The following is a 72,089-nucleotide window of genomic DNA, read 5'->3' as shown; positions in this document are numbered from 1 at the left end:
TAATCGGAGCACAAGTCTATCTTAGAAAATAACTAAGCACCCTGCAGCTAGTCAAACAAATCATCTATCTTGGGAAGCGGGTATCTGTTCTTGATAATGACCCTGTTGAACTCGCGGTAATCCACACAGAGCCTCAATGAGCCATCATTCTTCTTCACGAACAACACCGAGGCTCCCCACGGTGAACTGCTGGGATGAATAAAACTCAACTCCCGGAGCTTATCTAACTGCTCTTGCAGTTCTCTCAACTCCATCGGTGTCATCCAGTAGAGGGCCTTCGAAATAGGTGCAGTACCGTGCACGAAATCAATCTAAAACTCAACCTACCGACGCGGCGAGAAACCCGGGATCTCCTGAAACACATCTGGGTACTCGCAAACTACTAGCAGTTGCTCAATACACCCTGCCACAGACTCCTCAACAATACAAGACAATAAGCTGGACAACAGCTCTCCTCGGGGCTTAGCAACAAACTGGAACACTGGCAAGCCGGGAATATGAAACTTGACTGTCCTCATGGCACAGTCCAAGATGGCATGATACTTAGTAAGTCAGTCCATACCCAGGAGAACATCGAACTCCGCCATTGGCAACACAAACAGATCGGCGGGCAAGAACATATCGCCAACCAAAACCGGGCAAGAAGGGCAATGACGACACAAAACGACGGACTTCCCCAAGGGAGTCGAAATGACCAAAGCCTCAAACGTGAACTTCGATGGAATACCGGTCGATCAGCAAAACTCCTCGGCCACGAAAGAATGGGAAGCGCCAGAATCAAATAGAATATGAGCAACACAAGCAGAAATAAGGAGAATACCCTTGACGATTCCACCGAAAGAAGACTATGGGTCCTGGCCCTGCGCCTGCTACGCGGAATAGAATCTGCCCTAAGCTGGCAAAGAAAGCAAGCCTGAAGTCTGGGGATCTTAACTCTGCACCTGTTGTGCGGCAATGTATACTCAACCCAGGGACTGTGGGGAAGGTACATGTCCCCTCTGTTGCTGTTGTCTCTGCTACTGCTATGGCCGCTATGGAGGCCTGCCTGGCTGCCTCTGCTGCTGAGGAGGAGGCCTATGAGCGAGAGCCTGAAGTTGTGCTCGCTGATGCTGCTGCTGTTGAGGAGGATGGGGAGGAGGCAACTGCTATGGCCTTTGCTGCTACAAGGGAAGAGGGCACTTACACCTCCGATGCCCTGTCTGCCCACATCCATAGCAAACACCGGAAAGTGGCCCAGAGGAAGGAACAACTGGCTGCGCTGATGATGATGCTACTGACGACGCTGCGGATTACCTAGACTCAGATCGGCCTCTCCGCCTCTGCTAACGGTGCTATCGGGAGCTGCCGGAAGGTGCCCTCCTCTTTCGGTCTCCACCGAAACTCTGATCTCAGGTCCTCTGGGTCATGGCCCAGTCCTCCTCATATAGGAATTCTATGTGGACGACCTGTCAAACGTCGTCAAGCAATGCCTCAACACGCGACTGCGGAGAGCGGGACGCAGACCGTTGTGGAAACGGTGAGCCCTCCTCTTCTCGTTGTCGGCGAGATAAGGAGCGAATCTGAAAAGAGCTACAAAACGAGCCTCATACTTAGACACCATCATATCTCCATGGACTAGAGTCTCGAACTCCATAGCCCGTTGATGACGAACATGCTCGGGAAAGAACTTCTGGTTAAAGCGGACCACGAATTCCTCCCAAGTCCATACAAACTCAGGCCCGACCATCCTAGAAACTGATGACCACCAATGACGAGCCTCGCCCTTCAGAAGGAAGGTGGCTAACGAGACTCTCTGCTCGCTCAGACACTGCATGGTGTCGAATATCCTCTCCACCTTGGTGTGCCACAACTCAACGGCAGAAGGGTCGGGCTCACCTCTGAATCATGGGGGATCATTCTGCCGGAACTCGTGGAATATCACGCTCACTCGCAGCTGGTCAGACTGCACAGGGGCCTAAGGGACCAGCTGATAGGACTGAAGGGCAGCAGTGATGACCTGCATCATTTACTGAAAATGCTCAATCCCTACAGGAACCGTCAGGAAAACAGGGACGGTACTAGCTCAGGCGGAGGCACAGGAGCGGCAGGAGCCTCAGAAACTGGAATAACATGCTCAGGTGGGGGAACAGGTACCACTAGGGGTGGAATCACAACCTCAGGTATAGGATGTGCTCGGGTCGATTGGGTCACTGGAGCAGAATGAGAACCACAGCCACGGGCACCTCGCTTAGGCAGCATCGCCTACAAGTACTGCCTCCTCATATCTTTATACATTTTCATGGAGCCCGGGTGGATGGTAAGTCTCGATTGGTGTGCCTCGGTCATCAGATCACGATACAACTCTGGCACGTCTGGAACATACAATCGGCCTCTAAAGCGTAATCCACCGTTGGAACCAATCTATCAGTCTGACTGCTCCATGAATGCTGTCTCTGCTGGGTACTCCTGAAGTGAATCATCCGTCTGCTAAGCCTCGATCACCCTAGCAACCAAAGAGGGTTGAATCGACGAGCTCGAAAGCTGAACCATGGAAGAATGCAAACCGAACTCAAAGTCGAACTCCGAGACATCCTCGGGCATCTGTCACTCTCGAACCATCATCTGTGCCACCAGGTCTCGTCGCTGATGGCTGAGCACGTCCGCCACCACGTTCACCTTACTCGTGTAGTACTGAAGGTCGAAGTCATGGTCCTTCAACAATTCCATCCATCGCCTCTGTCGCATGTTCAACTCGAACTGCGAAAATAAATACTTCAAGCTCTTATGGTCCGAAAAGAGCTCGAACCTAACCCCATAAAGATAATGCCTCCACACCTTCAGTGCAAAGACAACTGCTGCTAACTCCAGATCATGGATGGGGTAGTTCAGCTCGTGGACCTTGAGTTGGCACGAGGCATACGCCACAGACTTTCCATGCTGCATTAGAACAGGAACCAAGCCAACTCTAGAGGCATCGGTAAATACAACAAAACTATCGCTCCTATTAGGAAGAGTGAGGACAGGAGCAGACGTGATGTGGTCATTCAACTTCATAAATGCCTCCTCGCAGGCGTCATTTCAGACAAACTCGGCGCCCTTTCACGTCAACCAGGTCAGCGGTGCTGCAATACGGGAGAAACCCTTGATAAATCGCTGATAGTATCCCGCCATACTAAGGAAGCTACGGATCTCAGACGCATTCGTGGGCTGGCCCCACTGATGCACTGTATCAACCTTTGAGGGGTCCACAACGATACCTTCCCTCGTCACCACGTGACCAAGGAATTTCACCTCCTGTTGCCAGAACTCGCACTTCTCCAGCTTCGCATACAACTGGTGGGCACGGAGGGTCTCAAGCCTAATCTGCAAGTGCTCCTCATGGTCCTCCTGGGTCCTCGAATACACCAGAATATCATCAATAAACACAACCACGAACTGATCGAGGAAGGGTGGGAAGACCTTGTTCATCAGCCGCATAAACACGGCGGGCGCATTGATCAGTTCGAACAATATGACCAGAAACTCAAAGTGACCATAGCGCGTCGGGAATGTTGTCTTTGAAATGTCCTCCTCTCAGACTCGAATCTGATGGTAATCGGAGCACAAGTCTATCTTGAAAAATAACTAAGCACTCTGATGTTGGTCGAACAAATCATCTATCCTGGGAAGTGGGTATCTGTTCTTGATAATGACCCTGTTGAGCTCGCAGTAATCCACACAGCCTCAATGAGCCATCCTTCTTCTTCACGAACAACACCGGGGCTCCCCACGGTGAACTGCTGGGACAAATAAAACTCAACTCCCGGAGCTCATCTAACTGCTCTTGCAGTTCCCTCAACTCCATTGGTGTCATCCAGTAGGGGGCCTTCGAAATAGGTGCAGTACCATGCACGAAATCAATCTGAAACTCAACCTGTCGACGGGGCGACAAACTCGGGATCTCCTGAAACACATCTGGGTACTCGCAAACTATTAGCAGCTGCTCAATACACCCTGCCACAGACTCCTCGACAATACAAGACAATAAGTTGGACAACGACTCTCCTCGGGGCTCGGCAACGAACTGGAACACTGGCAAGCGGAGAATATGAAACGTGACTGTCCTCGTGGCACAGTCCAAGATGGCATGATACTTAGCAAGTCAGTCCATACCCAGGATAACATCGAACTCCGCCATTGGCAACATAAACAGATTGGCGGGCAAGAACATATCACCAACCAAAACCGGGCAAGAAGGGCAACGACGACACAAAACGACGGACTTCCCCAAGGGAGTTGAAACGACCAAAGCCTCAAACGTGGACTTCGATGGAATACCGGTCGATCAACAAAACTCCTCGGCCACGAAAGAATGGAAAGCGCCAGAATCAAATAGAACTGAGCAACACAAGCAGAAATAAAGAGAATACCCTCAACGACTCCACCGGAAGAAGATTGCGGGTCCTGGCCCTGCGCCTGCTATGCGGCATAGAATCTGCCCTGAGCTGGCAAAGAAAGTAAGCCTGAAGTCTGGGGATCTTAACTCTGCACCTGTTGTGCGGCAATGTATACTCAACCCAGGGACTGTGGGGAAGGTACATGTCTCCTCTGCTGCTGCTGTCTCTGCTACTATTGTGGCCGCTGTGGAGGCCTGCCTGGCTGCCTCTGCTACTAAGGAGGAGGCCTAGGAGCAGGAGCCTGATGTTGTACTCGCTGATACTGCTGTTGTTGAGGAGGATGGGGAGGAGGCAACTGTTATGGCCTTTGCTACTGCAAGGGAAGAGGGCACTTACACCTCCAATGCCCTGTCTGCCCACATCCATAGCAAACATCAGAAAGCGGCCCGGAGGAAGGATGTCACGCCCCAAACTCGGAAACCGGGCTCACAAAATTTTCGATCGCCGAATCATGCGCCGACAGCCTCCGTAGAACCCCATTCTCGGCACCTAGCGCCCATTCGCCAGGTTCCGATCCTGGGATGCTACAAGGAGGATTTTCAACATCAGTTTGATTCGTAACAAGCATAACCAAAGGCATAACCCACAAACAACAACCAAAGACTCCATCACATTTTCACTATAATAAAAAACTTTACAAGTACAATGAGCATAAGGGAAATACAATGATGATAGACCAAAAGCTCCAAAAAGATCAGCTACGCGCCCAAGCCTCAGCGCTGCTGCGATCCAACGTCACCTGCACACAACGGTCGTGCATAAGCTTATAGAAAGCTTAGAGGGTGGTGAAAGTGTATGCTCAAGGTGGTAATGTAGTTATGCAGTATCAGAGTAATGCGGAACATGCTGATGAATGCCAAGAATCCCATTAGCCGTACCAAGGCCATGCGGTGCAAAGAATGATGTCGGCCATACCAAGGCCATGCAATGCGAAATGCAACTCAAGCATGCAAATCCTCATCTAAGTCCACATGTCAATACGGCTCAAATCTGGAATATCACCGGGGTCTAGTACACTCCAAGCCAGATTGTCGCCCCATCGCGCGCAATAAGGTGAGTGGAAAAGACCTCACTATCCGCCTGCCAATATCGGGCTCGGCTCGTCAATAGCGGACCCATTCCTCGAGCTGGTCAGACTCAGCCTAGCATTGCCCCCTACTCTCGGGCGGGTAAGGCCGCACCCCCTTCCAACCGACCACGACACAGTGGAAAGCGCAACCGTCTGGTAATCGGCACTCAGCGCTCATGCATCCACTCGGTCTAGACGTTGGAGCAACCTCCTGGTACCATAAGAGTTTAGGGACTTTCACTCAAGGATATCTATCGCACCCCATGTAGAACAGTATTTTCGGTATCCAATCCTGCCAACCACGATGCGTCTGTGGAGGCTACGGCCCTGATGTCGCTAGGGCGTACAGTAACCATATCACACAATGCAAATGCATGAATCACACTATCTAGTCATACAACAATCCTGCGCGTATCGTGCGCTCATGTAGGGCAACACCCCCTGTACGGGAGCCCCTAAACAATCTGCCCAAAGGCATATGCTATGATCAGTCATTTCTCATATCAAGCATACGTATGATGCATATGATCATGAATCATGGAACTAAACATGTTATATGGGATAGATGATGTTCATAACGAAGATGGGCCTAGACGGCCTACACATCACACGCATGGGCCCAACAATGGGCCCTAGGGAAAGGCATAATGCGGACATTTAACCAACATTATACTTACAATGTGGACGTCAAACCAACATTGCTCCCAAGGCACGACTGTCATAAATCATGTTGGGATTGCACATTGCAATGGACCTTTAGTATATCCCATTCGGCCTTCAATACATCAAATGGGCCGTATCATATGGGCCTATATTCATTAAGTGGGCCACATCAATGGGCCGTACCAATGGGCCTTATGTACATTGCAATGGGCTATAACCCGTAGGCCTTAGAATGCATCAAATGGGCCTAATCTTATGGGCCGTATGCGTATCAAATGGGCCTCGCCAATTGGGCCCCATATGTACATCAAATGGGCCTAAGCCCATAGGCCCCAAAACATTTTTTTTAATGGGCCATAACCCATGGGCCCCTAATACCTCAAATGGGCCTCGACCCATGGGCCTTACGTATCAAAGTGGGCCTCATTCATGGGCCAAAATAATTGAGATGGGCCTCCCATCATCATTATATTAAATATGATATAATATAATATATATATATAATACATATAATATTATATATAATATATTATTATATATATATATAACTATACACACGCACACACCACACACGCACGCACACACATCACAGTGGGCTCCACACAATCACAGTGGGCTCCACCGTCCAGGCGGACGGTGGACATGAAACGCATACATCTGTGTGGGCTCCATGTGGGGCCCACCGTAATGTTTCTATGCCATCCAACCCGTTGATAAGGCCAAGCGGGCTAGATGAAGGATGAAAACAAATTTCACCCTGATCCACATCTTCGTGGGCCCAAAAAGGTTTTGGTAGAGGCTCAATCCCACTGTTTCTACGGTGTGGACCACCCGAGTCTTGGATCAAGCGATTTTTGGGGTGGGCCCACTTCAGGTAGTGGCCCACTATGAACGGCTCAGATGGTAGGTAAACATCAAGGTGGGGCCACGGCCACGTAGTGGGTGGCTGCATGAACGCCGTCTGCCGGCGCCGCCGTGCGCTTAGCCTTTGCGTCGACAGCAGCTGCTGTGTTATCCTTTATATATATTTTTTTTATTTTTAGAAAAACCCATGGATTTTACAGGTGGGGTCCGTATTTTGACAATCAACACCGTCCAATGGCATCCCATGGCTCAGCACGAGCAAAATAAGTCCAATATCGGACATATTTTGGCATATAGAAAATCATGGGAGGTTTCAATGGTGAAAACCGCCATTTGGTATGGTATGGCCCGCCCGAAGGTCTGATTGATCCCATCTTTCAGGTCAACGCCTAAAAAGGGCTTGAGACAGGAATGGATGGTGTGGATTTAATACATTCATCAAGGTGGGGCCTACACAAGTGGACCACCCCAAAGCCTTGGAAAAAAAAGCTGATATTGGTGTCTTTCCAGCAACGTCCACCGTCCCTGGACGTTGGACTTTGTATATTGGTTGGAGGTGGGCCCTGCTTAGGTGGGCCACCAAGTGATGGATGGCATGGTACTACATATATAAGGTGGGTCCCCACTTATAAATAATTTGGGTAAAATACTTACTTCATGGTGGGGTCCATTCAAGTGGGCCACACAACTTCATTATCATCACCACAAAAAAAATAAAAATAAAATAAAAAGGGAGAGAGATAGAGAGTGAGACCCGCGTGATGGAGGGACCCCGGCACTATGGGCCCTCCCTTGCACTAAATCATACATCAAGTGGGTCCCATTACATGTGGGTCCATGGAATTGAAATCCTACGGTGGAGATCCCTTCTCCACTAAAATAGACGGTCTAGATGACCCTAAGCATGCAAGAAAATAAACATCATGATGGGGTCCATGGAGAATGGCCCCATCATGGAATGATCATGATAATCCAAGTGGGCCATCGGCCACATCTTAAGGTCCAAAGTGAGATCCAACCATTGATCGGTTGGTCTCACTTGGCCCATCTTAAAAATATGAAAATCTATCCTATCAAGGCACCCACCACTTGATCTTCTTGCTCCCTTGGCTTCCTTAGCTCCTTGTGCTCCTCTTTGATGGAGGAAGATGAAAAATGGATGGTTGAGATGAGAGATAAAGGGGTAGGAAATGGGCCACACTTGAAACTTGGGAGAAATGGGAGAGGGGCTCATACGTATGGACTTGCTTAAGGGAGAGTTGAAATGAGAAAGAGACTTGTAAGGGAGAGAGAGAGAATGATGGGTGATGGAGTGATGGATGGGAGAGAGGGATGGGAGTGTAAGAACTTTTTTGACTTTTTTGGCTAAATGTGTAAGAAAAGCATGGGTTGTGTAAGAGCTTTTTGACTTTGGGGGTTGCTTAGAAAAGGGTGAAAGTTGATGTGTACTTGACATGATGGGATTGATGGGATTGATTGATTGATGTGACACCTTGTAGAGATTCCCTCGGAATTCGCACGTGCAGCGTTTCCTCGCACCGAACGCTGGCCCACAACTCTTGACCAGAGTATCGCATCAGCGCGCGAATCGCGGCATCTGAACCGCGGCGACGACGCGGTGCTAAGGTACGAGTCCTGGGTTAAGTCGACTCGGGTTGACGGCACGAGAATCCAGGTCGCGCGCAAATACCGATTAGGGGTCGAAGGTTGCCGGAATTCGATTGGAAAGACCGCGGAAGCCTATGGAACGGTACGATCTAGGATACGGGGCTTACAAAGGAACAACTGGCTGCGCTGATGATGATGCTTTTGACGACGCTGCGGACTGCCTAGACTCAGATCGACTTCTCCGCCTCTGCTAACGGTGCTATTGAGAGCTGCCGGAATGTGCCCTCCTCTTTCGGTCTCTGCCGAAACTCTAATCTCAGGTCCTCTGGGTCATGGCCCAGTCCTCCTCATATACGAACGCTCTGTGGACGACCTGATCAAACGTCATCAAGCAATGCCCCAACACGCGACTGCGGAGAGCGGGACGTAGACCGTTGTGGAAACGGCGAGCCCTTCTCTTCTCGTTGTCGGCGAGATATGGAGAGAATCTGAAAAGTGCTACAAAACGGGCCTCATACTGAGACACCGTTATATCTCCATGGACTAGAGTCTCGAACTCCATAGCCCGCTAATGACGAACATGCTCGGGAAAGAACTTCGGGTCAAAGCGGACCACGAATCCCTCCCAAGTCCATACAAACTCAAGCCCGACCATCCTAGAAAACTGATGACCACCAATGACGAGCCTCGCCCTTCAGAAGGAAGGTGGCTAACGAGACTCTCTGCTCACTCGGACACTGCATGGTGTCGAATATCCTCTCCACCTCAGTGCGCCACAACTCGACGGCAGAAGGGTCGGGCTCACCTCTGAATCTCGGGGGATCATGCTGCCAGAACTCGTGGAATATCACGCTCACTCACAGCTGGTCAGACTGTACAGGGGCCTCAGGAACCAGCTGATAGGACTGAAGGGCAGCAGTGATGACCTGTATCATCTGCTAAAAATGCTCAATCCCTACAGGAACCGTCGGGAAAACAGGGACGGTACTAGCTCAAGCAGAGGCATAGGAGCGACAGGAGCCTCAGAAACTAGAATAGCATACTCAGGTGGGGGAACAGGTACCACTGGGGGTGGAATCACAACCTCAGGTATAGGATGTGCTCAAGTCGATCCGGTCACTGGAGCAGAATGAGAACCACAGCCACGGACACCTCACTTAGGTAGCATCGCCTACAAAACATCAAGGATGATGAGTGCAAAGGGATCAGAATCTTGCAGGCTCAACGGAACGAAGGGAACGCTCTTGGAACACGACTTGTCCTAAGCTCGCAGTAGATATGCAATGTTATCCCAAGTCATTCCGAGAATACTTATTATGCTCTGATACCAACTCCTGTCATGCCCCAGACTTAGTGACCAGACTCACAAGGAACCCGATAGCCGGTTTCGGCCGCAACAGCCTCCGTAGTACCTCATTCTCGGTTCCTGATTCAGGTTCTGATCTTGGGATCCCACAAGGCGGATTTTCATAGTATAAATTTAATTCGATAGAGCATACCCAAGATCATAACACAGTAATATCATAAAGTAACCATAGGAACGCATTACAAAATTCTCTAAGAATTTAAACTTTACAGGTACATAAGGCTCAAAAGGAAATACATAAGGTAAGAAAGGAAGAGAAAAGTCTACAATGGGTCCTCGGCACGCTCCAATCCAATGCTTCACCATTGTTACGCTAACCTAGGATCTCCTGTACGCATTAATCGTACATAAGCTTATAGAAAGCCTAAAGGACGGTGAAGGTGTGTGACAATGGTGCTCAAAAGAAGGTAGGGGAGAATGCAGAAGGAAACATGAATGATACCAATGCCACTAGCCGTACCAAGGCTATGCAATGCAATACATGAATACTGGACGCCATACCAAAGCGATGCAATATAAGGCTTATACAGCCGATGTCAATGCAATGCAAAGTAATGTCAGTCCTCCTATCCAATCCACACATCAAGTACAGTTTCATCATAAGGAATCCACCGAGTTCAATGTAACACCCCGTACTTTTTAGTACTTGGGTGTTGCCAGGAAGACCAAATAATTCATGACATGATTGTGTGTGTGTGTGTATATATATATATTAATACAAAATAATTTCATAATTATTTGTAATAATACATATATTTACTTAAATTATTCAAATTATGTATATTAATTATTTTTATTATTTAAACTGTATATAAATAAATTGCATACTAACACATTACAATATAATTGATGCATATTAATTAACTCTTGCATTTTATATTTTAACTATATATTGACGTATTATACTACACATATAAAATATGTATCACTTAATATTAATCTTACTATACTATATATGCATGAATAATCATAAAAATACATTATAAATATTAATAAATACTTATCCATAACTATAATTTATTATACTAAGCAAATAGGTACATATATTTTTATTATATAATCTAAAATAGATAGTGGCCCTGATGGGCTCGCCAGTTAGATGAATGACCCTGATTGTGAGTGTAGATCTCGGATCTCCATCAAATCGATGACAATGGACACTAAATGACCATATTTCAGTTGATACGGCCCACCTAAGACATGGATCTACCCCATTCTTTGGGCCAACCCCTAGTTTCACCCGATGAAACAGATGAACGGAGTGGATTACATCACGGACATCACTGTGGACCCCACCTTTGATGCGTGTGTAAGTGGAGTGCGTGCACTCACTATGCACCGGACCCAAGAGACCCGGTCAGACTGCATCTGATCATGGAAAAACTGAAAGAGGGAGGATTTCCCTCTTTCCTTTTTTGAATTTCCTTCCGTCGGAATTGACGGTCGAACAGGGTCCCTCCTCGGCGATCTGTGGCTCATCATCATGGCCCCAATGAACAATCCAAACCGTCCATCTTGTAGAAGGCCCCAAGACACTCCGGACCATGGTCAATCCACCTACTGGAGTGCATATACACGCACTCGAGGACCGACGCAAGCAGGGCCTGAAAACACATTGTTTTTCAAAAATGGAAAACGTCTTGCTGGCTGCCAACGTGGCAATCCGTGTACGCCCTCAGCCTCGAATCTCAGCCATTGGATCAAGCCTATCTCAACCATCCATTGCTAATTTGCATGGATTGGAAACCAATGCAAGAAAACCACTAGTTGGCCCATGGTTTTGAGAAAATCGAACAGTGGGATTCAATCCGGGCCGTGCACTCTCCATCCGACGGCCTCAGACGGCTTAGGGCTTCAAGAAAAGGGAGAATAAAGCGTCTACTCCTGACAGCCACACCTTCAAACTCAGCCATTTCTTCCCAAGCGCGAACCCACCATTAAAACCGGCACGCTGCCACACCAGCAGGGCTCGGACCGAGTTCTGTCTGGGTTCATTTGCACGACTCGTCTGGTTATAAGAGGAAGAACAAGAAGAAATCAGGGAGGAAGGGGGAAGGAAAGAAAGTAGGAAGAAAGAGAGACGAGAGAGAGAAAGAGAAAGGGAGACAGAGGACGAGTCCTCTGTTATCTCCTCGTTACCCGTTGCTGCAGGTGCATCGAGCTGGGCCGACCCAGTTACTGATTTTGAGTAGAGTTGGGTCCAGATGCTGCTGAAAGCAACAGAGGGAGATGAGAGAAGAAGGAAGGAGGAGGAAGGTGAAGGGACATTAATCCCTTCCTTGAGTTGCTGTCGGGTGTGAGGACTCGATTCGTCAAGTTGTGAAACCGAGTTGAGTCGGGTATGATCTTTCCAGGTCCACTATTGGGTGTGGTTGTTGATTTCTAGAGCTACAGCAAGAAAGGAAGAAGAAAGAAAAACAGAAAGAAAAAGAAGGAAGAAACAAGGAGAAAGAGAATGGGAGAGAGAGAGAGAGCGGGTGGTGCGGCTGTGCTACCGCACCCGTCTGAGTCGGGTCAAGTCGCGAGTCGAGTCGGGGATCCTTCCCTGAAAGGAAGAAGAAGAAAGTGGAGAGAAGGAGAGCAGGAGAAGAAGGCAAAGAAAGGAAGAAGAAGAAAGGAAGAAAAGAGAGAGAGAAGTCGTTACCCGGTCAGAACCGAGTCGACTTGACTGGAACCAAGCTTGACTAGGCCAAGACGGGTCTGGACCTGTTCCGGGTTAGATCTTGCCAGAGTCCCAGCTAGGAGTGAAAGAAGGAAGAAAAGAAAGAAAAAGAAAAGAAGAGGAAAAAAAAGAAAGAAAGAAAGAAAGGAAAAAGAGAGAAAGATGGACTTTCTTAGTGATTGCTGAGTTGACTCAGCTGGAACCGAGTCCAGTGAGTCAAGTTGGGCTCTGGTTGGATCACCATCAAAGAACAAAAGAGGTAGAGGAGAAAGAGAGATGGGGTATGCAGCTACCTCAACTCGTTGGTTAACAAGCATGGCTGGTTTGAGTCGACTCAGTTGGTGTTGAGTGGTGCTTGGACCCAAATCTGCATTGGATTGACTCAGTGGGATAGGTATGTAGCATCTCCATATTCTAAATTTTAAAGTCATGATAGTTAAAAGTATTTAATTCTAAACTTTATTTAAATATGTAGGAACCTTATACATCTCTTGAATTCGTCATATTTAAACTCTAGGCAAAAATCAAGACAGCCCATGTAAGATCGAGCCGACCTCTTGCGATTTCAGTCGAGTAGGACTCAATCCTAAGAAGCACATACACCATCTAATAACGCAAACTAAGTCGTAAGGTGAGGACTCACCCTTTAAGCTTCCTACTTAAATTCACTAATCTGGACATTAATGATACTTCAATTCTATGTAGTTAGTAACTCTAAATTATTTAGTTTACTATTTCATTTCATGAATATGCTAATATGGTGCATGATTGGTTCATGGAACGTATGAATGTTGTGACTCTTTAATCCTAGTGACATGAATGATTCGGTTGCCACATGTTGTAGAGTTTGCTAATTAACCAAATGTTGTTGCTTGTGATTATCTTATGGATTAAATATAATATGCTGAGGGCTTACTATCTTGCGGGCCCCATTTGACTTATACGGGCTTGATCACACACCTACCTTATATAGCTTGGGCCACACCTTACCTTTCATGAATTGGACAGCATAATTACTCCATGTGACTTGGACCGTAAATTTGCCCTTGGTGGCCTTGATGGAACATGGGTGCCTTTTGTGGCTAGTTGATTCTCTCTTCATCTTGCGGCATTCAATCGTATGGTGATGTTCTGGTGGAGTGGGTGTTCGCTTAGCGATTCTCTACCTATCTTGCGGTGTTCACATACGATATGATTTTCGGGTGAAGTAGAGGTTTACATGTTGGGTTGCTAGTCATCTTGCGGTGTTTGATCGTACTGTGATTTCCGGGTGGAGCGGGTGTTCGCTTAGCGATTTCCTAGCCATCTTGCAGTGTTCACTTACGATACGATTTTCGGGTGATCTAAAGTTTGTATGTTGTTTGTCTCTTCATCTTGCGGCGTTCAGTCGTACCATGATTTCCGAATAGAGCAGGTGTTTGTTTAGCGATTTCATAGCCATCTTGTGGTGTTCACGTACGATATGATTTCTAGGTGAAGTTGACATTTGAAGCTTGGTTTTCTAGTTATTTTATGAAGGTTGTAAGATTGGCTGTTTGACTATCTAGATACGTCCCTTTGCATTGCGGTTTTCCTTACGTTCCCTTTATGTTGAAATTGTGTTAACTAGCTTAATTTTGAATGCATGGTTATGATTCTTGAACTGCGTTGTTTAAAATGTTATTCTCATGTATTGCGATTCATGTTGGATTATGAATGATAAGTACGAAATCTTAGAAGGTGCTCCTCATTGTGATACCCACTAACGCTATCAAACCGTAATAGTTAATGCGAGTGCAGGGCGAGCCAACGCTGTTCACTGGGTTGCTAGAGCAGATCAGGTAGCTGAGGAGTTAGACGGGGTCCCTGCAGCCTATATTGAGTTTCACCACTAGTTGATAGATTCCTGCTTGTGTTTAATGAACTTGGTTATTTGCGATTGTATAAGTCCTGTATAGGCGTTACATTTGGAATTTTGTAATGATCAGGATGTTTTTATTCATTGCATGGTTTACTCTAACTTCGTGCTGTTAACTCTGATTAATGATAAGCGGTTTAAATTTACACTGAATTTTTGAGGTTAACACTCGCGTTTTTGGGAAACGGGTCATATACTCGGGTCCTGAAAATACAGGGCGTTACAGTCAAGTACACTGCAGGATGATTGCCACTCTCTGTTGAGGGTCAAATATTGCATATCAGACCCAGTTGTTACCTGGATTTACAAACATAGTATTGTTTAACGGCCTGATTTAATCATGTTTGTGATGCAGAGTGTATTTACGAGCATGGACTGAAAAAGGATGCTTAAAGCATGGATTTAACGCTCTGATGACACCAAAGCATGGGATGGACCCCAGGAGACCAAGATCGACTGATTTGCACGCCAGGGATCCAAGAAAATCGAGGAATTGAAGCTCAAGTGGCCTGAAAAGTGTCCAGAATGCAAGATCATAGGGTTCCCACCATCTGATCAGTTCGAAACTTCATACGTGGCCTGAGGACCATAAATGAACCGTACACATAAAATTTCAGCTCCTGAATCACTGTGAAAGTGGCCCAACGGACAGATCAGCCCCTTTAATCATTATGTGGGGCCCGCCTGATATCTGGATATGCTTCAAAATTGTTCTAGACAGCTTAAATGAGGCAATAAAATGGATGGACGACACAGATTTCTCTCGAATATCACGATGGATCCTTATGTACATTGCATGTACATAGGACACATGTGCATGAGAAGTGCACCGGACGGAGACTCCGGTCAAACGAAGGTCTGACCGAAGTTTGTTTTTTTGAAAGGAAACAGCGTCCGACGCTGTTTCGCCAGGCGATCACTGTGGGCCCCACTCGCTCCTCAGTTCGAAGATCCAAACCGTCCACTCGTCGTAGGAGATGGCCAAGAACAACGCCTAGGTGGCCTTTTTCCACCATGCAAGCAGCTTCACGATCCCAGCCGGTCAAACGCAAGATGAACGGTGTAACGCCAAGTCTTGTGGGCCGCAACGAAATCAAACCGTTCTCGTCCGTCCCCAACGGTTTTTCGACGTGATTCGAATGGACGGAGTGGATTTTCGACTCGGCCTCAATAAATGGGCCACCGCATGAACAGAATCGACTTGCGGTGACTCTGTTCACAACTTGAAGCTGCGGTCGTCTCTGGTGGGCCATCATCATCGAACCTCACGTTGATCCAAGCCATTCAGATGGAGCAGGAGCGGAAACCGACCGTGCAGGGGAGTTTTCTCAAAGAAATCCGCGGTAAACATCACCGAACACGTCCTTCTTCCGATTGTGAAATCTTTGCTGCGTAGGCTCTTTCTGCGTAAACAGGGAGTCCGGCTCCGTTGCAAACTGGCTACGGAAGGACTGTTTATGCAAGCTATTTCTGGTGGGACTCCACAGCACCAGAAGAGGGCTTGGACGTGGAGCAGAGAGAGAGGGAGAGAGAGAGGGAGTTGGACGTGGAAACGAGCAGCCGTGGAGGTAATTCAAGATCTGACACACGTGAAGATAGAGACGAAAGAGAGAGAAGGGCAGCCAGTTATGGTGTTTCTTCCTTTTCTTTAATCTATGCTTAGTTTATTTTTTTAGAGATTTTTGCTTGATCATGTCAAGCTAAACCTCTTAGCCAGGGCTAAGAGGTGAAGCTTGTAGAGTGATGGGAGATTGTATGTGTGTGCCTTTTGTTTAGTTTGAAGGGATTTTTGATTTGATTTTACCATGGGAATATTTGTAGTTTTTAATGGCCTGTTGTGACTGAAATTACAATGGGTTTGCAATGGCTTTAAGTATTTCTCTTTCTTTATTTTGATTATAACGTCAGGAAGCCCTGTTGTTCGCCATCGTCTCCTGGGCATGGTCGGATGGCGGTATCCTTCCTAACCTTCAAAATCATCTGATTAGTTGGTAATTAGTTTAATTCTGTTGTTGACTTTGTCTCCTGGGCATGGTTTGGTGATGGAATCTATTCTAATTCATATACTTTTCATCTCCTTAAAATTATATCAGAGGAACTTCAGTTCAATTTCCATGATTTTTGATGCAGGCATAAGATCTCCCTGGTCCCTACAAGTGGATCCTCTGAATCCCTAGTTTCCTTCTTCTGAATTCCTTAAGTTCTAGATAATTTATTTCACAATTATTCTTTAAATCCTACTTGATTTAGATTTTATCTTTTGCTAGTTCTATTTCTACCTAATTTCAGATCATGTACAAGTTTCAGTCCCTGTGGATTCGATCTCGGTCTTACCGAGTTTATTACTACATCACAACCCTATACTTGGGGAGTAAACACTCTCCAAAACTCGCAAAGTCAAATGAGCGTAGGAGACCTCACTACCCGCTTGTGGACAGCCAATCACCAGTGAGGCTCGACGGTAGCAAACCCATTTCACAAGTTGGTCAAACTTAGCCTATCTATGCCCCCTTCACTCAGGCGAGTAAGGCCAAACCCCATCTCAATCGACCTCGCAACAGTGGGAGTCGCGGCCTAACGGTATAAGGCACTCGGCACTCATGTTTTCCACTCGGTCTCGACGTTGAGGCGTCTCTTCAGTATCGTGAAGGTTTAGGAGCTTTCACCCAGGGACATCTTATGCGCCCCAAATGCTCAAATATCATTTTCGGTGTCCACACATGGCCATCCATGATATATCTGTGGAGGCTACGGCCCTGATGAAGTAATGACGAATATCCACATGCTATGCAACGCCAGATGCATGAATCACACAATCACCTATGCATCAATCCCAAGCATCCATCGTGCTCAAGAAGGTAAACTCCATCCCTCGGGGAGATACCAACATATCCTACACAATGACATAACCATGACCAATCATACCTCGACCAAGTATGCATATGATACGTATGGGAGTAAGTCATGAAGATGAATAAGGGTGCCAATGAGGTGAATGAGAAGATGTACTCTCTACTTACCTAAGAAGAGTATAGGTACTTAACCAATTCCTTGTAAAGGATACAACTTCTAGTGGGGGCCCATTTACCTAGGGTAGCCCACGAGAATAATCATACAAAACTACGGGCCTAGATAATATAGATAAGCCTAGCAAAAGACTAAGGCGGACATTCAACCACTCTTAGACACTAATGGGCCTAGAGGGGTCCAAATAGGGACTTTCAACCACCATTTCCCTAAGGCATAACCAACCATACATCACATAGCTATGAGGCTCAAGGCCCATATCCAAACAATATGTACATAAGTCCCACATAAGGCATAAGGAATTGGGATAATACTACCTTCAACAATCATGGGCCCAAAGAGAGGAATCAAGGCCCAAGTCCCAATGGCCGTAGGATCCTTGCATTTAGCTAGACTTAGTGGGCAGCTTATGTACACAAATATATGGCCCAAAACAAGTTTAAGTTGGGTGAATTGGGCCCCACTACATTAGCCCAATAATTATCAATTTAAGTGAGCAACCAATGGCCTAATACCACTCTTATCTCAACACATAAGTCCATCAAATTGGTGGAAGATCAGCCCAACATATGGCTGACCAAGGTGGGACGTTCCAGCCCAATCTGGGCCCACAAGGAAGTCCCAAAAATCTGGTATGTGTTTGGGTCTTACAAATGGTCATCAATGAGTGGCCCAATAATGCATCAATTAAGCCTAAGAGAATACTAAAACATAAAGGGGCAACAGATACCCAAATCCCTCAATGTGGTGGGTCCCTCATCCAATGAAAATCCAGCCATATAATATGCATTTAGTGCCCAATGGCTGGACTTTCAGTCTACCTCATTTCCTAGGCCTATTGAGGCCCAGAAACTTGTCCAAGTATGTGTGAATTATTTTTAAAAGGACCAGCATTACTTATAGGGGGCCCCACCAAATGGAGGAATGAGTTTTGACACCCAAACTAAGTGGGCCTGCTGCTGGAATGTAGGCCTAGCAGCAGCCCATGGCATGGGCGTCCCAAGGGGTGGGACGGTCCAGCCAAACACATGCAACAAGGTGGGCTCCACATGTCCCAAGTGGGCCCCACATGGGACATCCACCCAGGGTGGATCCAACCTACGTGGGCCCCACAAAAAAAGAGGGACGACATGGATGAAAACATACATCATGGTGGGCCAGCACGTCTAGATGGCCAGCCCTGCTGGACGTCCACCAGATAGACGTCCAGTAGGACTTGCTGGTCCAGCTGGTTAGCCCCACAAACATGGCCTCCAAGGGCCTCAATAACATCAGGGATGGGCCCTACAATCATTCACCAAAATCCAATGGGTTGAGGCCCAATTACTGCTACAAACATGAAGAGGACAACAAGGTAGAAAATAATTCTGCAATGTACATGTTACTGTCCTGAATTTGGGCACTCCAATGGAGTGGGTCCAGGGCTTCTAAAATTCTTAAAATTGAGGGCTAAGGTCCCTCATCATGTACACAATAAGGTGGGACCCAAAAAAGTGGCCCACCATTAGAGAAAATATTTTTAAATTATGGTTTGCTGGACTGCACAACAGAAATTTCTGGTAGTCTACCATGTTGGCCCACCCTTTTGGCGGCTCAAATGGGGTCAGTTGAGGCTGAAATTTTGCATGCTTATAGGTGGGATATACGCCTTCAAGAATCATATATTACATGGTACCAATTACCAATTTCCCCACCAAATGCCTAAAAATCAGGCCCCAAGATGACCTAAAAATCTGTCCAAACAGTTTTGGACAGCAACATATGTCTGAAATAAATAAATTATAAACATTATTTAAAAGGGGATTTAATCCTAGAAAATTATGGTGTAGTCCACCCTAGTGGGCCCCACAAACATCCACACCTTCCAAACACTTTTGTATGTACCCAATTTAGATGCATTTTGGGGGTCACACATCCAATGGATGGACTGTCAAAAACGTCCTCCCACTTAAGACAGTTTGGATCTTGGTGGCCCACAAGGTGGGCCACACACAATGATCAGAAGCATAATAACAAGAAAAGAAGGAAGACCGGCCACAAGAGAAGGGTCTCTGCCTCATTGAGGCCCTTCCCCTCATCACACATACATGCACATTCCATTATCACAATATACACAAGATCTACAAGATCAGAGGGCTATCTACTTGGGATCTATGGTGGAGATCCAATCTCCACAAAGGATCAAGGGTCTAGATGACTCAAAGATCCCTAATCAAAGGAAGAAAAAACATAAAAGGATCCATGGAGAATGGTCCTTTACATGCAATGTAGGATGAGCTACAAGCCACATTCATGGAGACTTGGGCCACCATCATTACTTGATGGGTCCTACAAGCTCCATCATGAGAAGAAGAATGAAGAATAAGAAAGGAACCAAAGAAATCTGAATTTTTACAAATGCTAGCATACCTACCTATGGATCAAGCTTAAAAGTTACGCCATCTTCATCTAGAAGCTCCGAGGATCATGAATCTAAGGTTGAAATGAGTTAAGAAGGAATGGATTGGGAAGTATTTGGGGTAGCAAGGGCTAGAAAATAGAGGGGAGTTGGGACATTTGGAGAGTTGCTAGGAAGAGGAGAGGGGAAGGAGTTAGAGAAAAATGAGAAGAAATGAGGGTTGCTTCGGAGGTGTAGAGAAGCAATCATTATTTTCTCTCCTTAGCTCAGAGAAAACACTCATTAAGCTATGGTAATATAAACAAGGTTACTAGGGAGGTAGACTTATAGGGTAGTAGGATAGTAGGTTTTCTAAAAACCCTACACTAGGCATGACATCATCATCCACATGCTCATGAGAAAATGTGTGGGGTGGGGTCCACCATCCACACATCAAGGATCCATATCGAACGTTGCCTACAAGTTGAGATGTACACGTTGGATTCACGCACGGGACGCGGCGTTCGAACTGTGGCGCCAATACGGACGAAATGGCATAGGTTTCGGGTCAATCCGAATCGAGTCTACGTGACCGAATTTGAAGACGACCGCAAATACTATCCGTAGGTCGCTAGTCGTCGGAATTCGACCGGTAGGACCGCGTGACCTAAAGAAACGGTGTACACACTTGAGTTAGGGTCTTACCATTCAACAAAACTAAGACTTAATCTTCATCTCCAATTTTAATCTCTGCATTCATCAATTTATGAAGCAATTCACTGAACATACTCATGCGTTCGTTAATATCAAAATTCTCTATCATCTTAAGATTATAAAACTATTTCTTAAGATACAGACGATTGCCTAGGAATTAATTCATATACAAACTATCAAGTTTTATCGACACCCATGTGGCAGTCTTTTGATCTAGGACGTTATAGAGAACGTTGTCTGCTAGACACAATTGAATCGAGGCCGTAGTCATCTCATCAAGTTCATCACACTCTTTATCATTCATAGATATAGGACGCTTCACTTTACCAAGGAGAGTGTGTTACAATCATTGTTGAACTTAAATGTCTCTCATATTCACTTTCTATAATTCAAAATTATTTATACCGATGTGAACTTCTCCATTTTGTACTTTACGTTAGATCATTTCGTTGGCGTATTTCATGTTAGAACTTGAAACCATAACGTTAACTTTGATACCATTTGTCGGCGAGATCGCGCGGAAGTAAATCCGAATTCAATTAAACAAGACTAAATCAAATATAAACTAAACATGCAGAGAACACATAAATTTTACATGGAAAAATCCTCATGGGAAAGAACCACGACACAAAGCGACAAACAATCCACTAAGAAACAATATCACAAGAGATGATGCACTTTATGAGAATCTCATTCAAATATCCCAAAACCCTATACTTTCTTCTATAGAACTCTCAGGAACGTCTTAGATAACCCTTATCATCCATAATCCCGATTACACCTTGATACATACTATAACCACTGGAATAAGAAACAAAACGTGTACTTACATAGTTCCGCATGAACTGTCAATCTAAGTGTCGATTAATCAACACTGGTGAAGCACTCTTCAATCAATAAAGTAGATCAAAACTCGAGCGATCGAACAACCCAAATGTTCGGTCGATTGAGCATGGTCCAAAACTGTCTAGTGATCAATCCGTCTAATTATGAAGAAATTTGATCAATCAAGCAATACTGTCAATCGAACGATATCCTCTATGTCTGTATAGATTGAAGACATCCATTTAATAATAACTTTATATAATTATCATGTTCTGCATTTAAAAATCAAGTTCCAACACACCTCTCTTGAGTCATTTTCCTCCGTATAGCCCACTGAATCATCTTGCAATTAAGGTAAATTTCACTTAAATGTTAAAGCCAGGCCAACCAACTCTTGAGGTCAAATCCTATTAATTTCCGTAATGACTTGATCGATGGTAATATCCGGTAACCCACCAACTCTTAGGGTCAAATCCTATTGATTCCCGATATGACTTGATCGATGGCAATATCTGGTAACGAGGCTTGAAATCACACCTTATCTTAAAATTTTCAGTAGGTTCGTTGCAACACTGATTATCATTATTTACATGCTGCCGTATAATACCTAATCTTATATATATATATATATACTTATTCTGGATAAGACGCGTGCGAGGCATCTTTAGATAACTTTGTCACAAATATCGCTTAGATTTTCAAAAAAGGTTATACCAATTCAACCACGGCAGTACTCCAACTTTAAGTAATTCATTTTTATCCTTATTTTAAAATTTTAAAGTATTTATTAATTTATAATAAATATTTTAATATTTTATTTTCACCCATATTTTTCACAAAGATTTTTCATTGTTCGGAGAAAAAGTCTTAAGTCTAAAAATCTAGCAATAAATTCTCATTCACCCGCACGTACAAAATCTACACGCATGCCACTGCGTGAACCACAGAAACATGAGATCCAATCCATCCATCAGGTGGGGCCCACCCCATGTCCTAGCCTAGTAACCAGTCTAGTCCAATCATCACGTGATCACGGTTCTAGAAACAAACGAAAATCCTAGCTTTCTTAGCCGTTCATCTGTTTCATGATATCTGACCCACCTGATCAGTGGACCAGCTTGATTTTGGGCTTGGAGGCACCAAACAGACGACTGGATCTCGTGCTGGGTTGCCACGTTGGCAACTGCAATGGCACGTGCAGAAGCTACCGAACACACGTGCATGGCTTACCAATACCTACGATTTGACGTGACAAGACAAAATCAAAGAAAAAAAGGCACGGAAACCCGCCTTAAAAAGTCCCGCGAAAGCAGACGCGTTTGCCAAGCCCTGTCAATCCACATGCAAGCCACGTGCCAATATGGCACACGTTCGAGGTATCAGATCTTCGCGCCAGGTGGGCCAGATTGATTCGATCTTCTGCCTGAAAATTCAGCCGTTGGATTCCTTACCTAGACGATGGGCTACAATATACAAAACAAAACAGATGGTTAAAAATAATTTTGGGAGTAAATACTCTGGTTGCCTATGGCGCTTGATACGCCGGCACTTTGAAATGGTAGACCTAGCATGAATTAGCTCAAACTAGACCGGTTAAATTGGGGAACCCACCGTCTCTGAGCTTCAGGCCAAAAATCAGATTGGTTTAATAATCTCGATCTCTGATTTCATTTCAGTTGTTTGTTGAAATATTTCCATTAGGTATCTTTCAATTTTAACCGTCCAATAAATGTCCACCGATTGCAGATTAGATAATCAAAAGACCGTAATTGTTTTTTGTTCACAGAACATCTTAACGGGCACCCATGATTTGGACCATTTAATTTGAATTATTCATGTGCCACTTATTCAATTTATAAGTAATATGTAAGTGTCTGTATACCATCCAGCGCACTCTGCCACGGCATTAAAGATATGCTCAAACAATTCTCTTCCAGCCGTCCGTTCGTATACCCGTGCTATATCCACTCCAGCCGTCCGTTGGGCCAGACCATTATAGGTTATGAGCCCAAAAATCACGCATATTCAGGAATAAAGTGGGCCACACTGCAATAAACATAGGGGATTGAATGCCTTCCGTTGAAACTTTCTTAGGGCTTATAGAAGTTATTTGATGGTCCTTTCACCAAAAAAAATCTTTCAAATGGAATGATCCGAGGTTGGCCACATCTCTCCAAGGCATTTAAAACGTTGAAGTTAAGTTGACTAATGGGTAAAATTCCGTGTATATCTGTGGCCCACCTGATGATCATACTTGCCTAGTTGTAGATGCATGGATTCTGCATGGTTAGGATTGCCTAATGAGCTGGTCCGATCTTACACACGTGTGACTATATTTCGGATGTGAGGGTAGTGCAGGACCCATCCGGAGCAATTTGTATTTACGACACCAGCGATCCTGCTGATTTAGGCCGTCTAGCGATCCTTCTAATTTGGGTCATCCAAACCCTGAGGATTATAGAAGTTATTTGATGGTCCTTTCACCAAAAAAAATCTTTCAAATGGAATGATCCTAAACCTTTCAATAGAAGGTCAACAGATCAACGGTCAAAAAGGCAACTGCAGACAGTGATTGCCATTCAACCAATAAACGGCAAGATATGCCATAGCTAGGATCTTCCAATCTAAGTTAGGCCATCCACAAAAAAGGCTCATTTCATGCTCCATTTTGGATCGCTTAACATGCTAGGCTTTTATTTTCCAAAAAATAATTTTTTTTTTTAAAAAAAAACTCCCTACTTACTATAGAATTAATATTCATTCACACCAGCCCGGTAGAGAAGAGCTTGAGTGGGCCCATCTTGTGATGTTGATGTGAAATCTACCTGAAAATCAGGTGCATCACCCCATGTTATGTTAGGCCAATCACGTTCTTGATTTGGGTGGGCCGTCATTGGAAACAATATAAAAGACAATGCTCACTCTCAAAATAGTTTTACTTAGGATAGTCTACACAAATCATTGATGGGCCTAATATTTGGGCCCAGGCCTAAATTTTGATAAAGCATATAATGGTTGAAATGGATTTTGTGAGTGGCATTGTAAAAATAATAATAAGATGTCTTTCTCTCAATTATTTCATGGGCCACCAAAGTCAAGGATGGATGTCCTTAAATTCCATTCAATATCTATTTTTCAAACATGAAATAGGGACGTCACCCTTAAATTTTTATATGGCCCATCATAATATACACGTGAGATCTATTATAATCATTAGGTTGAGAGCCAAAGATACGGATGGCCTATGATTAAGGTGGGCAGCATTAAAAGAAATAATAGGACTCGAGATGTCCACTTTTAATTTTTACAAGCCCTGCCATAATGATTATATGAAATTTACTCAAACTATTAGCACTTATATTAAAATTTTAGGCTTAAAAACCGAACATCAGGCCTACATGTAATTCAGATGATAAAGAAAACAATTTGGAAAGTGAGGGTTGCCGTCTACATTGTTTTCAACATCAACCTTAATAAGGCATGGAGCTGATTTCTGAGCCTTTGACGTGGCATGCGGTGATGCATTGATTGTTAGAGTGGATTTTACGTAAATATTGAAGTCATGTACGAAAAAAGACTCTGGAATGGGATGTGGATTGCGTCCTACCTGGGTAGGAATCTGTGGAGCCCACTGTGATGTAAGTGTTTTATCCACGCCGTTCATTACTTTTATCAGATCATTTTAAGGTATGATCCTAAAAATGAAGCAGGTCCACAGCTCCCATGGACCACACCAAAGGAAGCTGCAGTGATAATGACACCCACAATTGAAACCTTTCTAAGGGCTATAGTGATTTTTTTAATACCATCCAACCTATTCATAAGGTCACTTAGACGTGGATTAAGTGAAAAAACAAATAGCATCTTGATCCGAAACTTCTCTTGGCTCTTAAGAAGTTTTGAACAGTGGACATTCAATCTTCACTTTGTGGTCCACTTAAGCCCTTTACTTGCCTCATTTTTTAGCTAATATCTTAAAATGATATGAGGAAAGCGATGAGCGGCTTGGATAAAATACTTATATCAAGGTGGGCCCAATAAAGCCCTGCCCAGACTGACTGTAATTTATGTATTTTATCCGCTCCGTCTATCCATTATTGCCGATCCCATCCCTCCTAATACCGTAGGATCTGCGTGGCCAAACAGGCCCTTAGGGGCCACGGAAGTTTTGGATGAAGCTTGTATTTGTGTTGTCCCTTCATCCATGTTTGTGTGATATCATGAACAAGCTCGATGAGAAATAAACATCATTGTGGGCCTTATAAAGGCTTCAATGGTGGAAATCATTATTCCAACTGTTTCCTATGGTATGGTCCACTTGATCTTTGAGTAAGCTTAAATTTTGGTCTTAAGCCTTAAAATAGGATCGAAAAAACATATGAACAATGTGAATAAACCCAATACATTCACGGTGGCCCAACAAAGTTTACTCAGTACAACAAGAGCATACTAGGTAATTCAGTAGGCAATCCAATTTCTTCCAGTAGAATGATAGTTTTTCGTAAGAGTAGGAGTTCACGCGGATTGCATCCTACACCTGTACGGATTACCGTTCAGCCAGATCTGTGGACGGCCCACCGTGATGTATTGTATATCCATGCCGTCCAAACCTTTTATCGGATCATTTTAAGGCACAAGCCCAAGAATAAGGTACGATCAAGCCGAACACACCAGACTACTCTTACATTTAATGCAAACCAAGTGCTCAATTTGGTGTGATCCACTTGACCGTTGGATCTGCCTCACTCCTGATTTCATGCCTTAAAATGATCCGAGAATAAGGATGGACGGCGTGGATAAAAAGATAAATCACGGTGGGCCCCTCCACAGATCTACTCGGACGGTAACCCGTACAGGCGGAGGCAGCGGCAATCCAACACGACGGACAACGAGCTTTACTAACCACACGCACAAATCAGCTAATGCACACACCATAAGCTAGTGTGGGACACATGTGAAATATCCAAGCCATCCATCACGTGAATCTCACCATGTAGATACTACGTCCAAAAGATGAGGCTGGCCTACTTAGTAGGCATGCCATGATATCATAAACAAGTAGAGGGGTTAGAAAAGTTTGTTTGATTTCTTCACAACCGTCCATTTTTTCATTTAATTGTGGCCCACTTACTCACAAACTGACCTGATTCTTGATATATAAAATCTACTTGGATATCACACCTGCCTGCCATGCTAGCACGTGCAGTAGCATGTTGATTATTCCTAATATTTGGTCCCGCGCAACAGGGGTTCAATAGAATTCTACGTCTCCTCGCGCAATGGACGTCTTCACTCCTCGAGCATTGAGTTTCTTCCATTCCTTATGATGAATCTTTCCATGAATTATTGTTTAAACTAAAATCTTTTGTTGCTTTGAATGATGTCAAGTACTTAAAACACTATTGAAATTGCTATTGAAATACTTCTTTCTTCCATCACTATTTTTTATTATCTCTACTTTATTTTAGAATTAAGGGAGATAGGAATATATGAATGAACTCGTAATTAATAAAATTCTAATAAATGTTTTTCTATCTTCTTTGTTATTATTGAATGAAATCTTTTTATCAAAACACATTTATTTTTTATCAAAAATAATTTGACGAGAACAAAAGAATTATAGAAAATCAACACCCACAAGGACCCTTTTTAATAAGTGATGAATAACAAGACAGGTTATCAAATACGACCATTGTAGGTATTCAGTTCTCTTGAAAAAGTGGGTTGGAAGTTACCCTACAACCAGTTGTAGGCCACACTTCCTCTACTAAGACGATTTATGCCTCTTAACTATAATGGAAGAAAAATACTCATTTATAAATAAAAATAAACTTATATTTAAACCAGCTAAAAAAATAATAAACCACAACCAAAGCCATGTCCCAAAGGTCAAGCTGCTGATGATTAGCCATTGTTTCCAAAATGGTCATGACTAGTCCTCCTCGGATGTGGCTTTGCTGTGTACTCATTTGGGCCATTCAAATTGTGGGTCACGTTGTAAATGGAGCACATCTCAAAAATCACAATGATCAAGCAATCCTATTCAATTAATGGCTAGCTAATGAATTGTCAAAAGGAAAATAAATAAGATTGTATTACATTCCCATCGTAACTTCTAAGTTATGATCCATCCTCATTTGGGTAGTGATTTCGACATGGAATGTTGTCCAAGAGATATGCCATATGCAGCATGAGGGTCATCGTTATTTTTTATAATGTTAGGCATTTTAGATTGGGTTGGTTGGTGTCGAATGTTTTGAACTAGACTTGTTGTTGGGTTGAGAGTTTTGAAATAGATTTATTTTTCTTTATTGCCAAATCATCTAGCATTATAAAAAAGTGATGATTGAATTCCCAATCATTAGAACATGCATTCATTGAAAAAACAATAAGTAAAACCTAAGCAACTAAAAGAACTACTAAATCATTTGTCAATCACTGCAAGTGTCAGTAGTTTACTTCTTCGAACTTATTAAAAGTCTTTGCTTTTCTTGTGCTACTCATTGTCTCATCATCATTTGGCGTTGCAGATTTTATTTTGATTTTGAATACATACTCATATACCTTTTAAAATCATATATATATGTTTCAAAGTTGAAGGGAATGATAGGTATATTAGATTAGGATAATTTTTTAAAATATGATATTTCTTTATTTGTTAAAGATGCACACATATTAAGATTTCTCAATATCTTATTTCTTTTATATATTCTTTTCATCGTAAATCATACTTATAAAATACAATCTTTCTTTTGATGAAATAAATTTATATTTTCCATTGAAAATTATATTATACATCTTTAAAGGAAAGATAACCTTCGACTGGTTTCCATGTGAAAATCTTTGTAGAACTCTAATTATTGTGACTAGAAATCAAAGTAATAATGTAATGCAGAAATTCAAAACCTAAATTTGAAGTTCTTCTCAACATTTTGCTAACTCAAGTTAGTTTGGAGCGAACTTTAAAACTTTGCTCATTCATTGAATATATAATCTTTCCGTACCAACCCACATGTCCATATTTAGCCTATTCGGTTATAATGCCTTGCACGCGTCGAAATTCACATGCAAGCCATACATTTCTCTGAAACCCAACAAGGCAAGCATGCAACATCTAAAGAAGCTTTACTTTTCTAGTGCATTCTATTGTCGCGAAGCGATAGAATGTGAATGGCGTCCCAATGTGCAATTCATCCAAGTGGGCCCATTTTTAGTAGAAACCATTGATGTGATTGGACACATTTCAGATGGGGATTCCTTGATAATCTTCCAAACCGAGAAATCCAAACAATTTGATCAGTGGACCACCAAAAATGGACGGGTAACAAAAATACATCAATTGTTCGGAAAACACTCGAGCATTGAATGGCCATGATCTTCAAATTTAGTGGGCCTATCAAGCTAGATGGGACTTCTAATGTCCACCCATGGAATTCAGATCTTGGACATCCAAAAACTGTATACATGGGACAAGTAGATGAGATATAATCTACAGTGGAGGATATGTAGCTAAAGCCTACAAGATAATATGAATCAAGAGATCTTAGCCGTCCAAATAGTGATATGCAAATCAGGACCAAAAGATCCACGTATAAAATCAAATAGTGGTCCACATTCGAGGGGGCAGAAATACTAGGTTCCGAGAGTAAGTGATCATCTGACTCGGCGTCGACATGATAAACGGTGTAGATGAGACACACATACAATGCAGACGTCATTGAAGTGAAACGCGGAAGAGCGCACAGCTAGAGGTAATCCATCGCAATCGGAAGCATTTACGCACGTGTGTGAGAATTTCGACTTCCATCAAATCATGTTTCATGTAGTCAACCTACTCCACTCCTCTGGTGGGCCAAATATTCATCAAACTCCTACCATCCATTTCCCATACAAGTATTTCCGCAATGAAAGCCCATATTAGGAGCTAAAGCCCAAAAACCGTGGGGCCCACTCCACCAACGGTCCAGATATCCTACACGCGTGCAAAACCGCGGGTGCATGGGGCGCTTGTGTTTGTCGATTGCATACGAGGGCATCTCCGAATAGAGAAGACTACTACCCCCCTCTCCCAATAGTTCGCTTCGCCTGTCGCGACTCAAAAGCTACCGTCCGTCGCGCTACACTTGGCCCCACATGCTGGGTTTCATGATGATCAGAACCGTCCATCTTGTCAATCCCATGCTATAAAGATAAAATATTACTCCGAACACATGATTGAGAAATTTAAATTTCTATTATTAAAATCTAAAAATCAAAGGTTAAGACCATGAATGAAGCGTGATCATGGAAAAAGAACTTACTTATGCTAGTATCTAAGAATATGGACGGTTCAAATCATTGGAGCATCTGGGCACGTGGACCCCAGTAGCAAGCGACATACACAATATCCAAAGTCGCGACGGAGGTAAAAGGAACTAATCTCTCTCTCTCTCTCTCTCTCTCTCTCTCTCTATATACAGTGTTCTTCTCACCTTTTCTTCTCCACAACTCCCCTTCTCCTTCACGACGGGGGTTAGAACTCAAAATTAAAAAAAAAACAAAAACCAATTCCTTTCTTTACTCTGGGATTTCATCTCCACCTTCCAATCTTCGATGTGCATCCATCCCATCCATCTATCCATCATCAACTCTCCAAAACTATGTATTCTCTCCCTCCATCTCTCTCTCATGACATGATTTTAATTTCATTTCATTTCATTTTTTTCATTTTTGCAGAGTCTGCTGAAGTAGAAGAAGAGAAGCTTCTGCGAAATGTCAGCCCTAAGATCCGACCTGCCGCTGCGTCTCCGGCAGCTCTTATCCGGCGATGGCGCCGCAGGCTCCTCTCTTAAGCTGGAGCCGAACCCGGTCAGTACCGTCGATCGATTCCCTGCCCGTCGTTTATCCCATACGCATGTTTGCATTCGTCGGAGTTTCTCATTCGCATGTGTATCTGCGGAATTCAATATTTACACCCCTACACAAGGGCATTTTGGTCATTATGGAATTGTTGGAAGCTGTTGTGGAGGGAAGCGACTGTGACCGAATTACCCTCGTAGGGGTGGGAATATCGACTTTATGGGGCGGAAGTTGCACTTTTATATGTTTTGGTTTGAAATTTTTAGGTTTTGGTTTGGTTGTTTAGGAATTAGAATTATAGTATGTTGGGTTGAATTGTTTTAGTTTGGTTTAGTTACTAGCTGCCGGTATTTGTATTTTGCTAATTTCTATTTGGATTGTTTTTCTATATTGGAGAATTGTGAAGTGTGCTGTCGGGTGTGTTTAGGAAAATGGGATTGCACATTTGGACCTGTTTGGATGCACCACTTATCTTGTTTAGTGATTACCTGTTGACATTTGTATGTTGCTAATTTCTATTTAAACTCTTTTTGCTATCTTGAAGAATTGTGAAGTGTGTCATTGGGTGTATTTAGGAAAATGGGATTGCACATTTGGGTGTATTTGGATGTACTGCAAGACATGGATTGTGGGGCTGGCTAATTCGCATTTTTGTACCCCTTTTTTAGGTCTTACCAGTTTATCATTGTCTTTATGAAGCAGCTGCTGTGTATATTGTTGCATCGGTGAAAGGTGGAGCATCTGAAGTGGGCCTTAGTTGCTTGTGTTATTCTGCATGCTCTTTGGTCATGATGGAGAGTTTGGAACATTGTATACACTATCAAATTGAATTGCAATCTGTAGTTCAATAGAGAAACATTGATGAAATTGTAGACAACTTCCTAGCATTCATAACAAGAAGTAACCTACAAATTATATTTGGATTCTGTTCAAGTTTTTTATTTTTTATTTTTTTGGAGATAAATAAAATTTATTAGAAGCATGCAAAAAGTGCGAAAGAGTACATTCCAAGTTTACAATTTAAAAAGAAGGAGAGATTGGCAGATTTAACTGCCTTTAGATAAGAAGCCCATCCCAAGACATTGCATTTAATTTGCCTAATGACCTCTTGAGGCGAAGAGCTCCAATTATGGAAATATCGCCTATTACAATTCCCCCAGTTGGACAAAAAAATTGCCGAAATAAGCACTCTCCACACAACTTTCCCAACCCTCCCCACCTCTCCTACATGCCAAAGCCCACAAAAGATCCGCAACAGACTGTGGCATTGCTCAAGCGGTATGAAAATCATCCGAGAAGTGGTCCCACATCTTTTTGAGTAAATGTATAGTGAATGAAGAGGTGATTAACTGACTCCCAGTCTCTCATACACATCAAACATATGTTGGGGAGGACAAGGGATCTTCTTTGCAAATTATTGATAGCTAACACTCTCATTCTTCCCACTAACCAAACGAAAGCCGCCACCCTTTGAGGGGCTCCATACGACGATCTATTAAACGAAAGTGAATGTGAGGCGATTCATACTGTAGAATGAGCGAACGGAAAAGCAGCCCGAACTGTGGTCATGCCAAACCATCAAATCCTCTTCTTGAGTTGAGGAAACCACATTGTTCAACCGGTCCAACAATTTAGGCAGCTCCATAATCTCCACATCTGTTACGTATATATCCATACAGTAAGGTGGAGACCACACCATAGAACCGCCACATTGAATAGCTACCATGCATGGAGATAAGGCTATCTGAAGCAATGTGGGCCTCTCTAGGAAAAGCTTCTTAAAGCGCTCAAACTCCACAACAAACATCCACCCAAAAGCGAATGTGGTTTCCGACCCCCAAGGAGGAGATCCCTTTGCTAAACAAATATTCAACCCATGCAACCACTTTCTAAAGATTAGAAACATGATATAGATAATCCATCACTTATCCCCCCCCCAATGCAATGTATTTGCTTGCAATAATATCCCTCTATAATTTTCTCTCATCGGTACCAAATCTTCAAAGCTACTTCCTAAGTAGCACCATATTCATGAATCTCAGATCCTTTAGACCAGTTTTGCTTTCAACAATCGGCTTGCAAACATCTCCCTACCTTACGAGATGAAACTTCTTTTTCTCCTCCGCCCCTTGCCATAAGAAATATGTTCTCAACTTTTCCAGCCTATCCAAAATTGACTTGGGGCATTTAAATAATGACATAAAGTTCACCAACATATTAGAAAATGTAGCTTTAATAAGAGTTTAGCAGGATCCCAAAGACAGATATCTACGCTTCCAACCCAAGAACTTCCTCTCAATATCGTGATAACCTTTTCCCACAAATGTCTAGCTGGCTTGCTCAGACATAAGGGCAATCTTAAATAGGTCTAAGGAAAAGTCCTTTTTATTATTTTTATTTTTTAATAATATACAACCAAAGACAACAACCGGCCATGCCAACTCCTCATTATCCCTATGGACTCCAAGCATTTCGCTCTTGGCGACATTGACATGTAATCCTGAAACTGCTTCAAATCAAACAATGGTTTTCCGAAGATTTTCCATTGAGTCCACATCCGCATCAAAATACAGAAGGGTATCATATGCATATTGAAGATGACTAATCTGAACACCCCCCTCCCCCGATTTGCCACTTTAAAGCCTTTGATTAAACCCTTTATGAAGCATCTTACTCAATGCTTCCCCAACAACTAGATAAGGAGATAAATGATCACCTTGTCTAATACTCCCAGAAGCCTTGAAGAACCCTTTGACAAACCATTTACCAAGATGGAAAAAGTTGCCGATTGCACACAAGCCTGCATCCAACCCCTTCATCTTTTTACTGCATCTCAACCTACCGAGCATGTAGTCAAGAAACTCTCAATCAACTTAATCATAAGCTTTTTCAATGTCAAGCTTGTAAACCACTTGACATTTCCTTTCCCTATTCTTGGAATGAATACATTGATGAGCAATTAAGGTGCTATCCAGAACATGTTTTCCCATCATAAAGAACTCCTGATTCTCAGTTACAATATGTGAAAGCACCCCCTGTTACCTAAGAGTTAGGACTTTAGCAATAAATTTCTACGGGTCCCCAATTAGGCTAACGGGCCTAACATCTTTTATCGTATCGGTCCCTTCAACTTTAGGGATGAGAGCTATGAAAGACACCCCTAGATCATTTGAGAGGTGATCACGGTCGTGGAATTTAGAAACAAAGTCCTCAAATCCATTTTTATCACTTGCCAGAATTTTTGGAAAAACATCATTGGAAAACCATCGGGGCGTGGGGCCTCCTCTCCACACATTGAATCCAAAGAAACTTTAACCTCCTTGGAAATAGGGATTTCAAGAGACGTCACTACCTCATTCGGTAATTGGGGAAATTCCAAATTATCTAGCCACAGTGTCTTCCATTGATCTTGAGATAATAGATTTTTCGAATCGTAGATACCATTTACAACCAAGCTACTTATTCTATTACCCCGAGCCCTAGCACTAGCTATGTTGTGTAAGAAACACATATCTGTCCCCTTTGTTAAACCATAGAGCTCTAGATTGTTGTCTCCATTTGATTTCCTCTTTTTTGATATGATTAGCATAACTTGAATCTAAGCTTGCTCTCTTTTCTTGCTCATCAAATGACAACTAGCCGACCTCGTCTTTAACATCCAACTCATGCATCTCCTTTAAAATAAGATTGAACTCCGCTTCCTTGGAACCAAAGACTTCTTTCTTCCTACATTTGATCTTTTCTTTCAACAGTCTAAGTTTTTGAGATAATCAAAAGCCGTCAAGACCATCCACCGAAAAAGAATCCCACGAATTCTTGATCAATTGATCAAACCCATCTATATCCAGCCAAGCTAACTTCAATATTAATGGCTTCAGGCCCTAATCTTCCTCCAAAACCTCCAGAACAATAGGATGGTGATCTAAAATAGGTTATTGTAATCCCCTTTGACTTGTAAGAGGGAATTTTTCGAGGTAGTCCATGGACACCAGAATTCTATCGAGCCGCGATAGAGTAGGATCTTGCCGCCCATTTGACCAAGTGAATTTAGTGCCACTTAGTGGAAAGTCCACCATCTCGTGCCGATCCACCCATTTTGTGAAACCTTTCATGTTACTAGTTATACGCTCGACGTTAGATTTTTTATAAGAAAATCTCACCATGTTAAAATCCCCGTCAACGCATGGAAAATCCCACCAGTGCCTGACACTGCTCAACTTTGCTCAAATTGCTCGTGTTGACCTGGAACACATGGGCCATAAATTGCTGAAAAAACCCATTGCCACCCAGAAACAATATCTCGTAATACCACAGACAGAAAAATACCTGAAATGCTATCCTCTTTCTTCCAAACCTTTGCATTCCAAGTCATAAATATGCCCTCCGCAACTCCTATAGCATCCACTGAAGCTACTCCTTATTCTTTGCCCCCCCAAATAGAGTCCGTAATGCCCCTGTTCATTTCCTGTAGCTCTATAATATCCACTTTGGCCTTTTTTACACGTCTTTCTTGCATCTGCATGACCTTTTTTGAACTCACAACCCAATCTCCTAACATTCCAAGATAGGACTATTATTAGTTAACTATCTTGCCCCCTTTGACCCTCTTTCCCCACTAGACTTACCTGTTGAGTTGTAGTTAATTGGACACTCTAGGCCGAGAAGTTCTTTCTAACCTCTCGGAGATTTCTTGGTCTTTAATGCTTGAAGATGCAATTGTCTTTGAGCTCATCTGCCTTGCACAAACTGGAATAACACATAAGCATCCTCATCTTGCGCCCCAAATGATATTATTCCAACAAGTTACAGACCCATTCTAGCACATACTTAAACCAACACAATTGTTCCACCGATATGTTATTACCCCCTTTGGTAACAGATTGAACCTCTGATACCATTCTAGAATAAGCTTGACAAATAGCAATGTCTCTGTCTCTTAGAGTAGACCTAAGTGAAGTATTATTAACACCTCCTCCATGACATGATCAACTGATACCATATTCCCCACAATCCCAATTCACCCTGATGAGCCAAATGCCCCACCCTTCTATAATCTTCTTGGAAGACTCGCTGCCCCACGTGGTCGTCGTCCTTGCTCCTGAGCTCCACTAGTGTGCCAACGAAACTTGCTGGAAGGAATTGCATGTATCTCCTAAGCACGAAATCTGCAGCGGTCTCCTCACCTTGTGCTTCGACTGCCTCAAGGGCCTTTAGTAGTAGAATCTTGTCACATCTTTGATATACAAGGGGTTGGGAGAAGTCCCACGTGCAAGACTTAAGTGAGCGTGTCGGTGAAATTGCATTAGACACGTGGTAGAAAAGATAAGTGCGAGTGGGAGGTGGGCCTCATCAACACCGCGTGTTGCCTCCCTGAGCTCCTCTTGAGAGTCACTCTCCACATGTCAGCCTCTCCGTCATTGCGGCCGCCCTCATATTATCTTGCCCTTAGGGGGAGGTATTCGGTGACGGCTCAGTTTGTTGAGACTACGTATCTCGACTCTTCTACTGAGACGTCTCCCAAGCTAAGACCCGGACCTCTCCATAGTAGTAAGCGGTTGGGGTACCTGTCCCTGTCGTCCTAGGTTCGAAGTCCTAACCAGGGTCCGGAGAGTGTCTTGGTTCCATACTCCCGCAACCCTCTTTACGACACATATCTTCACCCCATGCCTCTTATCTCCACCTACCCCTTTACCGCCGATAGGAGAGCTCCATGTGTCGCTTTCTTGGTCCGATTACCATGGGAACACTGAGATTGTTCTCCATCTTCCAACCCCTACTTGCAGAAGCTTCTTCCCGCTGGACCACCATTGCCCCTTTTGCTCTAAACCTCTTTCTAGTGCTCCAGAACGTCCTATCTTTTCTCCTTTTCCACTCTTAATTCTAAAATCTCTTCCTCGATCATTCCTTAATTGATCTGGGATTCTCTATCGTCCTCTTCTTCTTCACACATACTCTGGCCACCCCCAGCTCCTTGTCATACTCTATTGTAGCATCAATCGCCACCATTTCTCCCATACACGCTCCAATCTCTAGGAAGACTTACCAAAACCATAATTCCAATAGAATCCCCCACATGAGAAATCACACCTGCCCAAAAAAGGAATTCTCCGTCCATCTCTTTATTTGCCTCAACAACCTTTCTTTGAACAAAGCTCTCGTAACCATCACTTGATCCAGACATAAACCTAGTTTTATCAATATCTAGGCCTCATCTGTCTCTATTGACTTGACAATGAAGTCATCCTTGGCCAAGCCACGTCACTCTTCTAACCAAGTTCTTATCTATGGGATGGTGGCTTCTTTAGATGTTTCTGCAGTCATCGACCACTGCAAAGAGTCCGAGGCCTTCTATATCACTTATGGCTTGACTCCCTTCTCTATCACTTCTGGCCTAACTTGGAACACCTATTTGTCGCCGACAATCTCCATCCATATCCACTTCTTCCCCTCTGTTCCTTTCTCTCCTTGAAGCTTCTGCTTGGAACTTTCATCAACCTTCTAATCCTTTTGGAACTCCTGTTGTAATTTTTTTCCCAACCACAATGTTCCTAAAGGACTTTGAGCTTACTCTACCTTGACCCTCTTCCCTTGTTTCCGTTCTAGTTGATTTCTATCTAGCTCCCATCTTCACCCCTTTACCTTCCCCCCCGTCCCTTTATATTATGTCCATACCGATTGAGACTTTTTGGACTACATGTTAAGTTGGGTCGGATGTGCGAGCAAGTGGAGGGGGTGGATAAAGGAGTGAGTAAACTCAACCAGGTTCTTAGTGTAGATCAATGGGTCCTTGAAAGGTTTCTTTTGAAGTTCGAGAGGCATCGGGCAAGGAGACCATTTATCTCCATTCCTCTTTTGTTGTGGTTGTTAAAGCTCTGAGTAGAATGTTGGATTGTGGGCAGGAGGTTAGTCTTTTTTGTGGGTTCAGTGTTGAAGTGTTAGGTCCTTCGAAATCCCATCATTAGTTCGCTGATGATATGATTTTTGTTTGCGACTTCGATGCTAGTATGGTGGATAAACTAAGGATAATTATTAGATGTTTTGAAGTGGTGTCAAGGCTGAAAGTTAACATCACGAAGAGTGAGAAACCAACTAAACATTTATGTGACAGGGTTGTGGAGAGGTTTGAAAGGAAATTCGCTTAGTGGAAGGGCTGATACCTTTTCCTAGGCAGTCAAATTACTCTCATGAAAGTAGCCCTCTTGAACTTGCCAGTTACCTCATGTCACCATTCAAATGCTCGAAGGTATTATTGGTTTAGCTAGAAAGATTGAAGCAGGAATTCTGGTGGCAAGGGTCAGAAGAGAAGACAAAGTTCCATCTCTTACGCTGGGGTGAGGAGCTGGCATAAGGGAGTTGGAGTTGATGAATCTACCTCTGTCAGGCAAGTGGTTATTGGAGGTTTGGGGCAAGGGAGGGAGCATTATGGAGGGAGGTCATGGCTGACAAGTATGGATGCCAGGATGGAGGGTGGAGTACTAAGGATTCCTTTTTGTATAGAGCTCTGGCCATTTGGAAAGGGGTGTCTTCTGTTAAGGCCAAGTTCTTTGAAGGCGTTGGCGTTTCCTTTGGCAGTGAGGGAAAAACTTGGTTTTGGGAAGGTGTGGATTGGTGTTCGATATCTACAAACAAAGTTTCTGCATATGGCTCGGCTATTTATGGGAAGCAATATCAAGGTGGCTCAGTTTTTCTCTTACATCGAGCGAGTCGTATGGTCCCCTCCCTGTCGTAGACCCCTTCTTGATGAAAAGGTGGAGTTTGTATTGTTGTTAGATGTATCCAATTGGGTTGCCTGGTGGGAGGGGAGTTGGATAGAATGGTTTGGTGTAAGGATAAGTTTGGTTCCTTCTTGGTTCAATCATTCTATTATGATTTACAAATGCAAAAGAGGGGCAACAAGTTGGGGAAGACAAGGCATGTGTGGTCTTATGGAGCTCCCCCAAAGGCGGTAGCCTTCAGATGGTTAGTTGTTAAGGATAAAGTCCTAAACATGGATAATCTTTAGAAGTGCTCAATGGTGATCCCTAATGTATGCATCATGTGCATGTGACATGCCGAGTTAGTTAATCATCTCTTTTTCCGTTGTTAATTCACGCACGGTGTGTGGAACGATAATCTTGGGAGCTTTAGTGTGGATTGGGTTATGCCAAGTTTAGTTGGAGAGCTATTCATGGTGTGGCAGAGAGTGAGTATTCGGAAGCAAGCTAGGGATTTTTGGAGGTTAGGTTTGCTGGTAGGCCTTTGGGCAATGTGGGGAGAAAGGAATGGGAGGTGCTTCCGAAATGAGAGCAACTCAAGGGAGCGGGTCATTGGTCGGGCTTTGTTAAATTTAGCTGAGTGGGCTCCTTGTATAGATGGGTTGAAAGATTGTTCTTTGCCATTTTAGGGATGTTATGTTTTCTCTTTAGTTTGTAGCTGTTGTGCCATCTCAGAGCTCCTCTTAATGAACATTTTTTCTTCGTTGCCTTTCATTTTATTTTTTTTTCAACTTCAAATTTTCTTCATTTTGTGCATCTCTTTATTTAAGCTTAGAGGAAGTCTAGGAACTTTGTTACACTTTTCTTCCAATCAGGTGCCGCTCCTTCAAATTGCAGTTTGGAACCCCGCTCTAGCTCTTGCTTCAAATTGTGGTTTGGAGCCCTGCTCCAACTCCTACTTCTTAACCTTTTATACTAGCTAACATTTGAAACAGATGCCTCCCCGATTCTGCACATGAACCCGTTGCTACTTTGCTTAATGGCTCATGCTTCGTGCAACTATAGCTAGGAACTCATTTTCAACTAGATTTAGACCTATTTTGAGATCAAAATGCAATACTTGAGCATTGCTTGACAAACCAAAACGGAGAAGAACTCAATTTGATAGTCGTTGCCCAACCTTGGAGGGGAGGATTCCAAATCATTTAATCTTTTCCACTCCTCATCCATTAACCGATGAATTCATCGTCAGAAGTGTTTATGGAGGTTCCTGCAGGCCATCCCACATCATGTATACAAGGGATCCTTTATAGTCTTGTGTGGGATTTGCAATTCTGTACAATGATGTACAATTAAGCAGTGTCTAGATAGTACCCATGCAGAATTTGGTACTGGTATTGGTATCTCATGTTCTCAATATTGTTAATCTAAGCATGTGAGTAGGCATGGTAGCTTTGTTGGACTATGTGATTGGTAGACATGGGCTGTTTGAACGCAAGCAAAGTTGTGTTTTGACAGATTGTTTGGTTCATGCTGTCTTGGACTAGATATTTTGTTTGTTGTTTGTCAACCACCCTAGAAGAGGCAGTGAAAATGGTATGGGGCGCTTAATATGGACGGCATTTTTCACTTATGATGCATGTGTGCATGGACACATGTGGCATATGTAGGGTGTTTGAAGATTGATGGTGGCAAACATCTGCCATTGGGGCGCTTGAACATGGATGCTCACACATGTGCCGCATTTGGCACAAGTGATGTATATGTATGGAACATAGTGTTCCCCCTTGCACCAAACTAGGCGTAAGCTTTCCTCACCTTTATTCTGCCCTTTTCAAGGGACATGATCCTTGATTGATTGCACCTTTTGGGGAAAAGCTGTTCGTTTTTCTTGTGGTTCTTGTGCATAAATGGGTTAGGCATATCATGGACAACTTGTTTGCCCAGCATAGCCTGTAGTAGGTTCAACTTTTCTTGGTCTAAACAGGCCACAGTTTGAGGAGATGGAGTTTAATTACTGGCCACACTCAATAGATATGGTACATTGGTACTTGCAATCACAAAATGAGATGTCTGCTGCAGCTTTATCATTTGAGTTACATTGATGACAGTGGTGATGGTTCAGAGGCAGAGAAGTTTAGCAATTATGATAATCTGGTAAGTGTGGTCTTTTTAATGCTCCATCCACCATTAGGGCCAGCGATCTGGGTGGTCTGGATTAATGTACATGTTGTTTGTATTCCATGTTTTATGTGGTGGACTCACCACCTTTCCAATGAGTGGAAGAAAATGCACTTAGTAGTCTAGCTAGTATTAGAATTAACAAAGGAATGATTATTGAATCCTTTTCAAATCTTCATTGGAAGGTCAGAGTTATGGAAGAATTGGAATTCTTGCAATCATGGCCTTTTACACGAATATGGATCCAATTTAATAAATTTCAAACCAGTTCTGAACTAGAGCTATTTGATATCAGGACCCACGAAGCATGCTTAAATGACTGGGTGCAATGCTTCACGTTTTTGTGTGCAGTCAATGTTATTTTTTTTCTTTGTGCAATTAATTATCCGCAGAGATATGTTTCTAATTAGATTTTGAGTCCCTCTGGTTGGTATATGTTCTTAAGAATTGACATTTTTTATTTTATTTTTATAAAAAACTTGTTCCTGATATACTGTTTTGGGTGTTGCAGCAACCAAAAATTAAAGCATTCATTGATAGAGTGGTATCAAGCCCACTCCCTGATATAGCAATACCTCTTTCGGGTTTCCGTTGGGAGTACAATAAGGTTCTAAAATGGCCCTTTTTGTTGTCAACTTTCTGTGTTGTTTAGCTGTTTATCTCTCTATTTTAATATGTGGCTTTGATTTCAGGGAAATTTCCATGACTGGAGACTACTGTTTCTACATTTTGATACTTACTTCAAGGCATATATTTCTTCTAGGAAAGATCTTCTCTTATCTGACAATATTTCAGATGATGATGGTCCGTTTCCAAAGCATGCGGTCCTGCAAATTTTAAGAGTCATGCAAATAATTTTGGAGAATTGCCACAACAGGAGTACATTTAGTGGCCTTGAGGTATGCTTCACCTCCGAGGATTACTGACTTCTGTTTCTCCCTTGTTACATAAGATCTATGGTGACGCTGATGATGTGTTTGTGCTTTTCCCATAGTTCTTTGTAGGATAAATCTAACCTGTCCACCATCTGAATTTCCTTATCTGGTGTTCTGGACTCAAATTGGAGACTTCACAGAATAGTCCATGATCCAAATAGTTCACTGGGTGGGTCCCACCGTGAATGAACCACTATCTTCATATTTCAAGGACTGGAGTATCCTACACATTCAACTGCTGGGCCTTACCGTGTTCATTGCTGACCGTGGTCTGCAAACTTTCCTACTTTGCCTTTGCAGGTCAGTAATCAGATGGTCAGTGAGACTTTCCTGTTGTGGCCGATCAACAGTGGGACCAAATCAGTGAACAATTGATCCAGGCCATGGATTGTTTTGGGACTTACCCAATTTGAGTGCGGGGCACCAGATAAGAAGCTGTTGTGATGCAAACATGTTAGTTTACCTCTTAGCATCAGAGATGTTCCAGTGCTCTCAAAGCACTATATGTTATAGTGCTCCTAGTTGCATTGGGTCACAGAGTCCAATCCATAGATCTAGACTGAAAAATGTTAACCATTTGATCAATGGCCTTTAATATGGACGGTCAAGACTGTTTACACACAATAGGCACTATTATCAATTTGATCCAACTATTTGTTGGGTCTCATCATGGATTGCATTTGATTCTAAAGAATCTTGATTGGCAATCATAACCATGCCATCTATGGCTTGGAAAATGGATGGCTCCAGAAAATGAGGCGAAAGCAAGGATGGATAGGATCATCTGATCTGTGATTTTTTTGCATGGTAGCCCATGAAATTTGTTCTTTACTTGATGGGCAGCTCAGATTGATCGATTGGACTGTCCGAATGAACTGATGCAGCTAGGTGCACTATAACTCAGAGAGCTCTAAGAGTAGGGGAGCATCTCTCTTCTAGCAAATTTGTGCATATTTACAATTATGTATTTCTTCATTAAAAAAAGGTTTTATATTTGTAAGCATTTGCAATGTTCTAGCCTGACATTGCTGCCTTGTTCAATTTGTCAGCATTTCAAGCTATTGCTGGCATCGGCAGATCCAGAGATTCTGACAGCTACGTTAGAGACTCTGTCTGCCGCAGTGAAAATAAACCCCTCCAAGCTGCATGTGAGTGGCAAATTGATTGAGTGCGGCATAATGAACAGTTGTCTCCTGTCCCTAGCCCAGGGATGGGGAAGCAAAGAAGAAGGCTTGGGCTTGTTTTCTTGCGTTGTGGCTAACGAGAGAAGCCAAGAAGAAGGCTTGTCGTTGTTCCCGTCTGATGAACAAAAAGAATCGGATAGATCACAACATCGATTGGGTTCAACCCTTCATTTCGAATTCCACACGGTCACGCCGAAAGGCATGGAGCAAAGCAACCTGCGGCAGTCTTCCAACCTGCACGTCATACACATCCCGGATTTGCACTTGAGGAAGGAAGATGATTTGCTTCTTCTAAAACAATGTGTCGACCAATACGACGTACCTCCAGAGCACAGATTCTCGTTGCTGACCCGGATAAGATTCGCCCTCGCTTTTCGTTCTCCCCGGACCTGCAGACTATACAGCCGGATTTGCCTTCTGGCATTCATTGTGTTGGTTCAATGTAGCGATGCCCACGATGAGCTTGTCTCTTTCTTTGCAAATGAGCCGGAGTATACTAACGAATTGATCAGGCTTGTTAGGTCCGAACAAGCTGTTCCTGGAACGATCAGAACCCTTGCAATGCTTGCTGTGGGAGCACAGCTAGCTGCATATTCATCATCACATGATCGGGCCCGGATATTGAGTGGGTCAAGCTTTATTTCTGCTGGCGGGAATCGTATGGTTCTCCTCAGTGTGCTTCAGAAAGCAATCCTATCTCTACATAATACCAGTGACCCATCATCTCTTTCATTTGTCGATGCACTTCTACAGTTCTACCTTCTCCATGTTATATCATCTTCAAGTTCCGGTAGTGCTATAAGAGTGTCGGGAATGGTCCCCACCCTGTTACCTCTTCTTCGGGACTCTGATTCCACCCATATGGGTCTTGTCTCTTCTGCTGTGAAAACCCTTCAGAAGCTCATGGACTACAGTAACGCAGCTGTGTCCTTGTTCAAAGATCTCGGGGGCATAGACCTTTTGGCTCATAGGTTACAGATTGAAGTTTATAGAGTTATTGGCGGGGATGGTGAAAATAGCAATTCGATGACTGTAGGTGATTCGTCAAGATCTGACAATGATATTTTGTACTCCCAGAAGCGGCTTATCAAGGTTCTGTTGAAGGCACTCGGGTCCGCTACTTATGCTCCCACAAACCCTACAAGGTCCCAAAACTCCCAGGATACTTCCATACCGGCTTCCTTGTCACTGATATTTCGCAACGCGAAGAGATTTGGAGGCGACATCTATTTTTCTGCAGTGACTGTTATGAGCGAAATTATTCACAGGGACCCGACATGCTTCTCTGCTTTGGATGAGTTGGGTCTTCCAGATTCCTTTCTTTCTTCAGTGGTAGCTGGGGTTCTCCCTTCTTCAAAAGCACTTATATGTGTTCCAAGCGGTCTTGGTGCCATCTGCCTCAATGCTAAAGGTTTGGAGGCAGTTAAGGAAACTGCTTCATTGCGATTCCTTGTAGATGCCTTAACAACCAGGAAATACCTGGTAGCAATAAACGAAGGTGTTGTACCGCTAGCTAATTCCCTTGAGGAGCTTTTGCGCCATGTATCTACGCTGAGAAGCACCGGTGTCGATATAATTATTGAAATTATTGACAAAATTGCTGCCAAAGGTGGGGATTTATGTGCTGGGTCCTCCATGCAAGTGGACAGGAGTACTGCAATGGAAACAGATTCTGAGGACAAAGAAGTAAAAGGTCAAGATTGCTTTGTTGGTCCCACAAAATCAACTACTAATTCTTCCAGTCTTGAGGAGTTTGTTCAGTTTTGCATCTTTCATGTGATGGTACTGGTTCATCGAGTAATGGAGAATGCCGAAACCTGTCGGTTATTTGTGGAGAAGAAAGGTATCGAATCTTTGATGAGGCTTCTACTGCGGCCCAGTATCGCTCAAACATCTGAAGGGATGTCTATCGCTTTGCATATCGCTGTGGTTTTCAAGGGTTTTACTCAGTCTCACTCTGCAGCCCTTGCACATGCTTTTTGCTCCTCTCTCAGGGACTGTTTGAAGAAGGCTTTGAGTGGGCTTAGTTCTGTTCCCGGCTTGTTTTTACTGGCTCCTGGGACTTCACCAGATAGGGGGATCTTTTCATGCCTTTTTACGGTTGAATTCCTTCTTTTTCTTGCTGCCTCAAAAGATAACCGTTGGCTGACTGCGTTGCTCGCAGAATTTGGGAATGGAAGCATGGATGTCTTGGAAGATGTTGGGCGGTTGCATCGGGAAGTTTTGTGGCAGATTGCTCTCCTTGATGATTCGAAGCCTGAGACAGAGGATGACAGTTCCGGTTCTAGTTCCATTGGGGAATCACAGAGATTTGAAACAAGTACATACGGAATTGAGGAAGAGAGATTTAACTCTTATAGGCAGCTTTTTGATCCCTCGATGAGACGAAGGATGTCTGGGTGGAGTGTTGAATCTCAGTTTTTTGACATTATAAGCGTGTATCGTGAATTGGGTACTGGTCCTACTGGCATTCAGCAGAGAGTGGGTTTAGACGGTCCATCAAGCTCACAACGTGGAGCCAGTCACCCACTGCAACTGCCCAGATCTTCAGATTTGGGCCTTCTGGGTCCCAATACAGGAACAGAGTGTGATAAATACAGATCTTGTTACTCTCCCTGCTGTGACATGATGAGATCACTTTCTTTCCACATCAGCCATCTTTTTTTGGAGTTGGGAAAATCAATGTTGTTTCCTTCTCGCCGCCGGGATGATGCTCTAAACGTGTCTCCTTCTGCCAAATCTGTCGCGTCTACATTTGCTTCCATCGCATTGGACCACTTGAATTTTGGGGGGTATGCTGGTCCTGGTAATGCAGAGGTATCCATTTCGACGAAGTGCTGCTACCTTGGGAAGGTAATCGATTTCATAGGCAGCATTCTATTGGACAGGCCAGAGTCCTGCAACCCGATCTTGGTTAATTGCTTTTACGGGCATGGAGTCATTCAAGCTCTCTTGACCACTTTTGAAGCTACCAGTCAGTTGCTTTTCACTGTTAATGGAGCGCCTGCTTCTCCCATGGAGACGGATGGTGGATATTCGGGACAACATGTGAAGGAAGAAACAGGGCATTCGTGGATATACGGTCCCTTGGCCAGCTACGGCACGCTCATGGACCATCTGGTGACTTCATCTTTCATCCTCTCTTCTTATACAAAGCATTTGCTTGTGCCACCTCTTACAAATGGAGTTGTTCCCTTTCCACGAGATGCTGAGACATTCGTAAAGGTACTCCAGTCCAGGGTGCTGAAGGTAGTGCTTCCCATCTGGACACATCCTCAGTTTGCCGACTGCAGCTATGAGTTCATTACTGCAATTGTCTCTATCATGCGACACATCTATTCCGGAGTTGAAGTGAAGAATGCCAATACTAATATGGGAGCTCGAATAACTGGTCCACCACCAGAGGAATCGGCAATTTCGATGATCGTAGAGATGGGCTTTTCCCGGTTGAGGGCTGAAGAGGCACTGCGACAAGTGGGGACGAATAGTGTGGAGATGGCGATGGAGTGGTTGTTCTCGCATCCAGAGGAAGCCTCCCAAGAAGATGATGAGCTGGCTCGTGCTCTTGCCATGTCCCTTGGGAGCTCCGGTACATCTATCAAGGAAGATGCAGCTGCAAATGCAAGCAATCCTAACCAGGAAGAAGAAACAGTTCAACTTCCTCTAGTCGACGAACTGCTATTGACATGCACGAGACTCTTGATGAAGGAATCTTTGGCTTTTCCAGTCAGGGACCTGCTTGTAATGATATGCTCCCGAAATGATGGTCATTACAGGCCTCGAGTCATTACCTTCATCATCGATCACATGAAGATTTACAGCTCAACTTCTGATACCACCAACAGTAACATGTTGTCTGCTCTTTTCCATGTTCTTGCTCTGGTGCTTCATGAAGATGCAGTGGCACGAGAAGTCGCTTCAAGAAATGGTCTGGTGAAGATTGCCTCAGATTTGCTTTCACATTGGAGCCTGAGTTTGCATAATAATGGGGAGAAATCCCAAGTCCCGAAATGGGTCACAGCATCTTTTCTTGCTATCGACCGGATGTTGCAGGCTGACCCAAAAATGAGTCCTGAAATTCCTGCTCCTGAACAGTTGAAAAAGGACGATAATAATAGCCAGACTGGTGTTGTTCTTGCTGACAGTAGAGCCACCAATTTGCAATCTGCTTTGGGATTAAATCCTCGTTACATAGACATACATGAGCAGAATACACTTGTTGAGATTGCCTGCAGATGTATCTGGAGCCAACTTCCTTCTGAGACAATGCATGTTGTTCTTCAGCTATGTGCTACACTCACTAAAGTTCATTCAATTGCCGTGCATTTTCTCGATGCGGGAGGTCTATCTTCAATGCTTTCTTTGCCGACAAGTAGCCTATTTCCCGGATTCGACAATGTCGCTTCTATGATAGTCCGTCATATTCTTGAAGATCCCCAGACTCTCCAACAAGCTATGGAGACTGAGATACGGCACAGCATATTGACGGCCACAAATAGACATTCAAATGGAAGGCTACCCCCACGCAGCTTCCTTCAGAATTTGGCTTCTGTCATTTCAAGGGACCCAGTAGTTTTCATGCAAGCTGCTCAGTCCGTATGTCAAATTGAGATGGTAGGTGAGAGGCCGCATGTCGTGTTGTTGAAAGATCGTGAAAAGGAGAAGACCAGGGACAAAGAGAAAGACAAGCAACAAGCTGCTGATGGGAAAATTATTGCAAGTGATATGGGCCCAACGCCTCTAGGGAACGGACATAGTAAACTTCCAGATTCGAATACCAAAAGTGTCAAGGTTCATCGAAAGTCTCCGCAGAGTTTCATAGCTGTAATCGAACTCCTCTTGGATTCTATAATAACTTTTGTACCTTCTGCAAAAGATGGTTGTCTGATAGATGGGCCCCTCAGCACCCCTTCAATAACAGATATGGACATTGATGGCACTTCAAGTAAGAGAAAAGGGAAAGCTATTGCTACCGTATCTGAAGAGAGCAAGGCTGATAACCAGGAAGCCTTATCATCACTTGCCAAGATGGTTTTCATTTTAAAGTTGTTGACTGAAATTCTCTTGACATATGGTTCGTCTGTGCATATTCTGCTCCGGAGGGACTCCGAGGTCAGTAGTTCTCAGGGTTTACTACAACGGGGTCTGCCCATTGGTAACTGCACTGGCGGAATATTTCATCACGTTCTTCACAAGTTGCTTCCTTATTCTGGTAGCTACAAGAAGGATAAAAAAGTCGATGGGGATTGGATGCAAAAGTTAGCAAGTTGGGCAAATCAGTTTTTGGTGACGTCTGCTGTTCGTTCTACGGAGGGACGTAGAAGGGTTTTTACTGAAATCAACAATGTGCTCAATGACTTTGTCGACTTAGCGGATGGGTTCAGGGCTCCGGATTACAACACCCATGCTTGTGTTGATCTGCTTAATGACATCCTAGCTGCTCGCTCACCTACGGGTCTGTGTATTTCGGCTGAAGCTTCTGCGACCTTTATAGATGTTGGACTGGTTCGGTCACTGACACGGACTCTCCAGATCTTGGACTTGGACCATGCAGACTCTCCAAAGATCGCCAGTGGAATCATCAAGGCTCTGGAATTGGTGAGTAAGGAACATGTCCATTCTGCTGATCCTAATTCCACGAAGGGTGGGTCCTCGGAAAAGCATGCTCCGGATGGGAACCAATCAGGTAGGGCAGATAATGGTGGCAATAGATTTCAGTCCCTGGAAACCACATCCCAGCCTGACCACAATGAAGTGGCACCTGGCCGTATCGAGCGCTTCAATGCGAGCCAAACATCCGGCAGTTCTGATTCAGTTACAGATGATATGGACCATGATGGGGATATAGATGGCGGGTTTGCTCGTGAAACTGAAGATGATTTTATGCACGGAACTTCCGAGGAAGCTGTTGGTCTTGAAAATGGCATTGCAACTGTAGAAATAACATTTGACGTTTCGCATGATGATCAAGACCACCTTGATGAAGACGATGACGACGACGATGACGGCGATGACAATGATGATGAAGAGATGAGTGAGGATGAAGATGGAGATGAAGATGACGAGGGAAATAATGATTTGGAGGAAGATGAGGTCCATCACCTGTCGCATCCCGAAACGGATCAGGATGAACCTGAGATTGAAGAGGAATTGTTTGAAGAAGACATGTTGGAGGAAGATGATGAAGATGAAGAGGATGACGAAGATGGAGTTATACTCAGACTAGAGGAGGAGATCAATGGAATTAATGTTGTTGAACAAATTGAGGTTTTCAGCCGAGACAGTAATTTTCACAATGACACACTCCATGTGTTGCCGGTTGATGTTTTTGGCTCCAGACGGCAGGGCCGTACAACATCAATCTACAACCTGTTAGGAAGGAATGGTGACCATGGTGCGCCTGTTCAACATCCACTTTTAATGGAACCTTCTTCCTCACTGCCTCCCATTACTCCCAGACAATCAGGTGAGTTCTTTTTGTTGATGGCAGTATGTGATACTCAATACTAGGGATAGACACAATCTCCTTCGTTCTAAGTGTGGCCCATGGTTTACTGGTCCAAAGTCTCTGGACCATTGATCCGACAGGTCTCACCAAGGATGGGTCCTAACCCAAAAATCCCCCAGATAGGTAGATCATCGCCCTCCAATCATGTCCTTTTTTGTTCTTTTTTTTTCCCAGTTGAATGTGGACTGCTAGTGTACTACTTCCCACTAATCAAAGGGTTAGAATTGTTCCATTGAGGAAATTTTTGGGGCATGGTTTGTCCACTACAGGACCCATCATGTCATCCAGTGGTCCCACGTATACCACAGTCTCCATGCTAAACTAATGCCCCCACTTATACAAACTGAAAATGTGAAGATACAAGCATATCCCACAGGCTGAGGACCATATAATTCCTCCTTATTGGATTTTCCTTTGCCACTCTTTCATTTCATTTCAATCTCTTCCTCTTGCAATTAGTGATAGTTTAATCCTTTCAGAGAGCACACGCAATATGTTGTCCTCAGATAGAAACACAGAGAACGCTTCATCACAGTTGGATTCTATTTTCCGGTCACTGAGGAGTGGACGGCATGGACATCGTTCCAGCATCTGGATGGACAGCCAGCCACGTGGCGGATCTAATTCGCCCATATTACCCTCGGGCATTGAAGATTTTCTTATTTCCCAGTTGAGACGAACAACCCCAAGTCAACCTTCTGTTCAAAATACAACTACCATGGAACCTGAAGATAAAGGCGAGGCTGGACAGGTACAAGAATCAGAAACAAGAGCAAGGGAAGAAACAACTGTAGCCAACAGTGTAGACAATGGAAGCATGGTGATCCCATCACCCAGTCCCTCAGTGATGGATGCCATTGCCAATGCTGATGTTGGGCCTGCAGATAATGATTTTCTTCAAGGAAGGGGTGCCTCGAATGCAGATACACAGGCCGTCGACATACAGTATGAACGGAATGCTGTAGTTGTACGGGATGTGGAGGCGGTGAGCCAAGGGAGCAGTGGAAGTGGGGCCACTTTAGGGGAAAGCCTTCGCAGTCTGGAAGTGGAAATAGGAAGTGCTGATGGGCATGATGATGGAGGAGAAAGGCATGGGCCCACAGAAAGAGCACCTTTGGGTGATCCGCAGCCGACTCGAAGAAGGGTGGCGGGGAGTGCCACAGCTATTAGCAGCAGAGATGCATCACTTCAAAGTGTTAGTGAAGTTTCACCGCATCCAAGCCAAGGAGAGGATCAGAGTGGCCCAAGGGAGGAGCAGCAAATCAACCAGGCTACAGTCTCGGGTTCAATAGATCCTGCATTCCTAGATGCTCTTCCCGAAGAGTTACGGGCTGAAGTTCTTTCCACCCAACAGAGTCAAGTGGCTCAGCCGCCAAATGACCAATCTCAATCTGCAGGAAACATTGATCCTGAATTCCTTGCTGCCCTTCCCCCAGATATCCGAGCGGAAGTACTAGCCCAGCAACAATCTCAGAGGCTGCACCAATCACAGGAACTGGAAGGACAACCAGTTGAAATGGACACAGTTTCAATAATCGCAACATTTCCGTCAGATTTACGTGAAGAGGTAGCTATAGACCACTTCTTGTTTTGTTCTTTGAAATGCTGTTCTGTTAACTTCTGTAGTCTGTTATCTTCGTGGAAGTTTGCTAGGTTTTGTTGCCCTTGTTGCTCTCCCATTGTTAATCACCTCTTGTGCCTTATCAGATCATGATTACTGCTGTTCATTCAGTAGATTCCACAATGGATGGGTCCACTATCCATACAAGGGATGGTTAGAAACGGCTGTCAAAACTTCCACACCTTTGTATGGACGGTGGTTGGTGGGGATCTCTAGCCAGTGGCCAGGATCTTTCTTCACATGGCCCATCCAGGGTGGGGTCTTCTCAATGAACTTGGGGGTGGATCTTCATGTGGTGACTGGTGAGGCATCAAGGGATGAACAACAAATGGCAAACAATCCTAGCGGAGTTCATCTCTATATTTTGTAATCATATTTCTTCAATGTTGATTGTAATTTTTTGCATTTTTCAGGTGCTATTAACATCCTCTGATGCAATTCTGGCTAATCTAACCCCTGCACTTGTTGCGGAGGCAAATATGCTACGTGAAAGGTTAGCGCATCGATACCATAATCGTACACTTCTTGGCATGTATCCCAGAAACCGGCGGGGTGAGCCTTCTAGACGGGGTGAAGCTGTTGGATCGATCCTTGATGGAGTTACGGGTGCCACTGCTTCACGCAGACCTGTAGGAACTAAGCCGGTGGAAGCTGATGGGGTTCCTCTAGTTGACACAGATGCTCTGAAGGCCATGATTCGATTGCTTCGTGTTGTTCAGGTAACCACAGGCACTGTTAGATTTAGACTTGTGATGCTGTGTGCAACATAAGGTATTGACCCTTCAAAATCTTGATTGATGCGATGTGCCGATGGATCTGGACCACCCAGTTAGTGGATCGCTTCTTTCATGAACCAGGGCCGAGAAACCATGTTGACTGGACATTCATAACCATCTGATCCAACGCCTAATTTTGGCAGGCCAAGAAAAAGTTTAGAAGTAGGCTCCAGGAAAAACTCCATGGATAATGGTCAGGCCGGTAGTCGCTGCAATTTTTGACCATTGGTCCATGTAAGAGCTGGCCTATCAATTTGTTTATTTGGTTTTGATGGAGACATTTGCTGATCTTATCAGTTATTGTGTTGATTCCATTGACACAATGGTATTGGATGATCCAGCTTCTCTCTTTGCATTTTCTATATGAATCATATGATTAACTCATTGATGTGTTTTCCTGCAGCCTTTGTACAAAGGCCATTTACAGAGACTGCTCTTAAATCTCTGTGCCCATTACAACACCAGAACCTCTCTGATACAAATTTTAATGGATATGCTTATGCTGGATATACGGGGACCTGTTAAGAATTCAAGCAGTGCTGTGGAACCATCATATCGATTATATGCTTGCCAGAGTCATGTGATGTATTCTCGTCCTCAATTTTTGGATGGTGAGATTGTACTTTTGCCTCTTCTAGCTGGTTTCAAATATGTATCGGACTCTCTAAAGTAGGGAGCTTGGAGGACCATGACTTTTTCTAAGCTATATACAGTTGTTCCATCTACACACAAGAAGCAAATTTTATTTGCTAAGCCTACACCACCTGCACATGAAGCTACATGTGTGGGATGTCCAAGCTGTGGATGGGGCAGGTCCCATTGTTTAAATGACTTGATGTGAAGGGGAGGCTGGTCAACTCATCAGGTGTGCCTCACATGTACAGAGACAATGAACTAATTACAGGAAAAAAAGACAGCATTCACATTCAAAGTAAAGGGCAGTTGATGAGTTGATTACCCTGTATCAGGGCCCAGCCACCCACATGGCAGGGCCCACCTTATGCATGATTTGGATGTCCCACACATGTGCCAGGTTGACACAAGTATCTGCATGTAGAGGTGTGTGTGGAATTAGTAAAACTTTATATTCTTTATATACCTTTTGAAATGCAAATTCTCTCATGTTTGGTTGGATTTTTCCGAAATGAAACTTAGCAGAATAGTTACTACCGCTATCTCTCAAAAAAAAAAAGAATAGTTACTACTGCTGGGCATTGTTGGTATGAAACATTGTTGTAGTTACTGAGGCAGTTGTCATTTTTCTGTATCCTATTGTTCAATTATAGGAGTTCCTCCTCTTGTGTCTCGGCGCATTCTAGAAATTCTGACGTATTTGGCCCGAAATCACCCCAATGTGGCAAAGCTCTTACTTCATCTCGAGCTTCCATGGACGCCTGTACAGGAGTCAAACAGTCCTGATGAAGGGCGAGGAAAAGAAGTGATGGTCATTGAAGAGGGCCAAACAGAAAGGAAGCAACAGCAGAAAGGAGATTTTTCCATTGTCTTGCTTTTGAGCCTCTTAAATCAACCACTATATTTGAGGAGTGTAGCTCATCTTGAACAGGTAACGCTTCTATCTTGTGGTTATCAATAGGGCTGAAATGGGTCAGGCTGGTGTTCCGTTCTTCCTGGCCCGATCACCCACGTGCCATCCAGGGGTCTGTTTTCTTAGTCCTGTTGGTCAACCTAGGCCTGTATTTTTTTTTTAATTTTTTTTACAAGTTTTCGATTGAGGGTCAGCCAAATTACCACCATAATGTGTCATCCAAGGCCTTAATTTTTCCCTGATCCATAAATGGGTCATGCCAAGGGCTAGCTTACATGCCTAATTAATAAACGGGCTTACTGGGCCTGGACCTTTGTGACCCCTATTAATCTTTAATTGGTTATCCTTTTCTTTTTTATTTGTTTCAGCTGCTAAATCTATTGGAAGTCATCATTGATAGTGCAGAAAGCAACTCCAGCCAATCTAGCAAGTCGGGGGAGTCACCTTCTGAGCAATTGTCTGGTCCTCAAAGTGCTGAGCCCCATGTGCATATGAGTACTGACGCGGCTGGTTCTTCTTCAGGTCAGGATTCTAAATCATCGAATACTGAAGAACCCTCAGCTTCTGGGGTGAACCGCAAATATGATACCCTTTCTGTACTGCTCAGCCTCCCACAACCAGAACTTCGGCTTTTATGCTCCTTGCTTGCTTGTGAAGGGTATGATTAACGATTTGTGGTCTTGTTTTGCTTAACTTCTTGTCCTTGCATGCATTTCAATTTTTTTTCCTAGATCAATCCTTCAATGGGGAGGCATTGTCGGACCCAGGGCTGCAACTTGGGTTTGGGTCAACCCAAACCTAATTGGCCCAGCCCGAATTTGGGTAGGGTTGGGTTGTCAAGGTCCTGGGGTTGTGTTTGGGTATGGCAAATTCAGTTTGGGTTGGGAATAATCACATGTATTTGCGTTGGGTTGGGTCGAGTACAGAGGACTTTGGGTTGGGCACCTCAGGTTGGAATTCGGTTGGGTTAGGTTGCTGGTTGGGTCCTCTTGGGGGTTGGGTTGGGCTCATCCCTAGTTGGACCGCTTGGCCGGTGAATGGGGGAGTGAGAACCAGTCATCACATGCCTTAGACATTTTGGTCCTCATTTTACTTATTTCCTTTTTATATTGCTGTCTTCAGTTTTCATTTTATTCTAATGTGATTTTCTTCTTCTCCTCTCTCTCTCTCTCTCTCTCTCTCTCTCTCTCTCTCTTTGCAGTTTGTCAGATGGTGCATATAATCTTGTGGCAGAGGTATTGAAGAAGTTGGTGGCAATTGCTCCAACCCATTGCCACCTATTTATAACTGAGCTAGCAGATTCAGTGCAAAATCTTACTAGATCTGCAAGGAACGAATTGTGTGGATATGGGGAGGTAGAGAAGGCCATCCTCAGTACTAATTCTACTGATGGGACTGCAATCTTGAGAGTTCTGCAGGCACTGAGCTCTCTTGTGGCCACGTTACTCGAGAAGGAAAAGGACCCTCAGCTGCTTCCCGAGAAAGAGTACAATGCTGCCGTTTCTCAGGTTTGGGAAGTCAATGCTGTTTTAGAGCCCTTGTGGCTGGAGCTCAGTTCTTGCATTAGCAAAATAGAGGGCTCTACGGAATCTTCATCGAACCCGTCTACTGTTTCTGGGAACATTGCGTCCTCAAGCACTGGTGTAATGCCTCCTCTTCCGGCGGGTACTCAGAGTATCTTACCATACATTGAGTCTTTCTTTGTAACCTGCGAAAAGTTACGTCCTGGGCAGCCGGGCGTCACGATTTCTGATGTCGAGGATGCCACAGCATCTACTGGGGCACAAAAACCATCGGGTTCCCATGCGAAAGCTGATGAAAAGCACATTGCTTTTGTGAAGTTCTCAGAGAGACACAGGAAGCTGTTGAATGCTTTCATCCGGCAGAATCCTGGGTTGCTCGAGAAGTCGCTCTCTCTTATGCTGAAAGTCCCTCGCTTCATTGATTTTGATAATAAGCGTGCTCATTTCCGCTCAAAAATAAAGCATCAGCACGACCACCACCATAGTCCTTTGAGGATTTCAGTGAGAAGGGCCTACATTCTTGAAGATTCGTATAATCAGCTGCGAATGCGTTCTACTCAAGACCTCAAGGGGCGGTTGACTGTTCATTTCCAAGGGGAGGAAGGTATTGATGCTGGTGGGCTTACAAGGGAATGGTATCAGTTATTATCCAGGGTGATTTTCGACAAGGGCGCTCTACTTTTTACAACGGTGGGCAATGAATCGACTTTCCAGCCAAATCCCAACTCAGTTTACCAAACAGAACATCTCTCATACTTCAAGTTTGTTGGTCGAGTGGTATGTGTGTTCGCCATTGCTCTGTTTATGTCTCTCTTTGATGGCTTTTTCCTCGTAACTGTGGAAAAGGGAAAGAAATCCAGCAGTAAATGTCAATATATGAGTTACTTATTAGCGGTCAATAGCTGCACGTGTTAAACGTGTTGGACTGTATCATGGATCAACATATGCCAGCAAATCATACTGATCTGATGATTCTAGTGATCAGTTGGCTGACTTCTACCCACTGAATGCTGTTTGTTAGCATTGATGTCAGTAGTGGTTTTGGAGTGCGAGTTGCCTGGGACTCAGATCGGTACGCTTTGCCCCTGATTTGGTCCAACTTTGTTCGACTCGGTCCCATTTCGGTGTGGTGACTCATTTTGTCTGGTACTGAAACCAATATGACTCGGATGATACCAAGTTGTATCAGGCGATATTTCGAACCATTTGAACTTGTTTTTGAATCAAGGTTGGCCGACTCGGCGAGTCAACTCGTGACTTGCCTGGGTCGACATGGTTTTTACGCCCCACCAAGTCAAAATTGATGCGGACTTGCTTGGGGTGAAAATAGAACATGACCTGGATGAGTTTTCCTGAGTTTCCCTGTGATTTTCTAACTCGGACGAGTCATGTACACTACTCATCCACTTCTTATTTTTCCTTCTTCCTTCTCCTCTTCCTTCATCTTCTTCTTCTTTCTTCTCCTCCATTTTCCTTCATTGTCTTCTTCCTCCTTTTTAACCTTCTTCCTCTTGTTCTTCCATTGTTGTTGCCATAGCGGCATATGTGGCTGTTGTAGCTTTTTTTTTTTTCCTTTTCTTTTCTTCTTCTTATTGTTATTTTCTCTGGGTATACAGCTGTTGTGGCTTTTGGTCAGCGACCGCTCACATCACCCTAAAAGAGAGAGTGAGAGACTTTGGCACTTTGGCAGAGCGTGATGGCCGATACACTTGCATTACAAAATCCTACACACAGCATATAAGTAACTCAAATTAAACCGTACTAATTATGGGCTCCAATTTAGTGGATTAAGTATACATAAATTGCTTATATTTTTGTAATTCTAGCTGATAGATTAGAATACTTAATTAACAGCTGAAACAAAAATTAGTTGACAGTTTTAATTCAACGAACAGATGTTCATCAAAGGTTATGATCATCCACTCAATCTGATTTTGATATGATGAACTACCTTTAGTGGCTCACACAGTTTATATGTTTAATTTAACTTGTGCATGCCACACAATCCATCACCCTTTACCAAAGTATCAACTAAGGAGTAGACTCGTGATTCATCACCATTTTGGAAATGGTGTGAACTTATCCTCTTTATATACAGGTATCTAAACCATCCAAACAGTGGGGTACATTCTGGATGAAGCATGTCTTTAGATAGTGGGGTACATTGTGGATGAATCACATCTCCTATATCAGCTGAATGCTATGTCAGGACCACATCAATTGGGCAATGGTCCCCAATTTTACAAAATCTGACTCGCCTAGAGTCAAAATTTATAAGTTAACGGAGTCAAGTATGAGTCCCAAGCTTGCTAACCTTGTTTGAAACATTCATATGTATACTTCAAAAGTCCTATAGGTTGCTAGGATAATCTGATGGGTATGATTTTTTTGAGCACGATCCATCCATGTTTCGGCCTAGTATGAAGTGTGCCATGTTTATGGAGATGGTGGTGGATAACTAAACTTAGCTGTACGCAATGACACAGAATCATATCCTATAAGGAAAACTACTAAAAAAAAAAGGAAAACAAATTCTTTATTCATAAATTATCTTTCCCCCATACAGGTTGGGAAGGCTTTATTTGATGGGCAGCTTCTGGATGTCCATTTCACTCGATCGTTCTACAAGCACATTCTTGGGGTTAAGGTTACTTATCATGACATCGAAGCCATAGATCCTGATTTCTTCAAAAATTTGAAATGGATGCTCGAGGTATGCTTCATTTCATTGGTTTGATTCCTGATTCCTTATCTCTTCTCTTCTGTATCGATATCTTCGAACTTCTGATTGTTTGCTTCTTTTTCTTATCAATTCGATCTGACAAACAATCCTCTTCTGTAGAACGATATAAGTGATATTCTAGACCTTACTTTCAGCATGGATGCTGATGAGGAGAAGCTGATTTTGTATGAAAAGACAGAGGTAGTTGTCGGTACCAATCCCTTAGTTTGTAAATACCTGTCCTCTAGAGCTTATCTGATGAAGTAATGCAGGTCACTGATTACGAGCTGATTCCCGGTGGTCGAAACATTAGAGTTTGTGAAGAGAATAAACACAAGTATGTCGACCTTGTTGCGGAGCATCGGCTGACAACTGCTATTCGTCCTCAAATCAATGCATTTATGGAAGGTTTCAGTGAGCTGATCCCTCGGGATTTGATATCTATCTTCAATGACAAGGAGCTGGAGTTGTTGATCAGCGGACTTCCAGACATAGATTGTGAGTTTCCCTTAATTGTGTGCACCTATTTTGAAAATGCAATAATTGATTGAGCGTTTGCTCAACTCAATAAAATTTCCATGCAAGGCAGTCTTTTGGTGATCAAAATCATTTAGACAGTGGAAACCATGGTTCGTGGGTGGTGTGCCAAGGTTCCCCTGGATCGTAGCCTTTCAACTAAGCCCCCATTAGATGTGGACTTTTCTCCATTTTCATTGGATGGCTAGGATCAACTGATGGGGAATGGTAGGGAAGCATGCTTTTTTTGGGCATTGATGTCCCGTGACAGGATCCATCAAGATTAATGGCATTGGTTAATGAAAGGTGGATCCCACCTGTACAATTGCTGGAGCAAATGAACCAATGGCATTCCTCTTCCCATCCCCCCCACCCCCCCCAAATCGAGCAATCATACTTTGATTTCTATGAAAATGTCTGAGAACAATGATATCACGCTACTCTTTTGTTTTGTGTTTCTCTTTTATGCAGTGGATGACTTGAGGGCAAACACTGAGTATTCCGGCTACAGCTCCGCATCTCCCATTATCCAATGGTTTTGGGAGGTGGTTCAAGGTTTCAGCAAGGAGGATAAAGCTCGTCTCTTGCAGTTTGTCACGGGCACCTCAAAGGTACCTTGTCTGACCAGTCTGTCCCTGTTGGGCTTGCAAATGGCTGGGCCTTGCTGGCTTGGGCCTGATTTTGGAACTCTAATTGGGCTGGGCCTGTTCAGAATTTGGGTTTTGTTCAGCCCATGCCAGCCTATTTTCACCCTGCTATTTGTTCATCATCTGTGCTTTTAGTAAACATGATGGTTGTAGGGCCTGTTGCTTTAGGTGGAAAACCATGGAAAAGAACACGAATTCTCTTGATATAATGGTTTCCGCTGTTGGAGAAACAAAAGAAGAGGGGGAAAATTGATTTCCTTTTTCAATCTTTTTCTTAAAAAAAAAGAGAAAAATGATTTCAAAAAAGAAAAAAAAAGTTGCATAGATTTCCACCTATATGAGAAACACGTTCACTGGTTGACTGTTGAGCGTTGAGCTTTAAAAATTCCTTGGAAAATAACACTCATAACCAAACGACGGATTACTGTTGGATTTAGTGATTCTCCATCTCCTGAGGATTCCACAGGGGTTTTCCATTTCCATATTCTGGATTCCTCTCATCCACACTAGAAAACTCATTCTTGCATCGCATTGGCTGTTGAAAATCCCACCAGGCCCTGCTCTTTCCATGGATTGTCTGAATACTTAGGGCCCTTTGGTGTGCACCCTCCAAAAGTGCGTTTGAGGTCTAAATGCTGTTTTGATCCAATCGGCCGCTGATGTTGTGTGTTTGGATGCACACTGCAAACCCCCATCTCCTGCTTGACAAAATGGGTGCTAAAAGCTGACTCGGTTGCTGAGTCAACTGAAAAGGAGGGTTGATACTGCTTTTTTCGGAAATCCCCCTTTGAGGAAGTGCATCCAAACGGACTCTTACCGAGCCTTGGATGAGCAAAGTCCAAACTTTGAATGGGTCGTCTGGCCTGACCAGTTTGAAAATCTAGCAAATACTCATTACTATTTCTTTGCCGAGTTTTTTTAAGGGTTCTTTTACTTGGTATGCTGATGTGTCTGTGGCCCATTCCGAAGGTACCTTTGGAAGGCTTCAACGCACTCCATGGAATTTCGGGTTCACAGAGGTTTCAGATTCACAAGGCCTACGGCAGCCCCGATCACTTGCCTTCGGCTCATACCTGGTATATGCCTCATCTTTTTCATCTCTCGCATCGTTCTTCTTCTTTTACTCTTCATTATTTAGTACGAGTGCTTGACTTCTGTGTCCCAATACATGATATGTGCCCGGTTCTCTCACAATGGCTGGCGGGAATCCATATGCGCATTTAAAACTGGACTCTTGGAATCCTGCTTTGATTGTGCATGGGCATAGTCACCCGCACCATAATTGGATGGTGGGAGATTTAGGAGCGTGAATGGGACACTGTTCTTTTCCCTTGGCGAGATGCCCAACCATTTCTCTGTTGCCCATATCTACTGGTCTTGTCTACTTCATGGCCACTCTTTTTCCTTGTTTTTTCCCCCTCCAAAGGCGATTGATCAACACTATCAACATAAGGTCCACTTAGGATGTGTTCTACAGCACATTGGCTTCATGATGGTGGGCCCCAGACATTGCTTTTGAGCACACATCCTTTTCCCAGTTGTCACAAGTAGGTCCAATGATCAGGCAATCCGTACCATTAACTGATGGGTACCAGTAGGGTGCCCCAATCGTTTGCCTCTTTCTCAGGTTGTTACTTTACTTGTTTGCTTAACCATCTATTTTAAGGCCCCACCAATCGGACGATTAAGATTTTCCAACCTGGGAAAACTGTCGGGATATACCTATCCATGATACAGCCTGTCAGGCCAACGGTCCGGATTACCTAAACATGAGTCCTATTTACATGGGCTAATGCATCAGGGCCACCCAATCAATGGACTGACTCACCCCTATCTGTTCTTCAATCTCTGCAGTTTCAACCAGATAGATCTGCCAGAGTATCCTTCCAAACAGCAGCTGCAGGAGAGATTGCTTCTGGCCATCCATGAAGGTAATGAAGGGTTTGGATTCGGCTGAGAAAGACTGAGTGGGCCATACCCCTCAAGTCTGTGTAGATAAAAGGGAAATGGGGAAGAAAATGAGATGAATGGGATAGAAATAGATGCATAAAATATTTACTGTACAGTCTTTTAGCTAATGGTGATACGCCTTAGGCAGTTTTGTATTTTGCCATTTTTGCTTCTTAATATAGTGATCTGTTAAGCAAATGTGAAGATCAGGGCAGTCAATTTAGTGGGCCACCATTTGGATGGGCCATAGCCCAAAAACGGTCGTCGGTGGATGATTCCATCTGTTGATGCGAGTTTTGATGATTCAATGTGGACCATTGCTGTGGCTACAACAGTTAATTCCCTTTCATCTTTTGTCTATGACTAGAGCTGGTCATGGGGCGACTCAACTCGTGCGACTCGTTCAGACCCGACTTGATCTGAGCCGAATGAGTGAGTCAGTCCGAACTGAGTAGGCTTCACCCAATCCGAACTCATACTGAGTTGAGTCTGCGTTACCTAGTAACTCGACTCGAAAGTCGATCCAGTCAGACTTTGAATCGATCTGAAACCTGACTCGACTCGGATTCAAGTATATATATATTAAAAAAATCTTAATTTCTAAGTACCTCTAACCCTAGCGCCACACCCGACCCTGACCCGATCCCAAACTCTCTCCCCCTCCCTCATCATCCTCTTCCAAGCCCGGTAGCCACCCATCACCATCACCTCCCTCCCTCTCTCTCTCCTCTCCACTCCCTCCCTCACTCATCTCTCGATCTGATTCGGTGCCAACTCGACCCGACTCTGTACTTTTGACTGGGTTGGACTCGGTTGGATTAGTCCAGGCCATACCCAGACTCGGATCGGGTCAGGCACACTGGACTCGGTACTGAATCAGGTTGAGTTCAGGTCAAGCCTATTTCAAAACTGGATCATGTCGTGACAGCCCTAACTCGTCCGACTTGACTCAATGCCCAGCTCTATCTATGACCCATCCATGTGATGGCCCACCGGCCCAAGCGTGCATGTTTTCTATGTGCGGTCTGAGAGTATCGCACATCCCCACATAGTAAAACAAGAGAAGTGTGTAAATAGTTCAGTGTGGAGCTTTGCTGAACTTGCATTCGCCTTTAGATATGATAAGGTAGGCCAATAGTCATCTCAATCGTACATCAGGTTGGCCGCAGTGTAGATAATTGCGACTGAGATGAGTCTGATCAGATGGGCCAGCTTAGATAACTGTTTTGGCTCGACCCACTGAGTTTAGAACTATGGTTTAATCTTCTGAACTTGTGGCAGGCTGCAGCCGGCCTGACAGACGTGGGTCCTACGTTTCCTTTCCCATTCATGGCTACCATAAATGTGGGTCCCCTTTCTCTTAATCAAACGGTACTGATGATGACAAATGTAAGATCTTGGCTTTGATGGCTAAAACATTGTCACTACAATCATCAACGGAAAATGAGAGAGGATCTCACTTTTGTTATTTTTAACATCCCAGCTAGGATGGCCCATTCGTCAGGATGTCTATGCTGTCAAAATCAATGGACAACTGATCATCTGGCTCATTGTCTCTGTGGAGCCCTATGTGATGTCTGTGTGATATCCACTCGATCCATGTGAGCCCACGCCCAGAGGTGTACACGAGTCGAACCGAGTTGAGCTTGGCACGGCACGACTTGGCTCGGCCATTAGTTGACCTCAGCTCGAACTCGGCAAGGCTCGGTCCTCGAGCCTGACTGGCCAGCTCGGCTCGGTTCGGTCAACATCTCGGGCCTGTTCGAGCCAAGATCGAGCCGAATTCGTCTGTGCAGCATTTTCACAAACACATGGACTGCACTTTCAAATTCTGAAACACCAGCAATGGTTTTATAAGTATTTCATCAAACACCTTGTAAGCAACTCTAAAATCAAGAAAAAAGAGTATTTGTTTGATGAAACATACCTTCTTTGCCATCAGCCAACACTTCGTCGAGTCATTTCATCAAACACTTGACAAGCAACATCAATATCGAGTCACCGAACTGGTTCGATCCGAGTTCGATTCGAGTTGGGTTCGAACCGAGTTGAGTCGAGCTCAAGCAAGCTCAAACTCGGTTTGAAATTTTTTTGGGCTAAAAAAATCAGCTCAACTCGGCTTGAACTCAGTTTCAAACCGAGTCAAATCAAGCCTTTTCGAGTGAGCTAACCGAGCTAACTCGTTTGTGTACAGCCCTACCCACACCACAAGAAACAATGGGAATTGGACGCCCACTATTGAAACCTTTTTGGAGGCCATGGAAGGTCTGGATGAGGCTGATATTTTCCTGTTTACCTCATCGTGGTGTGAATGAGGTAATGAGCGGGTTGGATGGAAATAACCATCATGGTGGGCCTAAGAAAGATTTCATTGGTGGGTGTTTCTATTCTTAATGTTTCCTTTTTTGTGGCCCACTTGAGCTTTGGATCTGCCTCATTTTTGGGCTCATGCCCTAACATGACCGGGAGAAACTGATGGACGGAGTAGATGTAACACGGATATTGCGCTTGGCCCCAGAGAACTTCTTGGTTCGAACAGGTGCAGAAATTGGTGTCCTCGACGTAATAACATACATAAGTACGCATGACTTCTGTGGGGCCCACTATGTTCTGCATGTGACATCCACTCCATGCATCAGGTGCGTCTCATCAAAGCTATTGTACATCCCAAAAATCAGCCCAATAATTAACTCATGTGGGCCATATGATAAGGAACAATGTAAATCATGTCTAAAACCTCTAAGTTCACGTGGTGAGTCCTTTCAATTTTTAAATAAGTCTGATATTGGAGGGTCTTTTTATCCTGGTGAGGCACACCTGATGAACGGATTAGATGGAACATACACACCATCGTGATCCCCACGCATGAAATATAGTTTTCGCCCGTTCTCTATTATTCCCTGTGGTGTGGTCCACTTCAGTAATGGATCAGGAATAAAATTGTCCTCAAGGTTTAAAATTGATGTTCAAATCCGATGGATGGAATGGATTTTACACATACACAACACTGCAGACTCAAGGAGCTCGATTGACGTACGTGCAGCGTGCAACCGGCTGTAGAGGTTTCCAGTTCGACGTTTGTTTCGAAGAAAACCAAAACAGTGACGCAAGCGAAGAGAGAGAAGGCCTCATTTTTATCGTTGCTGCCCCTTCCGTTACCATATCTCTCTCGAGTCCGGATACTCTGTCAGAGAGTAACAGTTGCTACGCATGCACTTCCAAAAGATACACGTGGAACACGTTAGCTCAAAAAACATCGTTCAAATTGCATGATCGAATGAAAGTACATAATTTCAAAAAATAGTCAATTGGAAGATCCTAACCTTTGATCAATGGACATTTTTTAGTTGATTTTGGGCCGTTGATGGATTTTCATCATGAAGGCTACCAATCAGAAAATTGGAAACTTAAATCAGTGTAGTTTTTGTTTTCAATCTATATAAATAGGGAAAAAACGATTTATACGGTTTAATTTAAGTTAATTCCACATCAATTGGAAATTTTTTGGTGCCTGTGTATCAATCGTCCTCATCCGTCAGAGTATCCATGTTTTTCTCATGTGAAACGCTTAATTAGTTTTGTCTCCGTCGCGATTCAGGATCGCCAGTATCTTTCACCCAATTGGGCCCACATGATAATATATAGAAATGATCGGAACCGTCCATGTTGTAAAGAACATATTGATAAAATTATAAATGGTTTCCTGACCATCAATATGTGTGTATAAATTTCTAACATGAAAACAAAAACATTCAACAGTCCACATTTATCTTTATTAGTCGTAGGTCAGGATTATCATCGAAGCTTGATTTTCCTATGTAACTTATCTATGATAGAAATAAGACAATAGACGGTTCAAATCATTTAATGATGTCAGAATGGGGGCCCAAATAGTGCGACATTTTCTGGTGTTCGTAAGTCGCGACATGAATTCAGAACAAAAACGTTTTGACGATCCATATGATGATGGCATCATGTTGATTACACGCCATGCCATGTATTGATGCAGAGTTACTTGATACTCTGACCGAGTATGGTGGTTGATATGCATGAGATCAGAAATTGTACACGCGGCGTTCATAAACTCAAATCACACTGTCCAAATCGAAGGACAGATGGCAGAAATATCATCATCTAGAAATCAGATTGATTGAACAAATCTAATTTATGAGTAAAGAGAAATATCTTTTCTCAATCTGGGCCATTGAATACTTTTCAATTTATCCATCCAGTAAACAGCTAGTAGGAAATCAAATTAATGAATATTATTCTTTAAAAGTGGGACCCTTGATTTGTACGGTTTCTTTGAGTTATCTGTATGCCACGTGTGGGAGCGGATTGGATACTGAACGCTTCAGTAGTCAAAACGCTACTGAAGTGATGTGGCAAAATGCCATTGGTTAGATGTAAACGGCATGTTCCTTCGTATAAATGCTACTCCGTTAGATCCGTTAACGGATCTTTCTCCCTTTCCGCCGTGCACCACTCGGCCATGAAATCGGATGGTCATTCTGAGGAAGTTCAGTTGGGCCCAGTGTGAATTTATGTAATTTATCCACACCTTCCATCTGTTTTTCCATCTAATTTTAGGCGTTGAGCCCAAAATTGAAGCTTGTAAAAATCTCAAGTGGACCATACCACGGCAAACAGTGGAAATAATGATTTCCACCGTTGAAACCTTTCCAGCCCCACAGTAATGTTTATTTTTCATCCAAACTGTTCAAAGGATCAAAAAACATGGATGAAGGTTAAAAACAAATATAATCTTGATCCAAAACTTTGTGGCCCCCAAAACATTTTCAACGGTATAAATTCAATTCACACTGTTTCCTTTGGTGTGGTCGATTTTAATTTTTTATATGCTTAGGTTTTGAGCTAAGGCCCTAAAATTATCTTATAAAATGTATGGACAGATTAGATAAAATATATAAATCAAGGTGGACCCCACAGAGTTTACTTACGCAATCCGCTTCCCTTGGCCACGTACCGTTAAACTCTACATTGCATTTTTTTCTAGATGCAGATTTCTTCCTGCGCTGGGAACCCGGGCCCACTATGATGTTTGTGAGAAATATTCCCCTCTCATCCATTTTTGTAGTTTATTTATGTACATGATGCAAAAAAGAACCGTATCCAAAGCTCAAGCAAGCGGTACTAAAGGAAATATGTGGTTAGAGAAATTCCTACAATTAAAATCTACCTGGGTTTGACAGTGATGTTTACAATCCATCCATACTGTTAATAACTTCATTCCTACTGGGATGAATTGAAATAAAAATATTAGCATGACTCAAAATTTCTGTGGCCCAAGAATATTTCAACTGTGAAAGTTCAATTATCACTTTTTTGACCCACTTGAGCTCTAGAAACTGTTCATTTTTGGCTTTGCTAAGTCGTCGACATGAAGCTCAAGAACAAATGGATAGGATTTCTGCACGAATACATTATATGGCTCCACTGGATTCCGCGTTCTTGAATGTTTTGGCAGAAATCACTTGATCGTCGTGACCGAATGTCGTTCATCGATGCTAAACGGATTAACATATTTATGTCCATGATCATGTAATATTTTAGAAATACAAAATATATATATTTATAAATGTATACTTGTATGTAGAAAAAATTCATCTATTTTGTTGTTGTTAATCTCTTAAAATAAAAAAGTCTCTTTTCAATTTATCTTAGTTATAGGAAGTAAAAGAATTGTGCTAGATCCTCTAGTATAGGTCATGACCTAATTAAAGTTTTTTTGAGTTATCTGTATGCCACGTGTGCAATTTCCCAGAGACCGAGTATCAATCATCATAGTCTGTCAGAATATCGAAGTTTTTCTCTTGCATTGTAGAGAACGAGAGAGAGAGAGAGAGAACCCCACATATATAACGGTCTCTTACATGAAATCTTCTGTTTCTCGATCTGTGGACCCCATCTACAACCGATAGAAGATTCTGGATAGTTTACCAATTTACAAAATGGTGGTGACTCTTCATCCTTAGATGTGGCCCACCCATACAAAGATCCAGACCATCCAATTTACGGGACATTATTTAATATAGTGTATAGAAAATCAATCCGGTCGAAAAATATGAAAATTCCAGTTAGTGGATATCAAATGAAGGGTAAAACTGAAGGAACGAGTAAGACAATGGTTTCCATCATCTTCTCAATTTCAGTTTTTGTTATGGTACACTCACAATCAGATGATTGATTTGGACGGTTTGGATTGATGTAAAAATATGAAATGTATACAGTAGACAGGTCAATACCATTTTGAAAATGGTGGTTAGCTATCATAGTATCCATCAGAGATAAAAGAGATGAGAATTATACCTTACTCCGCAAGAGTATTATAGGTATGCACACGCATGATAGACACATGACATGCACTATTTGATATAACCATCAAAATCGTAAGAAGGATAATCTACGGTCCACATTCACAGTACACGTGGCAGGGATATGGCCCAACCACGGACAGCTTGTGTGTCGAAATTTATCCCTATCAGATAATCCCAGCCCTAGATTTCTTTCATATTTCAACACCCAATGTTGAAAACTAACCAGTTTCATTTTCTACCACTTCTTTTAAGGCTACTAATTAGACTGATAAGATCATCTAATGTACGTCTACCTTTAAATATTCATCATCCATAGCATGGCCCACTAGATGAAAGGTCCTGATTGATACATTGACTTGCCATGTGTACTCTGAAGAGATGGATCTACCATGTTCCGGTTCTTCTCACTCTATCTTATCAAACCCTTCATGGGCTTCTCGCCTTTGATCTTTTTCAACCCTTCATTGCATGCAACAAAAAGCTGTGGTTGAGGTTTCACGAAAGTCACGCGCTCTTCAGCCATATGCGTTTTTCTTTCCCACATATAAAGAAAAAGATCATATGCATGGACTATACACTGAAATCATGTGTAAAAGTTATTCCTACCCACTAATCTAAGCCTAGGACCATTAATCTAGACCGTCCAAATCATGAATCGGCATAAGTTGATAGCTTGGTTCGAATAATCAGCTGATCCAACGGTGGGCGTTTTGTCGATTGATGCCTATATAACTTATGTTGACGGGTGCAGGACATCCGACGGTACAGAAAAGACTTGGATTGAATCGTCCATCGCTGTTCCTGATGACCCAACAATTGAATTAGTGATGGCCAAAAATCACAAGGATCAGATGATCCCAGCCGTCTAAATCGTGCACTTTCTTGTCAAACAAATCTTATTACTTTGTAAACTCCTAGATATTATCTTAAGATCTGAAATGAAAGTTTTATTAAAGAGTTAGAAGATTAGATGAAATGAAATTTCCAAGCTACAACTATTCCCAAAGTGACCTATCAAGTGGACGGTGTAGATCGATCGTATTAGATGACAGAAGAGCCTTTTTCTCTGTACACCAAGATTTGGTGTATGTTCATCCAAAGGACACAAAACAAAAACAAACACATACGGACAGAAGCCATGGAAGATACAGTTAGGATTGCCTAACAAAATGGATTCTTTTATAATCATAAGCTATCCATGATGGGTGGGCCCCAACAAAAAGATGGAGCTAATTGTTTATTAGAGCTATATTGTATCAACGATCTTGACCGTTGAATTAAAATTCAATGATCTGAGATGATCAATATTTGTCATATTCGAGTGATGTTTTGTATGGTGGCCCACTATCTAATGAACAGTCTATATCAACGGATTTGACTGTATAAGTGGTTTTGATACAACTTAGGAGCACTTGGGCCTATATATCTATTCATCAGGTGGGCCACACCATAAAAAACCATACCTAGCTATTGATAAATAGTAAAATACAAGTGTGGTCCACTCGATGAGTGGATATGGTTGATTTTTGCACGAGATGATCCTCATGATAGGCCCAACCTATTGGACGGATTGGCCATCACGCACAGATGGAAGGTTGAAGTTATTATAGTTGGACTCATACACACTCTCTCTGTGGGCCCCACCATGATGTGTGATGGACATCCATGCTGTATATTTGGTAGGTCCCATTTAGGTTAATGGGATGTGCCAAAAATCATCCCTGTCGGGAACTAAGGTGGGCCACATCATCTGAAATCATGACTAAAACATCTAAAAGCACTTGGTAGGGCCACCTGAGTTTTGGAATGGACTAAAATTTGGTGTGACCCCTCATCCAAGTGGGACACACACAATGGGTGGGATGGATGTCTAAAAAACATTTCAGTGGGTCCTATACACATTCAGGAAGGTCTCAATGGATAGGCATCCACTCTTAAATATGTGGTGTAGCCCACCTTAGTCATGGATTGCCCTGATTTTTAGGCCCATGGCTCAGCATAGAAGGGTGCATCTGATTAATGGGATGGATGTCCGTCATACATCATGGTGGGCCCCAACTTCATAGTACATTTTCACACACACATACATATACACACACACACACACACACACACACACACACATATATATATATATATATATATATATAATAGTAATAATAATAATGAGAGAGAGAGAGAGAGAGATATGGGATAGGAAAAGAAAAGTACCTAGAAATAAAAGAGGAGATAGGCTATCAACCACCATGTACCATTGTCTCTTTAAGTCGAGCAAACCAATGGAATATTTGCAGTATAGGAGAGGAGGGAACAGGAGTGGCAAAGATAAAATAAAGAGAAGAGTAAGGAGGGATCTATTCGAATGTATGTAGTCTTTATGTAGTGAATCCATATAGGTGAAATAGAAGGTGAGGGTCTCATGTAGACTGTCTACGTACTGCCTATGAAAATCAAGTACTTTCAAGAGCAGTTGTGCAAGTAAGGTCCAACACTACCTCTCTTAATAAAGTGCTACTTACTGTTGCAGTGTCATCTGCTGCACAAGAGAGAGAGAGAGAGAGAGAGAGAGAGAGAGATTCCTATGTACTACAAAATATTGACAAAATGCCATAGCAATAAATAATAACAATAAATAATAGCAACAGTTATTAACAGTTATTATAATAATAACAAGAACAATAACAATAAATAATAAGATTTTTTTGTTATTATTAATATAATTATCTGGGGTTTGATATTTACACCCTGACTGTTTGATGGGTACACCCAACCCCATGTACTTCTTGTTATACAACAGTACAAGTTTTCAGAATTGTATGAAAGAAAGCTGTTTACATCAAAAGGGTTGGAGTAAATGGTGGCTATCCCAAGTAATATTGTAGCTTTCTACTCTCTACTATTTAATAATATCAAACCAAAATGACCAATTCATGTAAATTAAACATTCAACAATCCACCCATCTGTCCATCTATTTGTGTGTGGCCCATCAGGCCATTAGCACAGGAATTCCAAATAAAAATGCCCTTAAAATTTCAAGCAATGAAGAAAATCTAATTTCTTGTGGGACCCATTTGTAAACAAAACTAGGTTAAAAATTTCAAGGGTTGGGATCCATACAATAATTAATATGGAACTGATATATAAACCCACCCTGATTGATTTGCATCAACCCATATATAATTACTTTTGGGAACTAAAAATGGTATACTTGTGTACTTAATTTCAATACTCAAAACAGAAATTGAGTATATTATGTAGATAAAAATGTTAGATATATGATTAATTTTTTAAGGATTTGTTATCGTGGCCCGCTTAAATTGATATCTCCACGCTTGCGGTGATGATTTGGCTTTAGTGATTGGCTTCTACAAGTTCTTTTCGAAAAGAATCTAAGTCGGTAAACATTAACCTCCATAATCATGATTTAAACGGTTCAAAAATGAATATGAAAATACTATTATTAATTAGTAGTAATAAAATAAAATAAAACATATTAGAAGCTGACGGATTAGGATCTCCACCTCAAACAGTTTAGGATTAATAGGGCCTCATGGTTATTGATCCAACACTATCATAACCACAATACTCTTGTGAGGGTATTACTAACAATTTTATAGGTAAAAAAATACTATATAATATTTTTAAAAATGAAATATTTAAGTTGTGGGAAATGAAGGAGAGAAAGATGTGAAAGGAGGAAACATCACTCCATCTAATCTAAAGAACCATTTTTAGACGTGGAGAAAGCAAAGGAAAGAAAAGAAAAAGCGAGCTTCTTGATCATGAGATGCTCTCTCCAGAGCATGTATGGCTCATTCTCCAATGCCAAAAAGCCAGTAAGGAAACAAAGGCCCTCAAAGATGCCCCTCTTCTCTCTCTCTCATCCATTCAAATGTATGACAGTCACACATTCAATACCCTTTCAAACCACCACTTTTTCAGACACTACCAAATCATACTACCCTGCTACTAATTATTATGAAAAGCCCTAGGCAAGACAGATATAGAGAGAGAGAGAGATTAGGATGTAACAGGTCTAGAGCACTACTGTCACTCCTCACAGACTTCTGTTATGTTTTATTTTATTCAGTACAACAGAGCCTGGGACTCAGGTCCTGTTTTGTGTGTGAGAGAGAGATGTGAGAGTTCTGAAAACTGACTCAACATAAACAAATCAAAGATATACTATCAAGTCTATTCAAATCCATGCACAGAAAGACTATATACACTTTTACATAACATCACAAATCAATACTAGAAGGAAATGAAACAATTATTTACATCCATCCCACACTGATTTTGGTACACCCATTTCTCTTTTTGGTATTGAAATTATATAAATGAGTACAATTTTCAACACCCAAAATTCAAAATGTGGGTCTGGAGATTTAATCATGGTGGGTGTACATATCAATCCATAGGAAGAGGGGGAAAGAACATCAACATACCTACAGAGAGAGAAAGAGAGAGGAGATGTAATAATGCATATGTTGTCATTAGATCATCACCACCTTCCACTGGTAGCTTTTTCTTTTATTGCTACCATAAACAGCAATTGTCCTGCGTCTTTGTAGGAACAGAAAATCCAAAAAAGAGAACAACAACAACCACAACAAAAACAACTACAGCCATCAATCACCCTCTTAAGAAAAAGTTCAAAACAACAACAAAAAAAAAGGCTCCTGTTTTTTTCTCTCTTTTCATTGTCTGCTGAGCTGCAAAAACAAGACTAAAAAGAAGTGCTAGCAACAGGAGAAGAAGAACAAGAACAACAACAACAACAAAAGAATAATATCTGACTTGGGTTTCTCTCTTTTTTGTGTTTTTCTATCTGATCTTTTGCTTCCAACTGACTGATCTCTCTCTCTCTCTCTCTCTCTCTCTCTCTCTCTCTCATGGCAGTGCACTGTATTGCTGCAAATCATTCCATGCCTGTATTTCACTCCAGTTGCTTGTATTGTTGCCATTGCTATTCCCATTGCCCGCACCATAAGAACTCCCAAAAAACCACTCACTTGCATTCTCTCCACCACACCCTTTTTTAGAATTACTCCCTCCAGCATCTATTTTCAAGCTCTCCTGCATCTGAAATGAAATGGGTTGGTGCTGATTTTCAAGCAAAGGAGTTTGAACAGCAGAAACGCCACCATCTTTCTGGTTTTCACCCCCGAACAGCATCGCCAGCCTCTGCTGCTGCAGCTTCCAGTGCAGGTCTTGGTTTATAGAGCTCAAAGACTCTATAGAAGAAGCAAGACTACCATGGAGATTGATAGAAGACGTTGATGAAGATGAAGAAGAAGAGCAACCCATCTCTTGAATTCCTGTGCTGAAAATCCCACCCTCACCATTCCGAAAGACAGATGAGATTGGATAATTGAATCCCATGGAGCTAGTGCCGACAGGCTCGAAAGCGGAAGAAGGAGAATTCGTGGAGAGAGGAGCAGCTGAAGAGAGATCTCCAAAGGAGAAGAAGTTACTAAAAGCGTTTGGTGGTGTTGAGGAATGCAGTCTGGAGAAAGGAAGGCCGCTGAGGTGGAATTCCATGGCCGGAGATAGGTTGGGGAAGAACTTCATACCGCCTACACCAGAAGGACCGAGTATGGAGTCTGCAGACATGGAGGG

The 72,089-nt window shown here is 43.1% G+C and overlaps 2 protein-coding genes across 3 annotated transcripts in view; one reads left to right on the top strand and one right to left on the bottom strand.

Annotated features, from left to right (window-relative positions):
- The first annotated feature begins 29,966 nt into the window (after positions 1-29,966).
- Positions 29,967-60,332, top strand: LOC131218721 (E3 ubiquitin-protein ligase UPL2-like). Of its 2 annotated transcripts, none has more exons than XM_058213452.1 (17): positions 29,967-30,128; positions 30,218-30,334; positions 40,712-40,807; positions 40,893-41,099; positions 42,185-48,785; positions 49,307-50,394; positions 50,862-51,167; positions 51,628-51,835; positions 52,511-52,788; positions 53,139-53,428; positions 53,972-55,070; positions 56,860-57,006; positions 57,136-57,216; positions 57,288-57,513; positions 58,003-58,146; positions 59,152-59,254; positions 60,033-60,332. In XM_058213452.1, the coding sequence occupies exons 2-17, from the start codon at positions 30,239-30,241 to the stop codon at positions 60,133-60,135; spliced, it is 11,073 nt and encodes a 3,690-aa protein (XP_058069435.1). In that variant the 5' UTR covers positions 29,967-30,128; positions 30,218-30,238; the 3' UTR covers positions 60,136-60,332. The 2 variants fall into 2 exon arrangements, with proteins under 2 accessions (XP_058069435.1, XP_058069434.1); XM_058213451.1 differs by having other exon boundaries at positions 30,205-30,334.
- A 10,609-nt stretch (positions 60,333-70,941) lies between these two features.
- LOC131218720 (dof zinc finger protein DOF5.7) overlaps positions 70,942-72,089 on the bottom strand; it is a 1,801-nt gene continuing 653 nt past the window's right edge. Inside the window, exon 1 of the mRNA XM_058213450.1 lies at positions 70,942-72,089. This exon is cut by the window's right edge and continues 653 nt beyond it. Coding sequence (XP_058069433.1) covers positions 71,361-72,089 — 729 coding nt within the window. The 3' untranslated portion in view covers positions 70,942-71,360.

Source organism: Magnolia sinica, chromosome 11, assembly GCF_029962835.1.
Source record: "Magnolia sinica isolate HGM2019 chromosome 11, MsV1, whole genome shotgun sequence".
In the NCBI taxonomy this organism is placed as follows: Eukaryota; Viridiplantae; Streptophyta; class Magnoliopsida; order Magnoliales; family Magnoliaceae; genus Magnolia; species Magnolia sinica.
The sequence above is the reverse complement of the archived record's forward strand: the minus strand, read 5'-3'. Positions and strand labels throughout refer to the sequence as shown.

Excerpts from the sequence above, each read along its gene's own strand:
- LOC131218721 (XM_058213452.1), top strand. The coding sequence starts at position 30,239 with ATGTCAGCCCTAAGATCCGACCTGCCGCTGCGTCTCCGGCAGCTCTTA. Across the intron at positions 30,335-40,711 it reads TTAAGCTGGAGCCGAACCCG|CAACCAAAAATTAAAGCATT; the intron begins GTCAGTACCGTC and ends TGGGTGTTGCAG. Across the intron at positions 57,007-57,135 it reads ATTTGAAATGGATGCTCGAG|AACGATATAAGTGATATTCT; the intron begins GTATGCTTCATT and ends CCTCTTCTGTAG.